General features: G+C 35.1%; 4 protein-coding genes and 1 pseudogene across 5 annotated transcripts; 2 read left to right on the top strand and 3 right to left on the bottom strand.

Annotated features, from left to right (window-relative positions):
- Window positions 1–1,959: 1,959 nt before the first annotated feature.
- LOC115957805 (putative F-box/FBD/LRR-repeat protein At4g26350) lies at window positions 1,960–4,676 on the top strand. Its single transcript, XM_031076136.1, has 4 exons — window positions 1,960–2,967; window positions 3,064–3,204; window positions 3,314–3,578; window positions 4,185–4,676. The coding sequence occupies exons 1-4, from the start codon at window positions 2,884–2,886 to the stop codon at window positions 4,199–4,201; spliced, it is 507 nt and encodes a 168-aa protein (XP_030931996.1). The 5' UTR covers window positions 1,960–2,883; the 3' UTR covers window positions 4,202–4,676.
- Window positions 4,677–31,498: 26,822 nt separating this feature from the next.
- Window positions 31,499–33,500, bottom strand: LOC115956339 (F-box/FBD/LRR-repeat protein At4g26340-like). Its single transcript, XM_031074749.1, has 4 exons — window positions 32,553–33,500; window positions 32,106–32,111; window positions 31,852–31,992; window positions 31,499–31,768 (listed from the first exon to the last, which is right to left on the bottom strand). Exons 1-4 carry the CDS (start codon window positions 33,498–33,500, stop codon window positions 31,499–31,501), a joined length of 1,365 nt encoding a protein of 454 aa, XP_030930609.1.
- Window positions 33,501–38,082: 4,582 nt separating this feature from the next.
- Window positions 38,083–46,747, top strand: LOC115957276. Of its 2 annotated transcripts, none has more exons than XM_031075485.1 (7): window positions 38,083–38,613; window positions 41,835–41,975; window positions 42,085–42,450; window positions 43,814–44,059; window positions 44,781–44,873; window positions 45,611–45,811; window positions 46,162–46,747. In XM_031075485.1, the coding sequence occupies exons 1-7, from the start codon at window positions 38,293–38,295 to the stop codon at window positions 46,375–46,377; spliced, it is 1,584 nt and encodes a 527-aa protein (XP_030931345.1). In that variant the 5' UTR covers window positions 38,083–38,292; the 3' UTR covers window positions 46,378–46,747. The 2 variants fall into 2 exon arrangements, with proteins under 2 accessions (XP_030931345.1, XP_030931347.1); XM_031075487.1 differs by having other exon boundaries at window positions 38,158–38,613; window positions 45,611–45,840; window positions 46,162–46,254.
- Window positions 46,748–49,423: 2,676 nt separating this feature from the next.
- On the bottom strand, window positions 49,424–51,927 carry LOC115956337 (annotated as a pseudogene).
- An 8,955-nt stretch (window positions 51,928–60,882) lies between these two features.
- Window positions 60,883–64,455, bottom strand: LOC115955060 (protein FATTY ACID EXPORT 5-like). The gene is made up of 3 exons (XM_031073100.1): window positions 64,133–64,455; window positions 62,485–62,572; window positions 60,883–61,150 (listed from the first exon to the last, which is right to left on the bottom strand). Exons 1-3 carry the CDS (start codon window positions 64,329–64,331, stop codon window positions 61,078–61,080), a joined length of 360 nt encoding a protein of 119 aa, XP_030928960.1. The 5' UTR covers window positions 64,332–64,455; the 3' UTR covers window positions 60,883–61,077.
- Between the last annotated feature and the right edge of the window lie 7,634 nt (window positions 64,456–72,089).

The following is a 72,089-nucleotide window of genomic DNA, read 5'->3' as shown; positions in this document are numbered from 1 at the left end:
TTTAACAGTTAGATTTTTAAAATATATAGTAATGTGAATGATATTGAGTAAGGTTGTAGTCTTATACTACAGCCAATTTTGTAGCTAAACTTTATCCTTATTTTAATATATTGAATTTAAAAATAGAAGATGTGATGTATGACGTATTGGAAAATTGTGTGTTAAAATAATAAAATTGCTATTTGATGTGTTAAAATGACATATTTTTGCAATAGTTGATGCTGGTATTCTAAGAGAATCACCATCAGCTGTTTCAAAAAAAATTCCATTTTGACACATTAAAAACCTACTTTATTATTTTAACACACCATTTTACAATTCACCCTTTATCACATCTTCTATTCTTCAATTCTATACAAATATATATCAATATTAAAATAACATTAAAAAGCCATAAATATAAAAAATACAAAATAAAAACCCCCTACATATATACACAAACACAACTAGTGACAAACCCACCACCATACAAAGCTTAGCCCACCACCACCGCCATACCCAAGCACAGCCCACCACCACCACCCATAGGTACAACCCGCCACCACCAACAAAGATCCATTAGCCGCCAATATACAGAGAGAAATGAGAGAAAAGAGCTGACCCACTGCCGCCACTAACCCACCCGCTGCCGACCCACCCACCCATTAACACCTCACATCCCACCCCACCACCGTCTCACACCAAAGCCACCACAGCAGAACACCAAAACCACCACCACAGAAAAACAAAAACAACAAACACAACCAAATTCGCACCCATTCACCGCCGACCCACCCACCTATCGTCAACCCATCCACTAGCCGGCCCACCCACCACCGAATTCGCACCCAGAACCCAATCGATTTGCCCATCACCATTTGAACACATCCACTGCCGAACCCACCCATCAAATCATTGCCAAAAAAAAAAAAAAAAAAAATTACAGCAACACTGATCGGCATCAGGTGGCGTGGCGAGGCCGAACAGAAGAGAGAAAAGCAACAACAATAAGTAAAAAAAAAAGAGATGGGTTGATAGGTCCAGTCTGAATGTCTAAGGAAGAATGAGAGAGGAGAGGAAAAAAAAAGGAATAAAGTGATGAGAGAGGAGAGAGAAAAGAGCATAAAAAATAATAAAACCATATGCCATTTTGTTCCGTACCATGCCAAAGTTGAGACGGTACTGTAGCATGTCTCAAAATTTTGACACATTTAACATACCTCATGATGCTCTGCTTTTGATGTTTGGTGTGTCAAATGCCAAACACACCTGATAGTGATGTTCTAAGGGTAAAAAAAAAAGCAAGAAGATTATTTTATTTTAGTTATTAAATTTAATTTTTCGAGAGATTGTGATAATTTTTAAATTAATAGTTTTTAGCATTGAAAATATATATTTTTTAACAGTTTATGGAAATTTTTGGATAGAATGATTAACAGTTACAACAAATGTGACTCATATAACAAAAAGGAAACTTAAATAGATGAAAATAACAATTTATTAAACTTAATAAACCGTGCAAATTATATTTTTGAAAGGAAAAAAAAAAAAAAACTAAAAATGAGTTTTGCAGCATTTTCATCTTTAGAGCCTCCTTAGTTTTTGCAAAAAATTTTGTCTATTTTAACATAATAAATTACATTTTCTATTTTACATACTTGCATTTCAAAACACTCAATATTAGATTATTTATTTACACTACATTTTGTTAAAATATCATTGTTCTTGATTTTTTAATTATTTCTCTTTTATTACACACAACAATTATCATCCATTCTCTTTCTTTTTTCTCAAGATACAAAAAAAAATAAAAAACTAAATACAAAATACTCTGTTAACGTAGCAAACTCGATAAATTTATACATGGCCTATTATTGACCATTTTTTGAAAAAACTGAGTAATTTTACACTTTTTTTTTCTTCTATCATAAACCCAAACTTGGCTTTAAAATGAATGGTCTGTTGAGAAGAGTAGAAAGTAGAAACTTGAGAGTGGTCTGCTGAGGTCAAATAAAAAAAAAAAAACAAAAAATCCCAGCTCCAGCAAACCCTAACCTTCGTGATGGCCCATTTAGGTTCTCAATCGAACTCAAAATGCGCGGAATATTTTTGGGACAAAGACAGGCTTAGCAATCTACCGGACTCTCTCCTTTGTCACATTCTTTCTTTCCTTCCGACCAACGAAGCCGTTGTCACAAGCATTTTGTCGAGCAGGTGGAAGACCCTCTGGACTCTCGTCCCAAAAATCGATTTCCAAGATACATCCATCAGGGGCCGCAGTGTTTCGCCTCTACGCATACTCTACAGTGTTTTAGCTCAACACACAGCACCCATCCTCTCAAATTTCACCCTCTCATGGCGTTCTCCTTGTGACTCTTCTCATTTTACAATTGGGTCGACACCGCCATATTGCGCAATGTCCAAACACTCGATCTCCATTTTGAGTGTGGACAACTTTTCGAGTTGCCCCATACCGTTTTTCATTGCAAAATATTAGTGGGTCTGGAATTATATGGCGAAATTGAGCTCGATCTTCCTCCTTCCTTTCAACTCCCAAGCCTCAAGATTCTGCGTCTCTGCGAAATTTGTTATACTTCCGACAACTCTTTCTCGAGCCTCTGCTCCGCCTGCCCAAACCTCGAAGATTTGACGGTGATATACGAGTTTATAGTCGGTAATGTCAATATTGTCAGTTTTAAAATAAGCTTACCCTTTCTGAAACGTTTACGTATCGACTTCATATCATTTGATACCGAACCTCCTGATTACAAGCTTGAAATATACGCCCCAATTCTCGAGCGCTTTCGCTTTTTTGGTTATTTGTCAAACGTGGTTTTCCTTGAAAAACTAGCCCACTTAATTGAAGCACATTTCGTTGTTTGTGGACTAGGCCATGTATTTGAGATGTGTTATTCAGATAAGGTATTCAAGATTGTAAGGGCACTAAATAGCTCTAAATTCCTTGAACTATTTCCTGGTGATGTAGAGGTAAGACCCCTTTTATCTTTTGTTATGGTTTTCATGTTTTTTGTTGATGAATATTGTTAGGACTAAGCTTATTGTGTTTATAATGTTGCGGTGCAGTGCATCGGCTTTGGTTACATATATCCTTCCATGTTCCAAAATTTGGTCCGGTTGAACTTTAAAGTTACTCAATCGAATTGGCACGTGCTACAATCCTTGCTCGTAGTGGCTCCTAATTTAGAAGTTCTTGTTCTTGATAAGGTTAGTTAACTAGTAAAGTTTGTCAGAAATCCGACTATATGGTTAATTCATGTACCCTAAACATACACTAATGATCTACTACCGTACCGTTGTTATATGTTGTCACCAGCATTATTATCGTAAAAATCAGTTATGCTGTATGGAGCCACCGGATGGTTCCGGTTGTTTGTCATCGCGCCTGACAACTTTTAATTTTAATGGATATGAAGAATTGGAACATGAAGTTGAATTCATCAAATATATTCTAAAGGAGGCAATAGTCTTGAACACAATCACAATTAAAATTTCTGCTCTACATTCAAAGGAAAGTGTTCTCAAGAAATTATCAATGTTCCCAAGGCACTCAACAACATGTCTACTTACAGTTGAAATAGGTATATTACTTTAACTGGTACTTAGCAACTACATTTAAAGGTATGTTGTAAATATTTTATCTTTATAATAGAGCCTCTCTACATGGTGAAATGACATTACTATTTTCTGGTTGTTATTTGGGTGTGAGATTGTTTGATAGAATTTGTTCCCTGGGTTTGTGACAACTAATATGCAGAAGATTCATTTGACCTTCATACAATAAGCATGTTTGATTTTTGAATCAAGCTAAAATTTTGATAATGGATTGTTCATGAATAAGCTTTTGCTACCTCTTGATTTGTGCTGAAATTTTAGATTCTGGCTCACTCAATTTGTTGCCTAACTATGACAATTGAGAAGGTAAAATAATTGATTGTTTCAATCAAAAGTGTGACCTCAAAAATTTCTTTTCGAAATAAACACTTGTAAGTTTTGAAGTACTACCAATTAGCTCTAGCTCAAATGACACTTACTCCTCCCTCCATAATAGGGTGGAGTTTAAGTTCACTAGTTCAAGACTCAGGAGGTGCATGTGTAACTTACCAATAAAAATGATTGAAATACATTTTTCCTTTCAAATTTAGTTTTTTCTATATCCATCTTCATGAATATTTGTACTCTTGCAGACGACTCTTTGGAGTAATTGGTGGCAACTTCTTTTGACATAGCAACTTCTTTATGTGGCTTGACAATGTGCTTGACTAGAGTATGCTATGCACCCCAACGGAGTTGGATATAGTAGTATGTACTTCTTGGTGTAGATGAAGTGGTATAGTAAGATTGCAAAGTTAAATCTTTTTGGGAGCTTCTGCTTTATTACTGCTTGTATTTATTAAATCCTTGCAAGCCCTTTGTTTATTAATGAACTTCTAGATTCTTGTGGGAAAAAGTACTTGGTGATCCATGTTTAGTTCATGAATTCATGTATATTGATGGTATTTATTAGTCAATTCCAAGTGGTAGCACAATAGGCTAGGGATGCCTCATAAAGTAGAGGTCACTAGTTTGAATTTCCTCTTCGCCCTCTCCTGGGGCCAAAACTCACTTATCAAAAAAAACAAAAAAGATGGGTATTTAGTAGTGGTAAGGACCTGTTTTTGGGCTGTTTAACACCTGTATCTTAAATGTGATTGTATTTTGACTAGGAAGCTTCTAGACCCAAACTGTTATAGTTCTTCTGGTGTGAATCTTATTTGCTTACATGGCTTATGGAGAACCTGTTAGTTCGTGTTGCATCTGTAACAGGGTATTCAAATCCTTTTAATTTATATTTCACCACAAAAAAACCATGTATGGACAGGTTTCCCATCCATCTAATTCTTATACTTTCTTCATTTTTTGTGTTGCTTTTATTTATATTTTTGCTACTGTTTTTGCTGTCTTTTGTCCTCCCTTTGCACAAGAGACAATGCAAACAATTTTTTATTTCAATTATTATTATTTTTTTAAAATGAACCCAAATTTTTTTTTTTTTTTTTTTTTTTGATTTCTTTAGATTAGGATCTACATATTTTCACTTATGCATCTTCTCAATTTTCGTTTCTTTATTAGTTTCTTTAAGAGATTTATCTTGTATGCTCATTCGGATTTTACCCTTGTGTTTCTTCATATTTCAATAAAGTTTGTTAGTTATCAAAAAAATTTCTGCCTTAGTTCCTTCTCAACCCATGAGATATGTTGAGTTTCTATGGCTTTCTGCTGTAATGTTGAGTTGCTTTGGCTTTCTTCTGTACTGCAACCAATTGCTTTGGATCAAGATCCACTTGTATGCATTAATGTTTCTCCTCCAGCATGTTCTAAAGTTCTACATTCTGATGAATATCAGAACCTCCCTCTGAATATAAAGATGGATGTTTACCAAATGGAAGTAGGCCTTGTCAGAACGAACTTTCCTCATTTTCTTAGCCTGCGACTCCATTCTGGAAGTGTCTATATTGTCTGTTTATTGTCTAGTTATCATTGAATAGGATAGCATCTCTTCTAAGTATTCAGATCCGGTTTCTACAAAAATTTCCATTTTACTATCTCAAAAGTTACTTTCATTTATATCATACAATTTTACAATATACCTATCATCTCAACTTTTATTTTACCATACTACACATTAAAATAATATAAAGTAAAATAAAAATAATATAAAAATATTTCTCACTTCTCTCTCTAATCTCTATTTCTCTTACTACACATTAAAAAAGTATTATTTAGTTTTACAATTTTTTTGGATTTACAAGTCTGGGTAATGGGGGGTTTTTGGAGTTTTGATACTAAAATATACCAACATATGGCATTTGAATGACCCAATGCTAATGGTCATTTATGTTTAACATGTTAGTCTTTTATTGTTGTTTGTAAGCTTGGCTTACCCAATGGTCCTGATACTCCCAACATTACCTTCTGTTTTTTAATATGGGAGGAGGTGTTATTTGATCTAAAAGCTCATTGGCTTCAATGCACTAACCTATTTTCAGCACGTCTCTAGTGTGACCCCTTTTTTTTTTTTCTGATAACGATTAAATTACCAAACTCAGGATCTCATGCTCTAATACCATGTTAAATTACCGATTATTCCAAAAGTTTAAGTTATTGGGATATGGTAAATTTAATCATTTAACCACATATTTCTAATAATAACAGTCTCTAGTGTGACCCTAGTGTGACATTAAGTGCTTCCAAAGATTCTTCTGTACGAAGGGAGTACTTGATTTTCTAATGGTGGTGTTAATTGACCAAGCTGAATTTTTCTCCCTAATTCAAAATCATTGAAATTGTAAGTGAAAAGCAACTGGAAGGAGAATGGTATAAATGGGATAGTTACGCCATTCTTGAATTGTGGATAAACTTAATTAATTGTAAGGGGCGCAATTCTTGTCAACAAGTTCATACAACTAAAACCTTTTGAGCTTCAACATTGAAAGTAAAAACTCTTTAGTGCACTATGAGTTTTTGATAGAAATAATGAACTGACGATATAGGAAGTAGAGTTAAATTACAGAAATTTAACTGAAAAGAGCTTTAATATTTAGAGTCTTTGACAAACTAAAATGTTAAAGTTTCTTAAAGTTGTTACAATTGTATATAACTTGCTAGGTATATAATTTTATTAATCCATCCATTGATAGGAATGTTGTCAACTGCAACAAAGTTGAAAGGCCAAAAAAGAGAGACCATATTATCGATGCGAGGGGCATGAAAAGAACAGGTGTTCTATTGCTTCACTGTGGTAAGAGTAAAGTGCAAAGAGAAGTCAGATTAAACCCATTTTTCATTAAGAACAGATTTGGTAGGCAAGATATTCCGTACTAGTTTCCACAGCATCAGCTTTAGCCTTACTTTTATTTTGAGTTTCCTAGGGTACGTTTGGTACACTAAATGTAGATTACATTAGAAATAGTAATCTTTATTACTGGGAATATAAAACATTGTAATGGAATAACTATTACTATTCATAAGTTTGGTTGTTACATATGGAAAGCTTGTAAAATATGATGTATAAGGAAACTTTATATTTTTGGAAATATATTAATTTTAAAGCCTATTATATATACTAAGGAATAGCTATTACATCCATTTTAAAGAAGAATAGTTATTCTTCAATTTAAAGAATAGTCATTCCAATGTAATAACTAATCCATATAATAAAGATGCAACCAAATGACCGAATTGCTATTACACATGAATAATTATTCCATTACAGGAGCTATTACAGCATACCAAACGTACCCTAAGTGTTTCCACCCCGTTTGATCAAGAGAGCCTGTGTCTAGGAAGCCATCTAATCTTTGATTTAAATCAACACAAGTTTGCAAAAATGAAAAGAAAAAGTAGATATACTTAATCATCTATCGTCATTGCCACAAACCTATTTCAGCAATGCTATTGCCACAGATCAATTGTAACAATTTTTTTTCCCTCTTATTTCAGTAATGCTATTGCCACAAATCAATTGCCATTTTTTTTTTTTTTGAGAAATGATATGTGCACACTATTTTTACAATATTTTTATAACAAATCCTAAATGGCAGGTTGTTACTGGTTGTTATTATTGGATTAAAAAAGTAATATCAGAGTTAAATTTAAATTTGAACTAATAACAAATAATTACCCGTGATTTGTTGTGAAAATATTGTAAAAAATATTGTGGACGTAGCACCTTTTTTTTAATTCCTCCCTAGATTTCGACAACCACTTTTTTTTTCCTCCCATTTTTGGCAACTTGGTTGCCACAATTCATATTTTCTCTCTCCTCAATTGGTAAATCATTCGGGCACTCCCATTGGGGCGCTTCATGGGTAGAGCTTGGGCAGCGGATTTTTCTCCCTCCCAGTCACATCACTCAACTTTCTTCTCTCTTATACTTTTTCTTACAATTTCGGCAACGGTGTTGCGGAAATTCAATCTCTCTCCTCATTTTGCTAAATAACTTTGAACAGTGCCTATAACAACAATCAACTCCGTTTTTTGCAATATTTATCCAACAAACTCTCAATTTATCTATTCTACACTCTATTTTATTTAAATAATCATTTTTCTCACTTTTTTTATTATTTTATCTCAAACTCTCTCTCTCAACTCACGAGACTCTCTATTCCAAACTCCTCTCTGAAACTCTTCTCTATTCCAACAAAATCACTCCTCTCTGAAACTCCTCTCTATTCCAAACTCCTCTCTAAAATTCCGATCCAAGCATGGCGCCGATCTATTCCATCTGAACTCCGATCCAAGCACAGTGCCGATCTCAAACCTAACACTCACACACGGCAGAGGATCTGGCGGCGACAGCAAGGGAGAGCCGGCGACAGCAGCAAGGGAGAGCCGTTGTGGGTTTGTGTTGATTTTGGTTTGGGTTTGTGTGGCAGATCATGTGGGTTTGTGTTGATTTTTGTTTGGGTTTGTGTGGGTTTGTACAGCAGATCATATGGGTTTGTGTTGATTTTTGTTTGGCTTGATTTTGGTTTGGGTTTGGGATGATTTTTGTTTGGCTTGATTGTTGGGTGGTGCTGAGTTGATGATGGTTGGAGGTTTGTCTTCTTCTTCTTTGCTGTCTTTGTTGGGAAAGAGAGGAATTGAATGGTGAGAGAGAAAAAAACAATAAATTATTGTTATGCATATCTGCACCGTTACTATAGCAAGTGTGCAAATATACACATTTTTACCCCCATTGTGTAGGCAGTTTTGGAGGAAAATTGTACGAATTTTGACACTTTTTGTATTTTGCAAACTTTTGCAACCACTGATGTGGTTGCTCTAAAGGAGGTATAATAGCTATAATGTTATTTTAACAACTAAAACACCAAAATGCAAGCTACAGCAAAGTAGCTATAAGTTGCTATAAGTAGCTATATCTAAAAAAAAATACCAAGAGAACTATAGTTGGCTATCAAAGATAAGAGCATCCACATTGGTGGAGCCATAATTTTAGCTATTTGGCTCTACCAAAAGCTACTTTATTTATTTTACCTTCTCACTTTACAAACCATCTAACATCAGTGGTTTTATTTTAGCTTTTAACACAATAAAATAATATAAACAACACAATAAAATAATATATCTACTCCAATAAACAACAACTACTACAATAAATAATATAAGCACCTAATAATAAACAACCACCCATAACCACCCAACAACAACTAGCAAGCCAAGAACAACCACCCACAACCACTGCCAAAAACCCAAATTAGCCAAAAACCACCACACAAATTACCACCAACACAGCCACACCACCATTGACTCAAAAAAACACAGCCAGCATGAAACCTAGCCAAACTGCCACCATGAACCAGACAAACCCACGAAATCTAGCCACACCGCCATAGCCGAATTCCTCTACCTCATTTCTTCCCTGATCGGTCTAGTGGTGCTCTTAAGTCCGATGAAGGCGGTGCCGGTGGAGTTAGTTGGGAACAAGGTTTGGGCGTGGTGGGGGATTGCGTTATAGGCAAGATGACTTGGCGAGAGGGTGACTGGGAGAGAGATGGGTCGGTGATGGGGCTTAGGTTGGTGATGGAGCTTGGGTTGGCGGTGAAATGGAGGACTAGGCTTGTCAGCGTTGGGTGAGCAGTGAGATGGAGGACTGGGCTTGTCAGCGAGAGAGCTTGGGTGAGCGGTGAGGATTGGGCTTGTCGGTGAGAGTGGAGAAAGAGAAAGCTTGGAGGAGATGGTGAAAAGTAACCGGAACTAAGGAATAAAAGAAATAGAAAAAAAAAAATATATATATATATATATATATATATATATTATTTTAATGAGAGAGATAATAAAATATACTATTATAATAAAATATACTATATGATTTTAGCTTTTGAGCTACAGTGCACAACCATTTATGGTTGTGCACTGTAGCTGAGTAGGTAAAATTTTTACCTATACCTCCACCAATGTATCACACTTTTTGTATATGATAGTGCTAAAAATAGCAATTTAACTTTTTAGCACCACCAATACTAATGCTCTAACAGCCCACTGTAGCTCAAAACTTAAAAAAAAAAGAAATTATTATTATTTTATATCTTTCTCTCCTCTCCTCTTAATTTTTTTTTCTCTCTTTTTTTTCTCTTCTCTCTTTCTTCTTTGACCAACCTGTTTCTCTCTCTCTTTTCTCTTTCTCCTCTCCAAGCTTCTCATTTCTTCTTCTCCATATCTCTGCCAACCTCCTCTTCATTTCTTCTTCATTTTTTTTTTTAAATTTCTTAAGCTATGGCCAAAAATATGTCTCTCTCTTTCTTTTATTTTTTTTCTTTCTTTCAATTTTTGTTCTCTCTTTTGTGGTGGTGATGGGTTTTGTGCTGGTTGTGGGTGGGATGGTAATGGGTTTTATGGCCGGTTGTGGGTGTTGTTGTGATGGGTTTTGTGGCCACTTGTGGGTGTGATGGTGATGGGTTTTGTTGGCTTTGGTTGTGGGTGTGGTTGTGATGGTTCTCTCTCTCTCTCTCTCTCTCTCTCTCTCTCTCTCTCTCTCTCTCTCTCTCTCTCTCTCGTGGTGGTCGCTGGTGGTGATGGTGGTGGCTAGTAGTGGGTTGCAGGTTTATGGTTGTGGCTGGTGGGGCGACGGTGGAGGCAGTGGAAGTGGCTGTTGCTGTTGGTTTGGATTTTTTAGTGGTTGTATATCATTATTTTAATGAGTTTTATATTATTTTAAATGAGTTGCTAAAAATATAGATGTTTTGATGTTGGGTGTTTTGTAAAGTGAATTGTTAAAATGAATAAAGTTGCTTTTTAAGTTGCTAAAAGCTATAATTTTTAGCTCCCTTGCTGTGAATGCTTATTGATACCAGTTTACCGTAGCTCCATTGCTAAAAAATTTAGCAATAGCACCATCATTGTAGCACTATTTTTGGTGTGAGAGCTATTAAATTTAGTAATATGGTTTTTCAGTACTACTAATACTAATGATCTGAGAATGAGAAAGTTACAAAAAGAATTTAAAAAAAAAGAGTGAATGGAAAAATAGACCTAGCAAATGGGTTGGGTCGAGTTAAAAAATATTTAGTTGTTGGCATAAATTATTGATATGGGACTTAGACATATGTCCACACAATCCATACTATTTGTAACTGTATATACACTTATATTCTAGAAATACTAATCAAGTTGCAATTGAGACTTCTCGTAATCATTTATGAATTCAAGATCCACTTAGTAAACACTTAATGCTGAACTCAACAAACACCAACACAATATACACTCCAACAATCCAATCAAATCAAATAAAATTTTTTTTATATATATATATATATATATATTTTTTTTTTAAATCTGAAATCACATATATTCTTTTCCTAAATTTTATTAAATCTAAAGTCATATTCTTTAATACTTCCTTAATTGAAAAGTCTTTTCTTTTTTTGGTATTACTTCTACTTATGTTATTTTGGGTCCTCCTCAACCCTTATTTATTTCCTCAATTTGAATCAACTCAATTTTTCTTATTGTAGCATTAATCACACTTTTTTAGACCAGATTATCTCAAATGACTCTCTCTCATTTTTTCATCAATAGGAGCTACCTCATCTTTTCTATCTCTTTGTGTATTGCCAGTTATCTATTTTAACGTTGTAATACTTATTAATTGCTAATACATATTATTATATATAAACATTTTTTTTGTCGAATTTTCATGTGTATACTACAACACATATTAAGAGCATTCACATCCGGTTTCTTCAAAAAATTCTATTTTACCATCTCAAAACTTACTTTATCAACTATATCATACTATTTTACAACACACCCAACATTCCAACTTTTATTTTCCTATACAACACATTAAAATAATATATCTACATAAAAAAAAAATATTATCCAAAAAAATAATCTCCTCTATCTAATTTCTGACTTTCTTCCTTACTCCCCCCTCTCTCTCTCTCCACCGTGAACAAACCCAGATCAATACCACAACCACCTCCTCTGCCCAGCAACAATCACTTACCTAGTCCTCTGCCCAGCAACATTCACCCACAACATGGACCCAAATCACAGCTACACCACCAGCCACCCCAGCAAATCACAACAACAATCCCAAAACAAAAATTTGAAGAAAAACCTACCATCAATCCATGTCGATATTTAAAGTGATTGGACTTGCCACAACTGTGGAACCCCAACAAACCACCAATCACCACCACCACGCCACACGCCCATTAAATCAAATAACCAACAAACCCATTATTTCGACAACCACACGATCAAAATCCAATCTCCACAAAACCCATGCAATCAAAACTCCATTGGAACGGAGCCCATGCCGATCAAAACCCGATCTCCATGGAACGTCAGAACCCATTCAATCAATTTTTGCAATTCCTAATTTTTAGCTAGATACAATTTCAAGCTTTATGCTTATTGTGATAGGTTTGCTTAATATTGTTTAGATTCTAGCTAATCTCCTTTGGAGTTTGGAGAATTAGGCTTTTACAATGTAAGTAGCTTTTTAATGAGATTTTTGGAAAATAATCATGTTGCGTAAACATTGTTTTTGGATTAAACACATCATGTTTAATATTGCATATGGGGAAATGCATGAACATTTGGCATGGAAAAGAAAGTATCTTTGAATTCATTTGATAGTGGATTCCATGGATTTATAGTATTATTTGGAAATACTAAAGATGTTTTGTCTTAAATTGTATTATTTGGGAAATTGATGCAAAATATTTTTTAAAAGAAATGGTTCTGAGGATTTTGAGAATATTGTGGATGTTTGGATATTGAAATATCTTATGAAACTACTTAGAAGTAAACTATATATTTTGAATACATTTAACTTTGTGAGCTTTTGATGTGGGTTTGCCCTTGTGCTATGATGTTAGTGATTACCCCGTCTTTGTGATGTGTGATTACCCCGTCTTCGTGACAATAAGCCAAGTTGGAGGCTCCGACTTTGTATGACATGGGTAACTCCTTGAGTGTGTGGGTGAGGCTGTTGCCCATAGGGCCAAAAGACCATATGCAAAAGGAGTATTGTGTGACGTGTCATTCCATTTTGCCCTTAAGGGGAAGACGTAAATCATTGAGTATGTGGGTGAGGTTAGGCAAGGCCAAGAGACCACATGCAAAAGAGGTACTATATGGCGCGTTATCCCCTGTTGCCCATAGCGGGATAGGTAAATCCTTCAGGGTGTGGGTGAGGCTAGACAAGGCTGATAGACCACATGCCAAAAGAGGTACATATCATGCTAGTGCATTTGGGTTCTAGCCTATCTGTGGCGGTATGATGTCTTGGTGATATTTCTGTCTTTTGTGGCACATTGGATAAGGTTTTTGGTTTTTAAATAATATTGGATATTTTTTGGCTCATAGCGAATAATATGTAGTTTCATAGTTATTTTGGGAAGCTTGGTACTAAACTATTTCTATCATTTTTGTCATGTTGTTAATGAAATTGTTTTTGCATAAATTAAATAGAAATTCTCACATTATATCATGTTTTGTAAAATGCTCATTATCATGAAACTTGCATTTCCCTCACCCACATTAATTAATTTATTTACTGGGTCTTAGCTCATCCCACTCTCTAACAGTTTTCAAATCAATTAGCTATACTTCGGGTATGGAGCTTACTTTAGTTGGTAGTAATTGGAATGCTATGTTAAATTGGGAGACTTTTGCTGTAAATGGTTGGTGACTCAATCTTGCTATGTACAATGAGGCCGTAATTAATTCTATTGGAGGTTAGGCACTTGAGGTTTGTTAGCCTTAGGCATGGTAGGCCTAGAATTGATGTTAAGGTTCCTTATTAAGATTGTGACTTGTGTAATCCAAATGGAGTTTTGTAATATATTCATGTATTATGTGGAGACACATAATTTTTAGTTATTGTTTGTAAATGTGTTATAGAACTCTGATTTGTAATGTGGAGATTTCAATATGGTTATATATTCTTATCCCGTGGAAAAGAAAAGAAAAATCTCCTACCGTTTGTCTTCTAATAGTTCTTTTCTCATGTTTTGGAACCTTTTGGGTTTGGGGCGTGACAGTAACGGTGCATATTTACAAGATTACTGTAGCGATTGTGTACATTTGTAAAATTATAGCTTGATTGATGTGGAATAATTTTGGGATTGAATGTGCAAAATGGGGCACTTTTTCTTTGCTGTAACGGTTTGTAGAGATAGATCAAAGTACACAGACAACGTTAGTAATAAAATAATAAAAATACTTTTTTAAAGGTAAAAATAATAAAAGAATTAATTGTTATTAAATAAACCAAATTAGGTTTTGAATCAATAAAAAAAATCCAAGTAATAAGTAAAACAAAACCAAAAAAAAAAAATCTTTATTCCTCAATATTAAAGAAAGAAAAAAAATAATCTACTTATTATTAATTAATAATATATATAAACAATTTAATAGTATATAAACAATAGAAATAATATTGATTAATTAATTAATTAACCCATTGGCTATTAATTGAATTATTTTTGAATTCAAGGATGACTTTATATCAAAAATACCATTAAAAAGTATGACTTTACGTATTTTTTTGTATTTTTGTTAAGTGGGTTTTGGCTCCAAGAGGGTAAGGGTACATTCAGACTAGTGACTTCCGCTTTACGATAATTGTGATACCACCTAGGACTGACTAAGTACCATCTATACACAAATTCATAAAATAAATATAGATCACCAAAAACCTTTTCCCACAAGAATCTAGAAGTTCATTAATAAAGAAAGGACTTGCAAGTAAAAGTATTTAATAAATACAAGTGATAAAGCAGAAGCTCTCCCAAAGATAACTTTGAGATTTTATCAAACCATTTCACCTACACTAAGAAGTGCATCTTACTAAATCTAATCCCTATGGGGTACATATATATGATACTCGTCCCTGCATACATACCTCGTATACAATACAAAAAGCATTCAAAACCAAGCACATGGTCATGGGAAGAAAGAGAGATTCCATGTCAACAGAAGTAGCCACCAAGGGAGTGATTTTTGGCCTAAAAATGGTTCCTTACTCCTTTGAACTATTCAATACCATCTCTTTTTTCATTTCTTTTTTTCATTCTTTCGTATTTTGATAAAAGTGAGTTCTGGCCACAAGGCAAGGAGATGGGGAAATACAAACCAATTACCTCCACTTCATAATTCATGGTCCCGAACTGATTAGCACTTGTGGGATTGACTACTAAATACCATCTATATACACAAATTCATAAAATAAACATGGATCACCAAGAACTTTTTCCCGCAAGAATCAAGTAGTTCATTAATAAAGAAAAGCAAGACTTAGGTACAGTACTTATGTGCTATTCCTTAGGTTTATCTCTTACGATTTTGCCATGTGACTTTTTTCTTATTGATGGAAGTGTATTTTTTAAGTTAAGTAGCCATATGAAAAATAAAGATAGGCTTTGCAAGTATTTAATAAATACAACAAATGCTAAATTAAGGCAACTTCCAAAAAGGATTTAACATTGAGATTTTATTTTACCATTTCAGCTGCACCAAGAAGTGCATCTTACAAAATCAAACTCCTGTGGGGTACAAATGGTACTCTAGTCCCTGCATACATACCTCATACACAATACAAAAAGCATTCAAAACCAAGCACATGGTAATGACAAGGAAGAGAGCGGCCATGTCAATCGATCGAAGTTGCCACCAATTACACCAAAGAGATATCTGCAAGAGTAAACTTTCGTGATATAGTAAAACTAAATTTGATAGGAAAAAATATTTCAAAATTTACTGTAAGTTATGTGCAACTTGTGAAGCACTACCTTATCAACCATCCTAATATTAAGGAAGGAATACATGCAACATGAGCTAAAGACAATGGTAGTATTTCAAAACTATTAAGTTTTTATTTCAAAGTATAAATTTTGAGGTCACACTTTTGTTAGAAATGGTCAGTAATTTACCAGTTCGATTGCCATGGTTAGGCAACAAATTGAGTGAGCCATATATTCCAAAACTTCGTGCATAAAGCAAATAACGGCAGATTGTTTTTGAACATTACATTATCAAATTTTAACTCGATTCAAAAACCAGAAGATAGCATCATCATTTAGCTTTATAATTGCCAGTTAGTTACATACCTCACTCAACAGTTAGTAGACAAGTTGTTGAGTTAATTATTGAGAACATTGATAGTTCTTCAAGTATACTTTCCTTCAACTGTTTATCAGAAACATTGATTGTGATTGTCTTTAAGGATCTTGCCTCGTTTATGATATATTTTACAAATTCCATTTCATGTTCCAATCCTTCAAATCCATTAAATTTAAAAGTCGTAAGGCGGGAAGACAGATAACCAGGATCATCCGATGGCTCTGTCCAACATAACTCGTCTTCATTAAAATGAAAATGCTGTTGAAAACATACACAATAGACCATTAGTGTAAGTTTAGAGAAAATTAATTAACAACGTATGATTAACGTAACTAACCTTATCAAGAACAAGAACTTCTAAATCAGGAGCCACTACTAGTAAAGCTTGCAAAACGTGCCAGTTTGATTTATTAACTTTAAAGTTCAAACAGGCCAACTTTTGAAACCTGGAAGGAAAAATAGAACCAAAGCCGATGCACTGCAAAGAAGGTTTAAAAAGGAAATATTGTAAGTTTCGGATTTTAGTAGGAAAAAAAAATTAAATAGAAAAAAAAAATCATCCCAAAAATTTTATGTGGTTTGGAAGTGTACATACCTCCACCAGCAAAAATCTTCAGAGTCAACAAATTAATGCTATACTCACATTTTTTTATTAAAAAAAAAAATACGAGAACCCTAAAAAACCCGTAACCCTGTAAATTTAAATTTCCCAACATATGATTCATCACACACAAAACAAATCATCAGACCCCTAAACTAAAAAAAAGTTTTACTTGCATTACAATAATAATAATAATAATAATAATAATAATAATAAATTTATTAAAAAAAAACCAATTTTACTTTTGAAACAAAATATAAGCCACCATCTCAAACACACAATAACATCAAAGCTTGTACTGTAAATGTTTCACAATTTAATAGAGCATGAAAGTGAGGCTTTTAACGGACTATATTCCTAACAATATTCGAAAAAATAAAATAAAATAAAAGAAGAAAAAGAAAATAGAGGGACCTAACCTCTTTGTCACCAGGATATAATGAAAAGAATTTAGCGTGGTTTAGTGCTCTAACAAGCTTAAACACCCTATCTCCATAATATATCTTATGTTCACGAACCCAATCCTCCTGAAGAAATTCAACTGCACGAACCTCTACATGTGCTTCAACTAAGTTGGCTAGTTTTTTAAGGAAAACAACGTTGCGCAAATCACCACGAAATCCAAAGTACTCAAGAGCTGGGGCATATATCTCAAGTTTGTAATCAGGAAGGTCACGTTCATATGTATAAAATTCGATACTTAACCGTTTCAGCGTAGGTACGCTTACGTTAAATTTGATCATACCGTCCGTACCCTCTCTTGTCACTGACAAATCTTGGAGGACCGGGCAGCCACATAAGAGCATTGAGAAAGAGTGGTGGGGTCTATAAAGAATTTCACAGAGACTCATAATCTTGAGGCTGGGGAATTGAAAGGAAGGAGGAGGATCGAGCACAATTCCATCGGTTAATTCCAAAACCACAACTGTTCTACAAAAATAAAAGCTACGGGGCAACTCGAAACGTCTCCCATTGTAAAATTCAGTACCGTCTTGGCCATTAAGGTAAATCTCGAGACGAAGTTGTTCGACATTACGAGCTAGAGCGGTGTGGATCCATGCGTCAAGATGGAAAGAGTTACAAGGAGAATACCATGTGAGGCTAAAGTCTATGCCACAATCTCTATGACAGTATGACACTCCTACAGTCTATGCCACTCTCAAAATACATATCTCTCCCTCAAATCCTCATGATAAGCTGCTTTGAACACCTGCTAGCAACGGTAAATTTTCTGTTGAATCAGCAGACCTAGCTGATTAGATGGCTAGGTTCTTGCCCTCTTGATCAAAGCTGGTGGAAACACTTACGGAAACACAAAACAAACCAAAGGCTAAAGCTGATGCTATGAAAATTATGGAATATCGTGCCTACCAAATCTGTTCTTAATGAAAAATGGGTTCAGTCTAACTTATCTTGGCCACTATGCTCTCACCATACCGAAACAACCGAACACTTGTTCTCCTTCGCAGTGATAATTTGGTCTCTCTCTTTTTTGCCTTTCAACTTTGCTATAGTTGACACCATTCCTATCCATGAATAGATTAAGAAAATTATATACCTAGCAAAGTCTCTCAATACAAATAAAGAGGAAATGAAGAATTTCATTCTCTTCTTTGCTTCGATCCTCTTTGACAGAGTTTGATGGTTTAGAAATCAAGTGGTGTTTCACAAACCTATTTCAGATCCTAGACAAGCAGCTATAGTTATAAATACTAAATAGCAGCTATATGGAGCAGTAAAAAGCGTGGCAATTAGTCAAAAGCTTCTTTGAAAGAAAAAATTTCCCGGTGACCCCCCTCCACTAGGCTGTTAAGCTAAATTACAGGTATATTAAGCGGTAGCAAAAGTTTATTAATGAACATTCCCTTACCAAAAAGTTTACCTTGATTCAAAAACCAGCTAGCGTTATCTTATGAAGGCCAAATGGACTTTCTGCATATTAGTTGTCACAAACTCAGAGAACGATTTCTATCAAACAACCTCACTCAAATAACAACCTGAAAATAGTAATGTCACTTTAACTCCTAAAGAGGTTTTATATATATAAAATATCTCTAACATACCATCAAAAGCAGTTGCTAATTAGTATTAGTTAGTTATATATCTCACTCAATAGCAAGTAAACATGTTGTCGAGTGTCTTGGGAACATTGATAGTTTCTCGAGAACACTTTCCTTCAATTGTCTATCGGTAACTTTGATTTTGATTTTCTTCAAGACTCTTGCCTCCTTCAGGATATATTTTACAAAGTCCACCTCATGTTCCAATCCTTCAAATCCTTCAAAATAAAAAGTTGTGAGGAGTGATGACAGATAACCAGGATCATGTGGTGGCTCTGTCCAGCATAACTTTTCTTCACTGTTATGATAATGCTGACAACAAAATACACAGTAAAATATCAGTGTAAGTTTAGGGAATATTAATTAACAACATATAAACTTAACTAACCTTATGAAGAACAAGAACTTCTAAGTGAGGGGCCACTAGAAGCAAGGCTTGCAGCACGTGCCAGTTACATTTAGTACCTTGAAAGTCCAATCGGACCAAATTTTGAAACCTGGATGGATAAATAGAACCGAAGCCGATGCACACAGCAAGATTATAAACACAGTATTGGAATTTCAGATTGTAGTAGAATTAGTGAAAATTAAAGAGAAAAGTAGAAAAATTCAACACAGAAATTTTATGTGATTTGGAAGTGTACCTACATCCACCAGCAATAATCTTTAGATCAACAAATAAAGGCTTTGCATTGAATTTATTCGACCTTCAAAGAACACCCCCCCCCCCCCCCCTCCCCCCTTCCAAAGTTCTACTTTTGAGAGAGAATATTAGCATGTTAAAGTATACTTGTTTGAAATTTTAAAAAGTTGTATATAAAAGCTAAAAACTAAAAAAATATAAAGGGACCTAACCTCTTTGTCACCAAGATATAATGAAAAGAATTTAGCGTTGTTTAGCGATCTAAGAAGTTTGAATACTCTATCTCCGTAATATATCTCATGGTCACGAACCCAACGCCTATGAGGCCATTCAACTGCGCGAATATCTACATGTGCTTCAATTAAATTGGTTAGCTTTTCAAGGAAAACCACGTCGTGCATATCACCACAAAATTCAAAGTACTCAAGAGCAGGGATGTATATCTCGAGTTTGTAATCAGGCTTTTTGGGTTTTTTATATGTATTAAAATGGATGGATAACCGTTTCAGCTTAGTCATACTATCCATACCATCTCTTAACACTACCAAATCATTGAGGACTGGGCAGCCAATGAATAGCCTCGACAGAGAGTCCTCATATCTATAAAAAAAATTCGCAAAGACGCAGGCTCTTGAGACTTGGGAATCGAAAGGGAGGAGGAGGATCAAGCAGGATTCCACTGGTTAATTCCATAACCACAAATGTTTTGAAGGAATAAATGCTTTGGAGCAACTCGAAATGTCACACCCCAAACCTCAAAGGGTTCAAAGCATGAGAAAGACATCTCAAAGTACCTGTAGATTTTTTTCTTTCTTTCCTTTTTGACAATCCAATCCACCAAAAATTATATCAAGTACTAATATCAAGAATTATCATAATATTTCCATTGAATATACTCTCAAAGTAAGTCAAAGCTCTAAGCAATAATTATAAAGACCATTGGCCGCAAAAAAATAGAGATCAAAATAATTAATTACATATCATCAACTTGTCCCATCAGTGGGAATAAAGTCACAACCATTATAACACACAAAAGAATGAGTCAAGCCTACTCTAAGATGTACAACATCTAATATCTTCATTACAAAAGTTCAGCCGCCATCAGTAGTTAGTCTAACTATCATTAGCCACCAAAAAGCTGTCTCAAAGATTGTTGCCTATTCTGAAAAGTTTATAAAATAATGGAATGAGACAGAGCCCAATAAGTAGCATAATTAATGGGGGTGGGGGAAATGCAAGTTTCATCTTCAATAATGATAATAATAATATGACAAGAATGATTTAATAATGAAACATAAAGTTTCTCAAAGTAAATATGTTGAAACTATATACTATAATATGTGAGCACTAACCATATAATTTCCAAAGTCATAAAATCTAACATACGGTAATTTATCATAAATATACTATACTACCACATAGACCGGTCAAGGGATCCACCCATTCACAACTAGCATGATATTGTCCTCTCTGGTATGCAGACTCTTGGCTCCATGGACTGCAGCCTCACCCATACCCTCAAGGTTTTTCTCTCCTCCCATAGGCAGCAGAGAGAGCGCGTCAAATAGGACCTCTCTTGCATGTGGTCTCTTGACCCCATGGGCAGTAGCCTCACCCACACACAATCAAGGAACCTCTTCCGCCCATGGACAACAGGGAAGAACACATCATCCATTGTCACAAAGACTACGGAAATCAAATCGGGTGATCACTGGGAAATCACACATGGCATGGTGTTAAAACAACTCACAAGTTACATTACTTTGAAACACATAGTTCATATCCAGGTAGTTTCAAAAAAACCTTAAATAATCTAACTTCTACAAAATTTTTAAGATTTTCAATTTCATTCTTGTCAAGAGATTTTTCTATCAATTTCCCACATAACAAGACAAAATAAGCATATTTAAATTTTCTAATATACCATAAAATCTAAGATTTCCTTATCTAAGATTAAATAAAAGATGCTCATTTTTCCGTATCAACAATTCATGCATTTCCCCAAATGCTATACCAAATATGATGTACTTTTCATATATAATAATATATAATAGGGTCACAACACAATACTTGTAAGAAAACATATATCCATATATAATTTTCCAAAATGTGTTTGATCCAAAAACAATATTTATAAAACATTGTTATTTTCCAAAAAAACCCATTAAAAGCTACTTACCTCGCAACCGCAAAATCCCTAATTCTCCAAGCTCCAAGGAGATTAACTAGAACCTATACAATATCAAGTAAACCTATCACAATAAGTATAAAGCTTGAAATTGCATCTAGCCACAATATAGGAATTGCCAAATAATCACTTAATTAGGCAAGCCTAGCTTCTAACCTCATCAATAATAATATATTCCACTTGCATAGTTTCTCAACAAATTGATCCACAAGGCATAAACTCCAATTATAAAGTTAACCCATTTAATATCATCTCCAACATTATGACTAGCTTCCATAAAATTTATACCACATCATTAAGAGATCCATGAAAGCAAAAACAATATATCCTCCAAGACAAGAAATTTAGAATTTCAACTAACTCCAAATAAACCCAATGGCAATGGAAAAATTAAACTTACCAACCATCACATGGTATAACTTAAAACTCCTAAGTTTTCCATCATACATAAACCTTAAGTAGTCATCAATAGCACAAAATATATACCCACACATCAAATAATTCCATCAATACTAAACTCATATATAAAAACACATAAATATTACTTCCAATGCTCATAAATCACATGGGTATCATTATTAAAGCTTAGATAAAAATAACCTCAAGAAAAAGTGTAAAACCCACCAAAAAAATGAGAAATTTTTACCTCAAAAAAAGGATGTGAAGGTATTTATGGGTTCCAAATAATTTTCCGGTGATCTTGCCAGAAAAATGATGGTGGAAATGGTGATATGGAGGTGCCGGCAAGAGTGTTTGAAGGAGTGAAGAGAAGTTGCCAGACGGGGAAATGAAAAAGAAGAAAAAGAAGGAAATGAGAAGAAAGGAGCCAGTCAAAGAGATAAGAGAGAATTGAAAAAGGAGTGATGGGTAGTGGGGTTAGGTGGGGCTTGGCACGTGGGAAACCAAAAATCTAACCTTACATTTTTTTAAACTGACGGGACGTTACACGAAATGTCTCCCATTATAAAGATTATTACCATTAAGGTAAATCTCGAGTTTGTGTTGTTCGACATTACGCACTAGGGCGGTGTGGATCCATGTGTCGAGATGGAATGAGTCACAAGGAGAATACCATGCGAGGATAAAATTTTGGAGCAAGGGTGCTATGTGTAGAGCCAAAACTCTCTACACAATATATGTAAAGCTTATTATGGGTTCTTTGCGGTGGTCATCTTTGAGGTCGAGTGTTGAGATGAGAGTCTAGAGGAGTTTCCATCCGCTGGACAAAATACTTGTGGTGACGACCTTTTTGGTTGGAAGAAAAGAAAGATGTGGCAGAGAAGAAAGTCCGGTAGATTGTTGATCTTGTCACTATCACAACTGTCAACCATTGTGTCTTCGTCCGGGGAGAGTTCGAGTCTTCTGCGTTTTGACTCAGATTGAGTATCTGAATCTGAGTTGGCCATCGAACGCTTTGCAACAAGCTTAGGGTTTGTTGGACTAGTCTTTCCCGACAATATGAATGAATTTATGTAGAGTATTAAAAGTTCCCTCCTTTATGAATCTAATTAATAAAACTATATGTTTTAATTTCGTCTTTAAATCTTTTGACAATTTTTTTTTGCCCCATCATCTCAGTGACAAAAACTTCTTATTAATAGCATTCACATTAGTTTGTCTAAAATTTTCTGTTTATTTTAATATAAAACCTTTTTTTTTTTTTTTTTACAAATCTACTTTTACAAAACACTTATATCAATCTATCTATTCTACCCTTCATTTTAATTAAATACTCATATTTATTCTTTTTTAAAATATTACTTTTGTCTTCTCTTTCTCTCACATTTCATTAGCATCAGGCCTTTCTTCTCTCTCTCCTCAAACCCTCATTCTCCTCTCAATTTTGTAACTCTCTTTCTCCTATTCGATCTCAAATCTCTCTTTCTTCTCTCAAAATCTCTCCTTCTCCTTTTATACCTCAAATATCTTAGCTCTCTTTCTCTTCTCAGATCTCTCTTTTTCCTCCTCCCTGATCTCTTTTTTTCCTCTCTTTCTCTTCTCAGATCTTTCTTTCTCCACTAGGTTTGGGTTTGATTTTGGGTTCGGTTTTTGAGTTTTCTGTTAATGGTTTAATTTTTCATTGATTTTGGGTTTGTATTTTGGGTTGAATTTCCATTGTTTGTAACAGGTTTTGGTGGTGGTGGTGGTGGTGGTGGTGGTGGTGGGTGGATGAGATTTGTGTTTGGATATAGGTGGTGCAACTGAGTTGCAGAGGATCTATGGGAAAGAACAATAGGGCATGAGAGAATAATGAGAGCACAAAAGTGAGAGATAGATGTGAGAGAGAAATTATTGAAATATTGGGATAGAAAGCTACAGTAACTATGATGTTGTGGTCAGATTTTTAGAGAGCCATGTGACCCCCACCTACCCCTTATTTCCCTACCACACATTCACAAATATCTCCCTCCCTCTTTGACCAGCCATCTCTCTCTTTCACCTTATTCTCTTTTCTTTTTCATTTTCACACAAATACAAACACTCTTCTCTCACACACTACATCACTCTCCCACCGGCACCATACCCCTCATCACCACCACCATCTTTTCCAACGAAGTTTACCGGAAAACTCCATAGGAATAGGCCAAAGCTCACTCATCTCTATTATTTGAGGTAAAAATTGTGTGTTACACTTTTTCTTGAGGTTCTTTTTATCTAAGCATTGATAATGATATTCACGTGATTTATGAGCTTTGGAAGTGATATTTATGTGTTTATATGTATGGGTTTTGTATTGGTAGAATTATTTGATGAGCAGGTTTATGGTTTTTACAATGGTTGCTATCTAAGGCTTATTTATGATAGAAATTTAGGGGTTTTGAGTTGTATCTTGTGATAGATGGATGGTTATGGATTATTTGAAACTAGTTAAAGATTCAAATTGTTTGTCTTGGAGGATATTATGACTTTGGTGTCATGGGTCTCTTGATAATGTTATATATATCTTGTGGCAACAACTTATAAAGTGTTGAGGTTTTGATATTAAAAATAATACCTTGAATGATTTATGAGTATAAATGGGAGTCTATGTCTTCTAAATTAAATTATTGAGAAACTTTGGAAGTGGAATACATTATTTGTGAGGTCAAATACTAGGCTTGCCTAATTAATTGCTTATTTGACAATTTCTAATTTGTAGCTAGAAACAATTTCAAGTTTTATGCTTATTGTGATAGGTTTGCTTGATATTGTTTAGGTTCTAGCTAATCTCCTTTAGAATTTGGAGAATTAGGTTTTTTGTGGGTTACAAGGTAAGTAGCTTTTTAATGGGATTTTTGGAAAATAATCATGTTGCATAAACATTGTTGTTGGGTTAAACACATCATGTTTAATATTGCATATGGGGAAATGCATGAACATTTGGCATGGAAAAGAAAAGTATATATCTTTGAATTCATTTGATAGTGGATTCCATGGATTTATAGTATTATTTGGAAATACTAAAGATGTTTTGTCTTAAATTGTATTATTTGGGAAATTGATGCAAAATATTTTTGACAAGAAATGGTTCTGAGGATTTTGAGAATATTATGGATATTTGGTTATTGAAATATCTTATGAAACTGCTTGGAAGTAAACTATATATTTTGAATACATTTAACTTTGTGAGCTTTTGATGTGGGTTTGCCCTTGTGCTATGATGTTGGTGATTACCCCGTCTTTGTGACGTGTGATTACCAAGTCTTTGTGATGACGTCTTTGTGACGTGTGATTACCTCGTCTTCGTGACAACAAGCCAAGTTGGAGGCTCCGACTTTGAATGACATGGGTAAATTCTTGAGTGTGTGGGTGAAGTTGCTGCCCATAGGGCCAAAGTACCACATGCAAAAGGAGTATTGTGTGATGCATCATTCCCTTCTGCCCTTAGGGAGAAGAGGTAAATCATTGAGCATGTGCGTGAGGCTAGGCAATGCCAAGAGACCAAATGCAAAAGAGTTACTATATGGCGCATTATCCCCTACTACCCATAGGGGGATAGGTAAATCCTTAAGGGTGTGGGTGAGGCTAGACAAGGTCGATAGACCACATGCCAAAAGAGGTACATAGCATGCTAATGCGTTTGGGTTCTGACCTGTCTGTGGCGGTATGATGTCTTGGTGACATTTCCATCTTTGTGGCACCTTGGATGAGATTTTTGGTTTTGAAATAATATTGGATATTTTCTGGCTCATAGCGAATAATATGTAATTTCATAGTTATTTTGGGAAGCTTGGTACTAAACTATTTCTATGATTTTTGTCATATTGTTGATGCAATTGTTTTTGCATAAATTAAATAGAAATTCTCAAATTATAGCATGTTTTGTAAAATGCCCATTATCATAAAACTTGCATTCTCTTATCCCAATTAATTATACTACTTACTGCACCTTATCTCATCTCACCCTCTAACAGTTTTCAGATCAATTAGTTATACCTCGGGTATGGAGCTTACTTTTTTTGGTAGTAATTGGAATGTTATGTTAAATTGGTAGACTTTTCCTATAAATGGTTGGTGACTCAATCTTGCTAGATTCAGCGAGGCCATAATTAATTCTATTGGAGGTATGGCACTTGAGGTTTGTTAGCCTTAGGCATGGTAAGCCTAGAATTGATGTTAGGGTTCCATATTAAGATTTTGACTTGTGTAATCCAAATGGAGTTTTGTAATATATTCATGTATTATGTGGAGACGCATAATTTTTAGTTATTGTTTGTAAATGTGTTATAGAGCTCTGATTTGTAAAGTGAAGATTTGAGTTTGGTTATATATTCTTATCTTGTAGAAAAGAAAAGAAAAATCTCCTATATTTTGTCTCCTAATAGTTCTTTTCTCATGTTTTAGATCCTTTTGGATTTCGGGTGTGACAGTAACGGTGCATATCAACTAGTTTACTATAGTAATTATGTACATTTGTAAAATTATAGCTTGATTGATGTGGAATAATTTTGGGATTGAACGTGCAAAATGGGGCACTTTTTTCTATTTTACATTCACAGATATGAATGCTCTAACAGTTTGTAGAGATAGATCAAAGTACATGTAAAGACAACGTTAGTAATAAAATATTAAAAGAATTAATTGTTATTAAATAAACCAAATTAGATTTTGAATCAATAAAAAAATTCCAAGTAAAAAGTAAAACGAAACAAACAAACAAACAAAAAATATTTGTTCCTCTATATTAAAGAAAGAAAAAAAATCTACTTATTATTAATTAATAATATTTATAAACAATTTAATAGTATATAAAAAATAGAAATAATATTGATTAATTAATTAATTAACCCATTGGCTATTAATTGAATTATTTTCGAATTCAAGGATGACTTTATATCAAAAATACCATTAAAAAGTATGACTTTACGTATTTTTAAAATAAAATAGGTAGAACTTTTTATACAAAATTGTTTAAACACTCAAACCACTTTTATAATTTCACATTTATTCATTATCTCTTACATCTAGAAACACTATTAATTTGGCCATAAGTTTTGTTACTCAACTGTACCTCTTCGTATTTCTATCGAAAATGTTTAGGGTTCACTATTTTAAAGGACATTTCACTTAAAGCCCTACTTCATTCAGCAATACCTTATAGATATTGGTGTTTAAAGTATTTGTTAAGTTTTAACGGTAGAACTCTGACCGTAGATCTTTTACAATACAAATTTTAAACTAAAAAAAAAAAAAAAAAAGATTAATTTCGCGTTTAGAGAGTTTGGTAGGTAAACTATAAGTGGATCTCGATCCAAAGAAACACTAATGCATCTTAGTGGATCTCGATCCAAATAAATTGGTTGCACTATAGCAGCAAGCCAAAGCAATTCAACATAATACACACAAACACACAGACTTTGATTTATATAGTGTGGGCTTGAGGAAAAACTAAGGAAGAATTTTTTTTTTTTTTTTCCCCTTGAGAAATAATAAATTTTATTGATATTTAGAAGAAACTCAAGTGTAGAAAGAGTTGCAAAGATAATCTCCTAAAGAAACTATGGAAGAAGAAATGGAAAATGAGAAGAAGCATTAATGCAAATAGGTAGATCCTGATCCAAATAAATAATAAAGTTTTGTATATCCTGATCCAAAAGGACAAAAGACGAAGAGAACTGTAACAAAAGCATCAATAAAGCAATACAAAAAATTGAAGAAGTATAAGAACTAGATAGCATCCTATCTATATATTCACATGGTTTTTTTTTTTTTTTTGCAAGAAAACATATTTTGACAAGATGTGATGACTCTATTTCACATCAGAAGAAAATCAACGCGTTGGGAGTATAAGCTTTAGGCCAATTCCAAATACAAACACATTCAAGATACGGGTTTTTAAACAGACCAAAAACGGGTCCTTAGGACTATTAGCACAATCTATTTTTTGTATTTTTGTTAAGTGGGTTTTGGCTCCAAGAGGGTAAGGCCGTAAGGGTACATTCAAACTAGTGACTTCCGCTTTACGATAATTGTGATACCATCTGGGATTGACAAAGTACCATCTATACACAAATTCATAAAATAAATATGGATCACCAAAAACCTTTTCCCACAAGAATCTAGAAATTCATTAATAAAGAAAGGACTCGCAAGTATAATTATTTAATAAATACAAGTGATAAAGCAAAAGCTCCCCCGAAGGACTTACAAGTGATAAGTATTTAATAAATACGAGTGCTAAATACAAGTGATACAAGTGAGATTTTATGTAACCATTTCACCTACACTAAGAAGTGCATCTTACATTCTTACTGCCCCAGGAGAGGTGGCCTAGCAGTAAGGATCCCGTGCGCATGCGCAATGATCTCTCATTCGAACCCTAACGAGTGGCGAGTGGCGAGTGGCAAGTACCGGGGATGGGAGGTGGGAGCACTCATCCGTTGCGCCTTACTGTTAAATCTCTTAAGGTGCTAGGGTGAGGCTTGTAGCACCCTAGTCACAGTAGCTATAGCTTAATCCGACATTCCCTAACAGGGGTGCCCTTATGGTCACACTCAAAGAGGTGAGTCACACATGGTCGCCCCCCTCCCCCTCCCTTTACGTTCATCAAAAAAAAAAAAAAAAAAAGTGCATCTTACTAAATCTAATCCCTATGGGGTACATATATATGATACTCGTCCCTGCATACATACATCGTATACAATACAAAAAGCATTCAAAACCAAGCACATGGTCATGGGAAGAAAGAGAGATTCCATGTCAACAGAAGTAGCCAACAAGGGAATGATTTTTGGCCTAAAAATGGGTCACTCCATCTCTTTTATCATTTCTTTTTTTTTTCTTTCTTTCGTATTTTTTTATAGAAGCTGAGTTCTGGCTAGTGGCAGAGCCAGAGGGGGGCGAGAGGGGGCACCTGCCCCCCCTGACTCCACCTAAAATATCCATGTACATGTAATTGTAATCTTAAGGGACTTTGAGTTTGACACAGGAAAAAGAAAGGAAAAATGACTCCAATTGGTTAAAACCACTGTTTTAAAAACCGGACCGGACCGGCCGGTCCGACCGGTTCAATCGGGAACCGGAAGCCAATCCGGTCCGGTTAAAACCCCCAAAACCGGTCAAGAACCGGTCAACAACCGGAAAACCGGCCAAAAACCGGTCAAAACCGGGGTTGAACCGAAAATTCTAAAAAAAACGGTTCTTTGTCCAGGTCGGTTTTTAAAACCATGGTTAAAACTGGAAAGTAATTTTGACACAAGAAAAAGAAAGTAAAAAAAAAAAAAAAAAAAAAAAGAAGAGTTTTCTCAAACATCAAATCATATTCCCTTTTCACCTATTTTACTGTTCTTGTAAGCTTTTGTCTTGTCCCACATTTGACACCTATTTCACAATTTTTTTCTTTTTTAATTTCTATCATTATTTTCACTATTTATGATAGTTATTGCAGTATTTTATTGTTAAATGATGTTAGAGATATTGAAATTTTACTATTTATATTTTACAAATTAGCATGTCACCAATTACAAAAAATAATCACAAACACCTATTGATTATATTGTTTAAATAATACTAATCACATTTTTACCACATCAGTTTGTGAACTTTTTGTTGTAGATTTTGTAGTAACTATGAATTGGTTATTTTTGTTTATTTATTTTAATGATATGAAATATATTTATTTTCTTATAATTGTTTATTTATTTTTGTTATTATTATCAATTAATATTTTTTAGATTAATTTCACTTTAAATGTTGCCTTTTAATTTTGCCCCCTCTGAACCAAAATCCTGACTTCGCCACTTGTTCTGACCACAAGGAAAGGAGAAGGGGAAATACAAATTATACCAATGACCTCCACTTCATAATTCATGGTCCAGAACTTCTTCCCGCTAGAATCTAGTAGTTCATTTATAACGATATATAGGCTTTGCAAGTATTTAATAAATACAACAAATGCTAATTAAGGCAAATCCAAAAAAGATTTAACATTGATGAGATTTTATTTTACCATTTCAGCTGCACGAAGAAGTGCATCTTAAAAAATCAAACTCCTATGGGGTACATATGGTACTCTAGTCCCTGCATACATACCTTATATACAATACAAAAAGCATTCAAAACCAATCACAAGGTAATGACAAGTAAGAGAGCGGCCATGTCAATCGAAGTTGCCACCCAGGGCTGGCTCAAGGCCTAGGCAAGTTAGGCCTAGGCCTAAGGCCCCACCAAAAAAAAAAAAAAAATTCCTTAAAAAAAAAGGCCCCACTTTTCATAGGTAAAAGCCCAAATTTTTATAAAATTATATATATTTTCTAAAGGTTGTACATTTTTTTTATTAGTGGTGTACAAATTTTACTATTGTCTTACAAATTGCCATGTTGTTAATCACAAAAAGCGTGATATAAACATTCATTAGTTAAATTGATGAAGTTTATCAATGAGAGACAATATCACATTATATTTTGAACATTTTATAGTGCTTTTAATTAGCGTATTTTTCTTTTTCATTTCTATGAAGACTCTCAAAGTATAAGACCAATAGAACCTTAACTCAATTGAAACCCTAAAATATTTCAAAAAGATGTTGCAAATGTGTTAAATCATCAATTATAGATTAATTCCCCCTAATAGTTTGAGACTTTGATTTTTGTAAATTAATATCCTACAAAACCGTACACCAAATGATATCTATCTCTCTCTCTCTCTTAAAATCAAAATATAAAATTAAAAATTCGATTACAACTTTATTTAACTATGCATCGTCTTATATCCAAAATAAAATATCTTTTTCAATCGCAATATATTTTTATTTCTTTTTATTAATATTTATAATTCAACTATGATATTCAATTCACTATATGAAATTAACATTAGTCCAGTTGGTATTATTTATGTATTTAATGTATCAAATTAACCTTAATTTGATTAGTATTAAATAGTTTTGTTTAATTAATATTTACATATTAAAGGCCCTACATAAATTTTTCGCCTTAAGCCTCAAATTATGTTGGGCCGCCCCTATTGCCACCAATTACACCAAAGAGATATCTGCAAGAGTAAACTTTCGTAAAGATATGGATATGGTAAAACTAAATTTGATAGGAAAAAATATTTCAAAATTTACTGTAAGTTATATGCAACTTGTGAACCACTACCTTATCAACCATCCTAATATTACGGAAGGAATACATGCAACATGAGCTAAAGACAATGGTAGTATTTCAAAACTAACAAGTGTTTATTTCAAAGTATAATTTTTGAGGTCACACTTTTGTTAGAAATGGTCAATAATTTACCAGCTCAATTGCCATGGTTAGGCAACAAATTGAGTGAGCCATATATTCCAAAATTTGGTGCATAAAGCAAATAACAGCAGATTGTTTTGTACATTCCATTATCAAGTTTTAACTCGATTCAAAAACCAGAAGATAGCATCATCATTTTGCTTTATAATTGCAAGTTAGTTACATACCTCACTCAACAGTTAGTAGACAAGTTGTTGAGTTAATTCTTGAGAACATTAATAGTTCTTCGAGTATACTTTCCTTCAACTGTTTGTCAGAAACATTGATTGTGATTGCCTTTAAGGATCTTGTCTCGTTTATGATATATTTTACAAATTCCATCTCATGTTCCAATCCTTCAAATCCATTAAATTTAAAAGTCGTAAGGCGCGAAGACAGATAACCAGGATCATCCGATGGCTCTGTCCAACATAATTCGTCTTCATTAAAATGAAAATGCTGTTGAAAACATACACAGTAGAACATTAGTGTAAGTTTATAGAATATTAATTAACAACATATATATGATTACCGTAACTAACCTTATCAAGAACAAGAACTTCTAAATCAGGAGCCACTACCAGTAAAGCTTGTAAAACGTACCAGTTTGATTTATTAACTTTAAAGTTCAAACGGGCCAACTTTTGAAACCTGGAAGGAAAAATAGAACCAAAGCCGATGCACTGCAAAGAAGGTTTAAAAAGGAAATATTGTAAGTTTCGGATTTTAGTCGGAAAAAAAAAATAGAAAAAAAAAATCATCACAAAAATTTTATGTGGTTTGGAAGTGTACATACCTCCACCTGTCCACCAGCAAAAATCTTCAGAGTCAACAAATTAATGCTATACTCACTTTTTTTTTTATTAAAAATAATAATAATACGAGACCCTAAAAAACCCGTAACCCTGTAAATTTAAATTTCCCAACATATGATTCATCACACACAAAACAAATCATCAGACCCCTAAACTAAAAAAAAGTTTTACTTGCATTACAATAATAATAATAATAATAATAATAATAATAATAATAATAATAAATTTATTAAAAAAAAAACCAATTTTACTTTTGAAACAAAATATAAGCCACCATCTCAAACACACAATAACATCAAAGCTTGTACTGTAAATGTTTCACAATTTAATAGAGCATGAAAGTGAGGCTTTTAACGGACTATATTCCTAACAATATTCGAAAAAATAAAATAAAATAAAAGAAGAAAAAGAAAATAGAGGGACCTAACCTCTTTGTCACCAGGATATAATGAAAAGAATTTAGCGTGGTTTAGTGCTCTAACAAGCTTAAACACCCTATCTCCATAATATATCTTATGTTCACGAACCCAATCCTCCTGAAGAAATTCAACTGCACGAACCTCTACATGTGCTTCAACTAAGTTGGCTAGTTTTTTAAGGAAAACAACGTTGCGCAAATCACCACGAAATCCAAAGTACTCAAGAGCTGGGGCATATATCTCAAGTTTGTAATCAGGAAGGTCACGTTCATATGTATAAAATTCGATACTTAACCGTTTCAGCGTAGGTACGCTTACGTTAAATTTGATCATACCGTCCGTACCCTCTCTTGTCACTGACAAATCTTGGAGGACCGGGCAGCCACATAAGAGCATTGAGAAAGAGTGGTGGGGTCTATAAAGAATTTCACAGAGACTCATAATCTTGAGGCTGGGGAATTGAAAGGAAGGAGGAGGATCGAGCACAATTCCATCGGTTAATTCCAAAACCACAACTGTTCTACAAAAATAAAAGCTACGGGGCAACTCGAAACGTCTCCCATTGTAAAATTCAGTACCGTCTTGGCCATTAAGGTAAATCTCGAGACGAAGTTGTTCGACATTACGAGCTAGAGCGGTGTGGATCCATGCGTCAAGATGGAAAGAGTTACAAGGAGAATACCATGTGAGGCTAAAGTATCGGAGCAATGGCGCTATGTGTAGAGCCAAAACTCTGTACACAATATGTGTAAAGCTTATGGGTTCTTGGCGGCAGTCATCTCGGAGGTAGATTGTTGGGACGAGAATCCAGAGGGGCTTCCATCTGCTTGACAAAATGCTAGTGGCGATGGCCTCCTTGGTTTTTAGGAAAGAAAGGATATGGCAGATTAGAGAGGTGGGTAGATTGCTGATTCTATCAACCACTGTGTCTTGGTCCCAAGATAATGAATTGGCCATTTTACGCTTATGGTTTGCTGAAGGTAGAACTAATGAATTGGTTTATTTATATTTACGCGTGAATTGGATGACCGTCCGAGATTTTACTCTTTAGACTTCCCAACGGCATTGGAAATGAACAGACTGAACCAGTGAACCGACTCCAGTTACTCTACTGTGCAATAACTTTAAGCACCGAAAATGCGACATGGCTCATTTTCAATTTTCAATAGAAATGTACTGGTCTTCTTTCCCGATAACATTAAAGATTTTTTTTTTTTTTTTTTTTTTTTTTTTTTTTTTTTTTTTCTTTTTTTTTTTTACACTCTCCTTTATATATGTTCCCACCTGCCTCCTTTTCTTTCTTTGTTTTTTGGGGGGGAAAAATGTTTTCTCTTTTAGTCCTAATAATAAATTAAATTTATCGTAGGATAGTATCAATTATCGATATATAATATAAGGGAAAAAAAAGAAAAAGAAGAAGAGATCATGACTCAATCCAAATCTTTCTTCACCTCTGCTTTATGTTGAGGATGTCAAAATTTAACACCGCTTGCAAACTCAACACAATACCATATGAAATTAGTATGTTATATATTAAGGTTTAATGAGTTTATATCATGTTCGGGTTGATATGACTGACTTGTTTAATAAACGTGTTATGCTCATGTCCAACCTATAGAACTTATTTGACTCATTTAATTAAATATCATTTTACCAATATACCTTTCAAAACTTTAGGTATATAAACTTATTAGTTGTTGTGGTTTATTTTGTGATTGATTATTTGTGATATTGAGATATGCTTTATAAAGCAGTTTTAAATGATTATTTGTGATGCAATTACTTGTTAGTTCTAAATTTTATATTAAAATATTTGTTTGGATCTTCATAATTCAAATCAATTTGCTAGTTAATACTGAAATTTGTATTTTTTTTTTTTTTCGCTTTGATAAAATCTAATAAACAGGTTGACATAATTGACTCGTTTAATAAATATGCCATGTTAGAGTTAAGAAATCTTGTCCCGTTTAATAAACATGTCAGTTTAGTATTGACCCATATAGTCGAATACTCATAAATCGACAGGACACGAACACAACATGCAAGCACGAATTGCCACCCCTACTTTATATACCACAAATCAAAATTTGTCATGTGTCCACATATCTAGTGCATGTTTGGGATGCACTTATACACAATTTGATTTACAAAAACATTTTTGTTTTTAAAATGCAAAATTGATAATTAAGTTTTTTATTTAGGTCTTATTAACATCTCTTTTTACAAATTGTTAGAAAAATTGATTATTATCGATTATTCATAATACTCATCGTGTATATATATATATATATATATAGAGGCTCCATTTAGGGTTAATTTTAATTGAGTTAGATTTATATTGGCTTAATATTTTGGGAATCTTATTAGATGTGGAGGAAAAAAAAATGCAAAACCCACTTCTATTTTTTATTTATTTAAATCTTATCATTTTGCAATCTTAGGGACCTTTTTTTCATGTAATTGGGATCTTGGGAGCCCTTATAAAATTTTAAAATAGATGATGCATTAGGCTAAAGCCTAAATGACTAAGGCCTAGAGCTGACCCTAGTCCTAAGCTAATGAAATCGAGCCACATGTAAGCTCCCTTGAGTTTTCTCGAATTCATAAGTGATATATGTCTCAAGCCAATGGGAAGTGTGGTGGCATTAGATGATAGGTTTACATGGAAATTTTTTAATTAAAGGTAAGGTTAAACTTATATTCGTATTCATAATTCATTATTAAACTCATTTTCATATGCCAAAAATAGCCTTATAGTTTAACTAGTTGGTAGTTGGTACCTTATGATGTAGAAACACCGAGGATTTGAATCATTTCTCCCTCAATTATTGAATCATAAAATAATAAATTAATAATTCATTATTTAACCTTATTAATTATTTGGGAAAATTTTGAAATCAAGTACTGTAAGGACACGTTTTGTAGCCCAAGCCAAAAATGTATGGAATATTGGCCCAGTGAGTCCAGTACAATAAATTTGTAGAGAGTGGGTCGAAGAACTAGGCCCTAATGAATTGGACAACGGCTAATATGGATTTAAATGATGATCAAGCAAAAACAAGAGGCACTGATCTGAATGAATTCACTGTTCGAGGAGGTAAGTCTTCATATAAATCAATTAAACCAATTGCAAGTAAAATTTTGATGGCTACAGTGTTCTTTTTCTCTTTTTCCGATCCTCTCCTCATGGAGGGTCTCTTACATTATATAGCTCCCTTTTGACCATCTTGATCCTACACTTGTTGATCATTTGAGCCCTTACTTGAGTATCTGTCCCATCAGACACCCTTTTTGGCTTTCTATAAGTCGTGGTAACCAAGGTAACACTGTTTAGGGGTCTTCTCCACATAAATGCGGTCAAAAAAGTAGTTGCAGTGCATTCAATGTGGTGGTAGCAGCTTTCCCTTAGATATTTTTGGGTTCCCCTCCTTCTCATATGTTTATGATGCACGTCCCTATCACTGGAGTTTCTTGGAAGGTTACCCTGATTGTTGGAATACATATTTGAGCTGTATTTATAATACCCGAGGAGAAATTCCTCCTCGGACCACCTTCCACTTCTTCCTTATTTATGAGACTCTAAACTGGAATCACCCATAACTATTTATTTCTCCTCAGACCATTCATGTTCTCGACCCAGGCCCAAGGCCCAGTATATGATTTAGGTCCTTAATCCTACAAGTACCCTTGAAGTTGCCTATAAAATAGGAGAAATTATTTCATGGCATGTGTTTTTATTTAATTAGTTACACAATTTAATAAAAATTAAAAAGACCAACATATCGTCTCAAAGTCAACTTCTTACCGGGACCAAAATCGATTTTCTTTCTCTTTTATTTTGTATATGAATATGAAACTTGATAATTATAATAGTTATTAATAGACATTCAAATTTTTTTTGGGAGAAAAAATAGACATTCATTTTGATTGTGTTTGTATATAAACTATAAAATTTAATAATCAAGGTATTAATTATGATATATAATTATAATAATTCTTAATAAGTATTTTTTTTTCATGAACATAATTGTAGGGGTAAGGGTCCAAGATCATATATTGGGCTTTAGGGTTTATCCGGGACATTGACAAATCCGAGGAGGAGCAAATAGTTGTTAAGGATTCCCAGTTAAAGTCCCATAAGTAGGGAATGAATGGAAGATGATCCGAGGAGGAATCCCTCCTCGAATACGACGAATGTAGCCCAAGTGTATAATCTAGCAATTAGAGTGACCCTCCAAAAGGCTCTAGCGATAGGAATGTGCCTCATGAACATACAAAAAAGAAAGAAACTCAAAAATATCTAAGGAAAAACTGCTTCCACTGCATTAAATGCATTGTAGCTACTTTTCTGGCCACATTTATGTGGAGAAGACTTCTGAACAATGCTGTCTTGGCTACCACAACTCACAGAAGGCTAAAAGGGGTGTCTGATGGGACGGGCACTCAAGTAAGGACTCAGATGATCAACAAGTGTAGGATTAAGATGACCCAAAAGGAGCTACATAATGTGAGAGGCTCTCTATGAGAAGAGTGGAAAATAGAGAGAGAAAATATTATAGCAATCTAAATCATTCTGATATCCAAGAGTGATCATTATATACAGGCCTGACCTCCTCGGATTGAAAGTCCATTGACATCAGCATCTTTTATTTGTGTTTAATCATCATGCAATTCAATACTAGTTGTTGTTCAACTCATTAGAACCTAGTTCTTTGACCCATTTTCTACAAATTTATTGTATTGGGCTCATTGGGCCAAGGCTCCATACGTTTTGAGGCTTGGGCCACAAATTGTGACCCTACAATAATAACTCTTAATAATTATTTATTTATTATGATTGTATTTGTATATTCAACAATTTGTAACAAATTTATTAAATATATAATTATGATAATTATAACAATTTGTAATAAAAATTAAAAGTTATATAGATGGGCGATGAATTATTACTATGATATGCTAAAAAAGTTAGCATCATATGGAATAAATTTAGAATAAATCTAATGGTGTTTTTAAATAGTACATTTTTCACAATTTTTTCTTTTTATGAACATTTTTTTCACAATTTTTGAGGTAACATGTTTTGTTTGGTGTGTAATAAAAACAGGATAATGGTAAATAATGAGAACAATGTTATATCAATCATAATTTGATATCTTATATTATAGATATTCAGTGTCTATAAATAGTATTATTTACAAGTTTAACAAAAATGGCCGGACGAAACAAAATTAATACTAGGAAGATAATTAGAATAATTCAAAATTTGAGGGGAAAAAATTAAAAACAAAATCAAGAAAAACAAAATTTTCTGAAAAAACAAAAACAGAAAAAAGGGTACGACTTGGTATAAGTAATCTTTGGATTTTGTTACCATGCGTCCAAGAATCTTGGATATATATCAATCACCAAAACAGTGAAAATATAAATACCAATCATGAAAATGAAAATGAAACTGAAAACAAAAATCTGCAAAATACAAAACGTATTTCCTTTAATGGACAGATAGTAAAGATAAGAGGAACATTCAGCAAAAAAGAAAAAAGAAAAAGAAAAAGAAGATATTAGAGACAGGAACATGTAATGTAATGTAAAGAATTCAATTCCTTCACTCCACATTCCACATTCCACATCAACCCTCTCTTTCTCTCTTTAAAAAACACAAGAAAAGCATATTCCCCGTTATTATACTTTATAGTTGCCACAATATATCTCCCTCTTTGTCACACACACACGGAGAAGCGAAGCTATGGCTTCTTCGCTTTCCATCTTCTTGTTCATCAACATCATCATAGTATTTTCTGTCTTCCCTGCACTCCCACATGGGGTGAAATTGCCGTTTCGCCCAAAGGATGTTCTGCCTTTGTTGCCAAGACATGTGTCATGGCCTATCCTCAACTCGCTCCACAGCGCAGTGGACCTTCTGCCCACTTTCGTGGGCGCTGCCTCTGACTTCTCCTCAAACCAAACTCTCGAGTGGAAAGGCGCTTGCTTTTACAACAACACGGCTTGGATGGAGTTCCACAACAAGACTGGCTCTGAATTTGGTGGTGGCACCCTTCACATCAAGGTCTGCAATGTCAAAGTTAATTCTTTTTGTATGGTTTTGTTGTGTGTTTTGGGTGTGTCTTGTAGTTGAACTTGGTGGTGTCTGGAATTTGAACTTAGTTTTATGAGTTTGATTTGCTTGTTTTGTATGAGTATTGGGTATCTGGGTATTAGATTTGTTGAACTTCATTGCAAGATTGAATCGTGGGACCCTTTATATCAATGTCTGCAAATCGAAATTTACTTTTACATTTTAAATTTTGATGGGTTTGTTCTGTTTTTTTTGCTATTTGTTCTTTTCAGTTGATTTGGTGGGTTCTGGAGTTTTGGGTATCTTGAGTTTGTTTGTTTTGTGTTAATGGAATTTGGAGTAGTGGGTACATGCTCATTTTACTTGGATTTTGGTGGTGTCTGGAATTGAGCTTAGTTGTATGGGCTTGTTTTGCTTATTTTGTTTGAGTTGATTTGGTTTTGGTGAAATTTGGAGTATTGGGTATCTGAGTATTGGATTTGTATGTTAGAATAATGGATATGTGTGTTGCCAATGAGCTCTAGCTCAAGTAGCACTTCTTTCACTTGTAAAAGAAAGGTGAAGGGTGTGGTTGGGGGACAAGTTATTAAGTCCACCTTTTCCCCAACCGATTAGCTTTTTGAAACAAGTGATTTTCTGTAATTCTTAAATTTCATTGCTGGTTATTCATAAAGAAGAAGAAGAAGAAGCTGGATTTGTTGGTTGAGGTCTGGGATGAACTCAATCTCGGTTTATTTTGCATGGTTTCTTTGAATTTAGTTGGCTTTCATGGAGCTTGGAATCTTTGGTATCTGGGATTCTGGATATTGTAGTTGGCAAACTTTGTTATTGGTCTTTGGTTGAGCTTTTGTGATTGTTACTTTGAAAGGTAATTCTGAGTTTTTTTGGTTTCAAAGATACTCAATGCTTTGTTTTATTCCTCAATTAGTTGGTTTATGTTCCAAGGTTGAATTTAGAATAAAGAATATTGCAATATCAGATCATATTGCAGTTGTAGAATTTTAATGCTAGTCTGGGGTTGACCTTTTGTGAGAGTTACTTTGTTTAGAAATTGGAAAACCCATTGTGAGCTGATTCGATCTGATGGTTGGGTATTAGAGGTTTAGTCCGCTTTAATCATGCATTGTTAGGGATGGCGTTATGTGATAGCAACAGATACTTTATGGAGGACTATAGTTGCCACAAAACATGGGAATGAAATGGATGGGGGAGATTCATTAGTTTTATCATGTTTGAGGTGGGCAATGGCTATTATGTTCCTTCTTTTTGCGGGATGTTTGGTGTGGGGGAGGTGACCCTATTGGAAGCTATTCCAGCAATGTTTTGTATTGCCCGAAACAAAGAGGCCTTGGTGGCTGACTATTGAGTTGGCATAATGAAGTCCTACATTAGGATTTATTGTTTATTAGGGCTCCACATAATTAGGAGATGGGGCACTTACAGGAATTTTTCAATCTTCTCTATTCTGTCGAAAGCAATTGGGAATTAGGGATGCTGAAGATTGCAAACGATGTATCCTGACTAGGGGTGGCAGCTTCAAGGTTAGGTCACTCTATTAGGTCCTTGTTACCCAATTGACTCTATTCTTCCAGTGGAAAAGTATCTAGAAGCTTAAAATCCCTACTAAGGTTCCTTTTTTCTATTTTTCACTTGGACAGCAGCTTGAGAGAAAAACCTCACCATGGATAATCTCCGCAAGTGTAGTATCCGTATTGTTGATTGATGCTGTATGTGCAAGAACAGTGGGGAGACTACAGATCGTCTACTACTTTACTGTGCTTATGCGACTGATATATGGTCTATGGTGTTCTGTCTGTTTGGGATTCAGTGGATAATGCCTGAGAAGACAATGAATGCCTACTGGACAAGGTTTTGGGAGACATCACTCTGTTGATGTATGGAGGGCCATTCCTCTCTGTGTTATGTGCACTATCTTGATAGAGAGGAATAAGCACGCCTTTGAAGGGGTTGAGATTTCATCTTTGGAGCTGAAACTATTCTTACTTTGTTCTCTATATGCACTATCTTGATTGCGACATGGAAGATATTTAATGCCTTGTTTTATACCTCAATTAGTTGGTTTATGTTCCAAGGTTTAATTGAGAATAAAGAATGCTGCAGCATCAGATCATATTAATGTTCCTGAGTTCTTTTCTATTCATTGAATGTTTGAGGGCTTGTGGTAAAAAACATACCTACTTTTCTTCAATTTTGGAGCACTAGCTTTCTTTTTGATTTTATTTATCTGGTGTTACTTCCAGTTATCTGTCTTATATTATTAATATTAGATGAATATTATTTGTAATTTGTTATCATTGATTCTAAGTTAGTTTGGATTAGATGAGTTATGATTACTTTTAATGATAGATTATAGAAGTTAGTGTTTATAATTATCTAATTGGATGTTACTTTTGCATAAAATTCAGATGTGGACAATGAATAAAGATTAGTCATGATTTCCCAAGCCACAAATTGTTAACTAGTCAAACTTGGAGGTTTAGGTTTCCCTCAAAGAAAATCATTTTTGTTTCCCTTTTATGTGGTGATTCTGTCAATTGTAAGGTGCAACATATAACTTTCCTTCTTGTTGGAGATTGTACAAGTATATTTTTCCAATTAGTTGGTTTGCGTTGGAGATTGTTCAGGTCTTTGTGTATATGAACCTGTACAGCTTTTTTTTTTTTTCCAATATTTGGTTGGAGATTTCAGGATAAAATTCCTCTTTACCATTCTTCTTGTTGATGTTGTTTGTATACAGGATAATTGATTTTTTTAGTATCAAGTTAATGAATTTTGCTGTACAAATTTGAATCTTTCAGGTTTTCCTTTGATGGCTTGTTTGTGGATTAGGCTCCTTCTCTCATGGTTTTACTCTGTCCTTTTTTGTTTGAAATTTTATTCTCATATCTGGTTTCTTGGATGCTTTGAGGATTTTTGTGATTGTCATTGGGTTTGAAGGAACTGAAATCCATCATTTTATTATTGAGATTTCTTGGAAGTTTCATCTCTGTGTTGTGGCTTTAGTTCCTGCCATGTGTTATTGACCCTGTTGAATAATCTAGATCATGTTTCATAGGCTTAGCTTTGATGCTGCTGGTTTGCTTAATGTCTCATGATTATGTTATGGAGTGTTGTATTTGAACATGGTAGATTTTTTTTTTTTTTCTAGGTTACAAAAGAATAATTCTTAAGAGTTATCTGTATGCTGTCAGGTTAGTAATGCTCATAGTTGGACATGCATGGATCTTTATGTCTTTGCAACTCCATACCGTGTGACATGGGATTACTATTTTCTATCTCGGGAGCATACATTTGACTTTAAAGAGTGGACAGGAAAAGCTGAGTTCGAATATGTAAGTTGCCACTTTCGGATTTTGAAGACTCACTACATGTTCTATTTTTTTTTTTTTTTTGAAGGATGATTATTAAGTTAGATGTGGTCTTTACTTTCTATTGAATCAGGTGAAACACAAGGGAGTTTCGATTTTCCTGATGCATGCGGGGATGCTGGGAACTCTTCAAGCACTATGGGATGTCTTCCCCTTATTTACAAATACTGGATGGGGCGAGAACTCTAATCTAGGGTTTCTCGAGAAGCACATGGGAGCTTCTTTTGTACAGCGCCCGCAACCCTGGGTAACAAACATCAGTGTTGATGATATTCACTCTGGAGACTTCCTTGCAATATCCAAAATTCGTGGCCGATGGGGTGGTTTTGAGACTTTGGAGAAGTGGGTCAGTGGATCATATGCTGGTCATACTGCAGTTTGCTTAAAGGACTCTGAAGGAAAGTTATGGGTTGGTGAATCAGGGCACGAAAATGAAAAGGTAAGACTATGTAAAGTCATTAAATGAAGTTATAATATGGTGAACATTTGATGACATCCATATGGTCCTCTTAATATCGTTCTTTTTTGCGATAATTGCTTCTTCAAAATATGTTTTATAAAATAGTAATATACCTCTTCCAGTAGTTCATATAGCTTTGACCCCCAGCAGGATAGCCCAGCCGGATGCTTTATAGGAAGCATCCGACTGTGCTGGGCTGGGCTGGTCTAACCTGCTGGGAGGTCAAGGCTTTGTTTATTGGCCCTTTTGTAGGTTATTTGAAAGTTCCTGGCTACTAGCTCCAAGTGTGTCCTTTCTTGATCAGATTAGGTCACCTAGACTGCTGCAAATTGCTAGACTTCTTTCTTGGGCCAATAATCCTTAGTAGTGGCACCATTTCTATCTTAAATCATGCTTTAGCTATGTTTCTTAGATCCACTTAAGTTTCTTGCTCGGCATCTTTGTTCCTCTTGGAGAGGTACTCCTTTGAATGGTGCACGTTTTCACATGATTTTCTTATTCTCAAGTTCCATTGAACTATGCCTGGTCATAAAAGAAAACATGATGCAGAACAACCTAGGCTTCCCACCTAGATCAATCCCTTTTAGGCTTCACCACCTAAGGGTTGTTTGGAATCACCACCAAACACAAATGCAATTTGCACAAATAAATCTTTGATTAATAATAATAATAGCTTTAGTACAAAATAAACCATCTGGAGCTTTTATAAAGCTTCCAGGAACATAAGAGATAAAGATAAACATCCATGAAACAAATCCTTACCAAATTTACCAAACTCAAATACTAATCCTAACTAATCCAATGCTAAAGATAAACTAAAATAAAGATAAAGATAATCACAATGATAATAAAGATAACGTAATGATAATCCCCTCAAATGTGGTTTGGTGTCCGCACCAAAACAAGCCATTGAGCTCTAGCTCAAATGACACTTCCCCATCCCTCAATAATGGGATGGAGGATAAGACTGTAAGTTCAAGAGCCATGGCATGCATGTTTAGCTTACCAATTAAAAAAAAAAATAAAAAATAAAAAATAAATAAAAGGAAAATCTTAACCTTTAATTTTTCATCTAGTTTTGAAGTCCCTCATTTAAAAAAAAAAAGTCAGATGAACTTATTCTTTATGGTTTTGTTAATCAATCCAACATGCATTAATGTGTTCTTGTACATAGCTTAGCTTTGGTGGATAAATGAAGTTACATATCTTGTAGAATTAGCGATTCCCTCCCTCCCTACCTCAAACAATTGCAATCTTAATTTTAGTTAGGGGTTTGGGCTACTTTCCTATGTAACCATGATTTAATCTGCAAGTGTTTTGGCTCTTTTTTTTTTGGTTGTAGGGAGAAGATATAATTGCTATATTACCATGGGAAGAGTGGTGGGACTTTGAGCTGAATAAAGATGATTCCAATCCCCAAATTGCACTGCTTCCATTGCATCCTGAAATAAGAGCAAAGTTTAATGAGACTGCTGCGTGGGAGTATGCACGGAGCATGGATGGGAAACCTTATGGTTATCATAACATGATATTTAGTTGGATAGACACTATTGATGAGAACTATCCACCTCCCTTGGATGCTCATCTGGTATGTATATTTTAATATTTGATTTTCAATTTAAAGTTTGCAGTACTAGTGGATGCTATAACTTTTTTTTTTCTTTTTATCCAACTCCCATCCTTTTATTGCTTTTGTCTTGCCAACATTAAATTTAAGTCCTGAAAATGGAAATTGTTTAGGAAGTTGCCTTGATACTAAGGATATCACGTCAACAAAAAGTCAGAACTGCCAATGAGCTCTAGTTCAGCTCTAGTTCTAATGGCAATTCCTCCCTTTTTATGAGTAAGGTGGAGAGTGGGATCATTAGTTTAAGATCCATTGTGTGTGTGCTTATCAATCAATTAAACAAAGAGCCAGAACTGGTCATGATTTTGGTTAGTAAGAAACTTAGCAAGTGCTTAGAAAGCTAGCAAGAATAGGCTTCATGAATTTTAGGATTCTGTTAGAAGTTGAATATCTTTTATTGGGATTGTGATTGATTAATGTAATTCAAAGCATCACCGTTCCCCATTGCTACAGCAAGGTAACCAATCTAGAAAAGAACGAAGTTCAGAATTTGTTATACCCCTTTCTGGTAGTCTTAGCAACTTCTATCAATCAGATGGATGATACGTATAAATCTGTTCTGTCCTCTTATCCTCTCTTCCCTCGTGTTTTGTGGGTGTGTGTGCTTATTGCCGCAACACACCAATGTAAGAGGTTGCGTATATTATTGGTTCTGACTGTTAAAAAAACTGTGATACTATAGGTTGCTTCGGTTATGACTGTTTGGAATCAAATACAGCCTGCATATGCTGCTAACATGTGGAATGAAGCCTTAAACAAACGACTTGGAAGTCAGGTATTATAACAACTATCCCTCTACTTTCAATATTGTTCTTGTTAGGTTAGCTCATTGAAGAATAGTTTGAAGCAGGGTTTTTTATTTATTTATTTATTTTTATTAATGTAAAAGATGAAAAACTATGTAGTTTTGGTTCCTCGAAGAGATGAATGAATTGCATTCAAATGGTCTGAAAAGACAAACTTTGTCATATACACTGTATGGAGCATTTGTTAACTTGACCTCCTTGGTCATACCTTGTATTTCTAGGATCAAACATAGATAATATGTACGTGTTTGGCATAGTTGTAGGAAGTTGAGTTTTAACTGTAGAGCTAGTAATAGAATTTTTGCAATATCGGGCTTTAGTTTTGGATTTATAAAGCATGAACAATGAACTGTAGATATTTTTCCTAAAACCTTCAAATTTGAAACAGCACCCCCTTAAACCTCTTTTGCAAGATTGCCAAGTGTTTGGCAATTTATTCTGAAAGGGCTCTAAGGCTATTAAAGCACTTTTCTGGTAGTTTGTCACACCTGTTATGGCCTTACCTATACCCTAGTTGCCATCATATATGAGGGGAAGATTATAAGCAGACAGTTCTCTGATCTTGAAGATCTTTGGATCAATTTCTCCAAATTTTCTTTCCTCTTTTTGTTTCATTGGAAGTCAAGTAATTGATCAAGAGCATTTTATTTTGTTACTCACAAAAAGGGGGTCTTTGATTATCTGATGTATCTCATGTTTCGTGCAGAACCTTAGTCTTCCTGAAGTTCTAGTAGAAATTGAAAAGCGTGGGTCATCTTTTGATGAGTTGCTGACTATTCCCGAACAAGATGATTGGCTATACAATGATGGGAAGTCAACATCGTGTGTTGCTTTCATTCTTGAAATGTACAAGGAGGCAGGACTCTTTGATTCATTTGCTAGCTCTATTCAAGTCACAGAGTTTACGGTGAGTCCACCTAGATCAACTATTTAAGAGTAAGATGTCACTATTTAGTATTTGCAAACCCAGTATTTTGGATTTTCAGTATATGATATTTAACAAAGAAAATGTAGTATATATTGAATGATGAGAGTTGTGTGGTTCTAACTTGTAAGGTTTGAGGATATCTTATGGCCATGGTAGATGACCACTGACACCCTTTACTTTCCTAAAGAATACTATAAAGGGAATTAGATTGTTTTAGATAATGTGGATGTCCATTCAAGACATTATCTTTATAGGTGATATGCAAGTAAACTCTTCCTTAGTAGTTTACATGTTCAATGTGTAATTATTTATTTTATTCACAAATGCAGATAAAAGATGCCTATATGCTCAACTTTTTTGAGAATAATTCAAGCCGCCTCCCAAAGTGGTGCAATGACGAAGACAATGTGAAGCTCCCTTTTTGTCAAATTCGAGGGAAGTATCGAATGGAGTTACCTGGATACAATTCCATGGAACCATATGCACATATGAATGAAAGATGTCCATCTCTGCCTCCCAAATACTTCAGACCACAGAATTGCTAGAAGTCTCTGATTTTTTTTCACTCAGGAAGTTTTATACACATTGATGACATCACGCCAGGCTCCAGCTCGGTTGGTTGTACTCTGTATTGTATGGTTTGATATGGTGGTATGAAAGATCCAAATTAAATGCTTTTGGATTTCTGTTGTAAATATGGTGATTGGACATTACCAATGCAATATGATGTCAACTAAATTATTTTTTGGTCTGTGCCAAACATGTCTACTAAAATTGTTTTAAAATATACGTCAGTGCAAGAAGATGAAGAGAAATATTCTTAGTGTTAGATTCTTTTTCTTTCTTTAAATCCATCTGGAATTATCAATGTTACTTGTAATTTGTCCTTTAAGCTACGCAGGACAGTTACAACAATTTTTTGTGTCGGTATATTTTTTAAAATTTTTTGTTCAGTAAAAAGTTTATACCTCTTCTGACTCCACAACAAAGTCTTTAACCTAAAGAGCTTGTTTTGTGCAGCTAGCCTTATGTTGTCATATTAACTATTTTGAGTGCTTGTATGATAAAGGACGAAAATTTTATTTATAAAAGAATTTATGTAATGGTATGTTAAATAACTTATACATTGCTAAATGAGTTTCACAGGTCAATAGAAAAAAAAAAATAAAAATAAAAAAAATAAAAAATAAAAATAAAAATCATATGCTTAGGTGAATCATTTAAAAGTTTAAAAGAAACATATTTATATCAATCTTCTAATTTCAAAATAACACTAGTTTTCAAATAATTTCATTAGTTAGCACGTTTTCAAAACTATTTAGGAAACTAACATCTCGAGTGTAATAAACTTGATTTTGATATGCTAAATCGAGTACAATGACATGATTTCAACGCATCAAACTTGAGTCCAACAAACTCATTTTTTGTCATATTGAAATCAAGTTTGTTGGACTCAATTTCTTTTAAATTCCCAGCCTCTCTCACTCGGTGCTCTCCATCATAGCAGCACACTTCATCAACAAACATCAACAAACCCAAAGAAAATGAAGGAGCAAACCCAAAGACCCAGAGAAGAAAATGAAGGAATTAGAGATGCCGCCGTTTAAGTTCAAACACCGCTGCCTCTTGGAGACTTTGCCGTTGCTGCTTGGGTTTGTTCTTACTCAGTTTTCTATCTTTGTGGTTTCTGTCTTTGTGAGTTGCTGCTATGATGGAATGAGTGAGAGACATAGAGAGGGCTTTGTGATGGAGTGAGTGTAGAGGCAGTGTGCTGCTGTGATGGAGTGAGTAAGAGAGACAGAGAGACAGAAAGCTAAGAATTTAAAAGAAATCAAGTCCATAGGACTTGATTTCAATATGATAGAAAATCAAGCTCATTGTATCGATTTATCATACCAAAATCAAGTTTATTACACTCGAGATATTAATTCTCTAAATAGTTTTGAAAACGTGCTAGTTAACAAAATTGTTTGAGAAATGGTGTTATTTGGCAATTTTGGCCAATCTTTAAATTAAACAATTAAAAACAATAATATTACTTTTTTTTCCATCTATATTTTTTAATAAATTTAGATTTGAAATAGGTACTGTCAACCAAAACCTATCTTTTCCCATCTTTTCTCATCCTCAAGTAAGTGCACTGAAAGTCTGAAATGGATCAAAGTAGAATGAAATAGACTAAAGTGGACCGAATGGCCAAAATGGATTGAAGTGGACTAAAATAAACTTAAGTGGACCAAATTAGACCGAATGGATCGAATAAACCGAAATGGACTGAATGGAACAAAGTGGACCAAATCATCAGCCACATCACCATTTTTTTTTATTGATTTGTTCTTCTAATTTTTTTTATAATATGAAATATATAAAGAACAAAGTTTAGCTACAAAATTTGTTATAGCAAAAAAAAAAAAAAAACTTACTCAATATATTTTCATTGGAGTTGAATTTTAACAAATCAACCATTAGATTACGTTTTCTTCTTATATCAGTCATGCTTGCAAAATTTCTAGAAAATTAAAAATCAATATTTTTTTAAATTGCAAGTTTTTGTAGCATAAAGTTATGTATAAAATATAATCTTATAGATCATATAGTAAATAATATATGATTGGCACAAAATTTGGCATGTGTATTAAGAACATAAAAAACATGCAATTCAACGGTTAGATTTTCGTAATATGTAGTAATATTGATGATATTAAAGGTCCTTTTGGATAGAACTTATTTTGCTAAAAATCTGAAACTGAAAACTAAAAATACTGTAGCAAAATAATTTTTAAATGTGTGAATAGTACCGTGGGACCAATTTTTAATGAAAAAGTTGCTGAAAAGTGAGATTTGTGAGTCCCGTGCACTGTTCATGGGACCCACTGATGTGCTGAAAAGGGTTGAAAAGTCAAATAGTGCGGTTACTGTTCATGAATAGTAGCCGCACTATCTCCTTAAACACATGCCAAAAAAAAAAAAAAAAAAAGAGGGAAAACGCAAAACTCAAAACGCCAACGCCAAACATGTATTCAAACCCCACCTAAATAAGATTGTAGTCTTCTGTTATAACTAATTTTATAACTAAACTTTGGCCATAAATAAAACCGTCCAAAATAAATGGTAAGGTAACCGATAATGTGGCTCGGTAAAAATATACTACATTCAATCTTGGGCTTTGACTTTTAAATATTATATAGATATAATTAGGAGCTGGGAAATCTCTTACATTAGATTCTTCACCGCCCCCATCACCCCATCCCATCCACGTTTTTTTTTTTTTTTTCAGAAAGAAAGTATCATTATATATTAGATACGTTTTCACAATTGTGAGAAATTTGATCAGTTGGGAAGCACACAGCCATGGCAACAGGAGCTTCCACTTTGATTCCACAATTACCTTTATCAATGATTCTTCCATATGCTGCAATGATTCTTTATTTCTTCTTGCCCGTAATCAAGCTTGATTGTATATTTGGGCTAATACCTATGGTAGTCCATTGCAATAGAGTATTCCCATTAAGTAATTACGATCCATAACAGAAATGCAAACTATATATAAAACAAGCATGATGCAAGTTCAGTATTAACAATAGTCCAGAGCTAAAATGGTTTCTTTGGCACAAGTTGGATTGGTAGTCCTTGCGTTGGTACTGGCATGGGATCCCTGCTGAAAGAATTGTCTGCGCATAGCTTCCATGTTTCTGCGCATAGCTTCCATGTGAAGTGAATTATGATGTAGTGAATTGCGACAAGGGTTTCGATTCTTGCAAACTCATATCCTGGACATATTCGAGGACCTCCTCCGAATGCAACAAAACTGTAGGGTGGAACCGATGCTTGGTTTTCAAATCTACTTGGATCAAATTTTGATGGTTCTGGGAAAATGCTAGTGTCCATTTGGGTCATTGGCGAAACCCAGAATATCTGAATGTCTCATGCAGATTTCTCAGTTCTAAAATTGTAGAAAGACTATTTAAGAGCAAGAAAAGATATATGGCTGAGAAAAAACAACCAATATGAGGATTTCACTTACTTGCCACCCTTTTGGAATCAGGTATCCACCGTATTCAATATCTTTCAGAGCCTTCCTGAAACCACCAAATACAGGAGGATGAATTCTCAATGTTTCCATTGCTACTCTCCAGGTGTACTTCATTTTGGCTAGGTCTTCCCATTTTAGAAACTCTCCCGAGGGCTTGCGCTTTTGGCTATCTCTTCCTGTTCTGCAAATTAAATCAAGAAGCAGCCTTAACATTTTCACAGAACTGGACCACATTAGTGTACCATTAGATGCATTGCAACCTTGAATTCTTTAAAATTATTATCATGGTTTAATTCCTTTAATACTAAATGCAGTCTAGTTCCTTCAAGATTCCGACAAAATGAAATATAAGGTGGGTTATTGAGTTAATTTATTATGCTCTCAATAATAGATTACAATTAATTGGCTTTGGAACTACTATGTTATATATTTGTTAATTACTTAATCTTTCTCCAAGTAACTTCATCTAAGTTAATTTTCATAACCGCCTTGAGATAGAGAGTCTAATGTGTATATACGTTGAAGAACAGCTGCATAAACAGCTGGTTCATTAGCTAAAAGCCGCATTGTGGAAGTAATTAGAACAGATTAAGTGTCATGTCCTGCCACCATGACAAGGATCACATTGTCCACAATCTCCTTCTCAGTTACTGCTTCTTCATTGTTCTCATTGCGGCTACTAAGCATGCGAGTGATAAGGTCTTGGCTAGGAGAAGCACCCTTAGTTCCACCCCCTTCTCACGTATGAGCTCCTTCACCATGTTTCGGACCTTTGCACTTGCCTTGAGGCTGCCGTTGTAGCGAGTGAAGGGCAAGTTAATTGGAATCGACCATACCCCTTCTATCATCTCTTGGAAGCAAGTTACAAATCTATCTTTTCGAGCTCCTTGCTCTAGTCCGAATAGAAGTGAACAAATTATGTCGAATGCGAGAATCTTCGTGAGGGGTAACACCTATAAGCAATACACATATTTTGTTAACATAATGTCGACTTGTACATCCCTTGACTTGGCATTTTCTTATAATATTACAAATATAAAAATTAGTATAATTTCCGAAGGCAACACTACTCTTCTCTTCATTTTTTTATAGTTACAATATAATTTAAATCTATGATATTTGTTTTATGATGATTAATTTTTATCATCACTTTAAAATACCAATTAGAATTCAAGTTCCATATTTGATAATAGAAAAATTACTACTTGAGTTAATTTGAACCTTCACATGCTAATCTTTGATTTAGTTCACAATTCTAAGTAGGAGCTCGCTATCAATACCATCATTCTATTTATTAGAAAAAGATAGTTCACCAATAATTTACGTAAGCAAGATTTTATTATTCCATGAAAATTCGCCATGAGGACTAGTTCCATTGGTGCAAAGTTGTTAAATTACTAAAGCATGCATTTATCTCATAAACTAATGAGATTCTAAACTAAGCCATGACCTTATTCCAATACAATTTTCTTGTCAGTTATATGCATTCACAAGTGCATGCCCTTGCTCATTTGGCTGTATATTAGATAATAATTCCAGGTTACAAATATTTTGGTAACATGATGATACGTACCTTGACCTGTGGCTTGCCTTGCCAATGCATCTCAAGATGCTTCTTTACTCCATCTATTTTTCCCACGTACTACTTTAATGATTCAGGCTTTAAGAATGATACAATTGCGCCTCTAACACGCTTGTGATCTTCACCACTCAATTCCAATATGTTCCGCTCTCCCAAAATCTTACGAGGAGACTGTGTTTGATGGCTAGAAAGCGCGCTGCTATCACTAGTGAATACAAATTTGTTTGCAGCCGGTCCAGAAATAAAAACTGTTGGGTTGCCAAAGAGGCTTAGCTTTGATATTGGACCATACTTTCTGATTCTTTGTTCGGGCCATTTTTCCGCGGTGTTGGCACGCATGGCTCTAAGAAGGCCAAGACTTTGGCCTATTAAGGGTATTCCTAGTAAGCCTGGAGGCAGCCTTTTTGATGATCTTCTTCCCTTTTTAAGGAGAAAGAAGATGGGTATGAGGAACAGGGAGATAGCCAGGAAAATATTCATGATTTATGTGTGACTTTTGGTTTTTTGAAGTGGTGGGGGAAAATGAGAAAGCAAGATTGGTTTCTGAGAGAGAGAGAGTATGAGAAAAAGATGGGTTTGAGAAACTGTAAGACTAAATAAGTAGAGAGAAGTAGATGAATTTCATTGACTATGGTGTATAGAAATTTTAGATGTTTGCAGGCTTTCTTTCCTTTTGTCTTTTGTTTGCAGGCTTTCTAGATGTTTCATAACTATGGTGTATAGAAATTTTAAAAAACCAAAGCCCACCTAACCTCTTCTTTGGAAATATATGCAAAGCGAACTAGTATATAGTGACCATTCATTAAAAATTGGACAAAAATTTCTTGTTACAAGGAGAGAGGAGCTATGTTGGAGCAACATTTCAGAAATGCGGCTTCCTTGGTTGATCAGATGAAAAAATTACTCATGGTAGATCAAAAATTTGTCATTTGGTAAGTTTGATGAATCTTTGATGCCGTAAATAAGCATGAATACAAGTCACGTCACGTTATTAATTCTGTTCTTTTCAAAAAAAAACAAGTTCAAATACTAGAGTCTATCTCTGAGTGATTTTCTATTCGGAAATGTGACTGATTAACCTCTTATCCTTTTCTACTAGTTCTGTTAATTAGGCTCAAAATTATATTTTCGTGGGTTTAGAATAGCTTGTGGTATGGACTAGAAATGAAAGTTCATCCAATTAAGAAATTCCATTCGATACTTTCCTCGAATCTGACAAAAGGGTAGCTCCACCTTGTCCCCATCATAAGCAGAACCACTTTGTCGGGCTGCTTGAATTATTCTCAAAAAAGTTCAGAGCAATCAGCATCCTTTATTTGCATTTGTGGCAAAAAAAATAAAATAAAATAAAAATAAAATAAAATAAAACCTATGCATCGAACATGTAAACTACGGAAAAATCTCTCATGTGCCTAGCGCATGAGATACATGTGAACAGAGTTTACTGAGTTTACTCGCATATATCCTAAAACTAAAAATATCACATCTTGAATGGGCATCCCCCCATTACATTATTTATAGCAAGTATATTCTCACGGGAAGAAGTAAGTTAGAAGGAATTTCATGTATAGGATAATATGTACTCTCTTACTCACATCGTGTGGATTTCAATAGCTTGAGTCCATATGCTATAAAATGAAAGATGTATATCTCTTTCTTCTTCTTCTTCTTCTATATATCTTCTTCTATATATTAAGAGAATTCAGAAAGTTAATTATCGCATTCTTGACTTCCAAAAATACCCTTAATTTAATTAACTTATTTTTGTTCGTTAAAAAAATAATTAAGATTAAAACGATAAATCAACTAAAATAAAATAAAAATTCCACTACCCTCACACTTCCCTCTTCCCAGCCTCACTATCCCCCGTTTCTAAAAAAATAATAATAAAAAAAATAAAAAATAAATAAATAAAAAGAAGGCTACCCACACGGTTCTTATAATAAAAAATTACCCACGGTTACTATTATAAAAATAAAAATAAAAAATAAAAAAACTTCCATAAATTTTTTTTAAAAAAACTCCTACTTTCATTTATTCCTCTCTCTCCCCTTTCCAATGTTGTGGAATTTATGAGACTCTAAACTCACAATATTCCTTCAATTTCTTCTTTATTATTTCATCCTATTTCTAACCAACATTATTTGCTTCCACATTTACTGTTCCATATACTAGATTCTTCTCAATGGTTAGGTATGCCTTTCACCAAAATATATATACTACTTTATCAATTTAATTATATTGTACATTGTGCTTTCTCAAGTACATATACTGTGAATTGGTAACTCTATGACCTTCTATTAACGTGGACCATATGAAAGATGTTCTAGAAAATTTGGTTATGAATGCGAAATTATGACACTAAACTCGAGAAAAAAAAAAAAAAAAAAAAAAAAAGAGCCACATCACACCATTTGTATTGTATTAGTCAATGTAATTACATGATTGACTTTTATTGATAACAAATTTTACCTAGGTTTTTTTTTTTTTTTCCTTGAATTTCAAGAAATTTTGTATTTAAGCTTTGACCCTAGCAAAAATTCTGGTTCGTTACTATCTGCCTGACAAACTTTTGGTAACATGAACGTACGTACCTTGACCTGTTAGCTTGCCTTAATTGCCAATGCATCTCAAGATTCAAGATGCTTTCTTGACTTGTTTATCCATCTTCCCCAAGTACTGCTTTAATGATTTAGGTTTTAAGAATGATGCAATTGTGCCTCTGACACACTTGTGATCTTCGATCACCACTGTTCCAATAAATTCAATTCACCCAAAATCATCCGAGAAGACTGTGTATGCTAATTTGAAAGGGTGCTGCTATCACTAGTGAATAAAAATTTGATTGCAGCATGTCCATAAATTAATGAACACTGTTGGTTTGCCAAAGAGGTTTAGCTTTGATATTGGACCATACTTTTTGATTCTTTGTTCGAGCCATTTTTTCAGTGGTGTTGGCACGCATGGCTCGAAGAATGGCCTATCATGGGCATTCCAGATTTCCAAGAGAACCTGGAGGTAGCCTTTGTAATGATCTTTCCCTTCGTTAAGAAAAGGAAGATGGGTATGTGAAACATAAAGAATAGCTAACAACATATTTATGATTTTTGTGTGGCTAATGGCTATGTTGTTGATGAGTTTGAGAGACTGAAAGACCTAATAAATAAATTCAGAGAAGGAACTGGGTTTCTTTTTTATTATATTTTTTGTTCTTTCTTTTGGGCATTCATTTGTTGCCCCCTACCCCTAGACTAGGTGTTCCAAAATTTTCTTTAGAAAGATATGCAAAGAAACCTTGTAATTACTCATGAGCACAAATCTATACTCTCCATAGCTGTTCGCGTTACAAAAAAACTGGGCTTTCGCTGCGTTTTTGAAACGCAGCTATAGACAATAAAAACGCAACTATTGGCTATAGCCGCGTTTTCTATAGCTGCATTCACAAATATGGCTTTTACTTCACAACAATAGCCCTGCAGGGTCTATAGCCACTTTTTTTTAAACGCGGCTACAGGTCCCCCTATAGGCTGAGACTTATAGCCGCGTTTTTTACAAAACGCAGCTATAGACCCGCTTTGGACTGCATTTAAAATGTGGTTATAGCCTGGACCCTTAGCTGCTTTTTTTAAAACACAACTATAGACCATCTTTGGGATGCATTTAGAAACGTGGCTAATGCCCCTACATTGGGTTTTTCTATAGCCGTATTTTTAAAAGCGTGGCTATAGGTTTTTTTTTTTTTTTTCCTTGCTAAATCTGTCATTCCTGCCCATCCAATTGCAACCAACAGATGCGTTTAGATTTGCTTTAAATTCTAATTAATAGATACCATCGGTATAATACTAAGATGTTGTTACAATATCCATCTAGACAAGTATATAAAAATGCAAAATGAAAAGATTTCATACCCGATTTGCAAAGAGATTCTCTTTCTTCCTGTTCTTGAAAAATGCCAACTAAAATTTAAGTGGGCATATTATCAAGTCAATGTCACATACTGATTTAAAATCTAAACAATCACATTTCCAAATATATATAGATGTGTATTAAACATAGAAATGTATAACAATTGTCATCCCAACAAATATCATGCATATGTGTAACTTAGAAAATGAATAGGTTAAATGTGAGGCTATAAACCCAGGGAGAGAGAGAGAGAGAGAGAGAGAGAGAGAGAGAGAGAGAGAGAGAGAGAGAGAGAGAGAGAGAGAGAGAGAGAGAGAGAGAGTCTTATCAGAAATGTAACATTTGGAAGCAATATTATAAAAGCTAAGTTGTAATTTGAACAATGGTTAATATAATAGGTGGGACTATAAGCATGACAAAGTTGTAATTTGTGTACTTGATTTTGGAGATTTAAGCATTTGATAATGAAATTTTGTTGGATCTCAAGTTCAAAAGCTTAACCTGAGCTCGAGTTTGTGTTAGGAGTGTGGTGTGTGTTTGTGGTGCTACATGTGTATGGTGCTGATGATGAGTGCATGTGGTGCCGATGAGGCATGCGTGTGGTGCTGCATGTGTGTGCTGCTTATGGGGTGTGTGTGAGTTGCTGATAAAAGCAACTAAAAGCTACACCTTGAGCTAAAAGCAACTAAAAGTCAAGAATTGATACCCGAGCTTCACTTTTTCTCCAATTTTTAAATGAGCGTCACTTTATGCTCTACTAATCATGATATGTCACGTGTTTAATGCAAATATTTTTACAATTTTAAACTTTTTTTTCAATGGTTAAAAGTTAAATGAGTTCCACTTTTTGTGATTTACTTTATGCTCCACCAATCATGATATGTTATGTATTTGATTTTTTTTTTTTTCTATTTTAAACTTTGGTTATTTTATAAGGAAAGTTAAATGAATACATGATAGTCTGTGATTCCCAAAGCATAAGGTGGAATACAAAAAGTAGGATAGATGATCTATATTCAATGGGCAGTGTTTTCATTTGCCCAACCAAATATTTATGACAATAGTTGCTCTATCATAGCTCCTCCCCAGTAACAAAAACTTTTCTTCGATCGATGAGTTGCACTTTTATTTTTTGTGTGTGTTACTACCAACTCAGACTGCAAATTAACAAATAGTATATATAACGAAAATAGATGTAAATGCCCACTTTATATTTTCTTGCTTGTTAGCTGCCAAAATAGTCAAATACCACTTTTTGTCGAAATAATTGGTGTTCTACCACTGTTTGCAAAATGTTTAGCAATCTACCACTATTTTGAAACTCGAAATCATGAAACTCGAGTTTTACATAGACATTGTGTTTATGAAAATCGAGTTCCAAAAAAAGTAACATGGTGGCAGAAGCTGATCTAACATTTTATAATTTAAAAGTCCACGTGGAACTCGAGTTCAAAAAACTCAGGTTCCTTGAAATATAAAACTCTAGCTTTTGAAGATCGAGTTCTTTAAAAATTTAAACATGTAGAAGTAAGACAAGAGCAGTTGAATCATGCCAATCTTTTAATCTTGTCTTGTCTCCCATATGCGTGTAGGACAAGTAGAAGTAAGACGAGCTATTGGAACAAAAGAAAAAAATAAATCAAGTGTGTAAGAGAGAAAAATGAGTAAGCCATGTAGGGAAGTAATGAGCCGGACCAATATATGGATCATGATCATCAAGGAAAGTAAATCTTGGATTTTCATCAAACAAGTCAAGAACATCAAGAAATTCTACAATAAACAGTGGTAGTGGTTAAGAGTCCATTGGACACAGACTTGCTACAGCTACTGCAGTATTTGATTACTACTAAACTACTACACTACTACGGCTAGACTTTTGAAGATCGAGTTCATTAAAAATTTGAACATGTAGAAGTAAGAGAAGAGCAACAAAAACACGCCAATCTTTTAGTCTTGTCTTGTCTCCCAAGTGCGTATGGGACAATTAGAAGTAAGACAAGAGCTATTGGAACAAAAGAAAAAAAATAAATAAATCAAGTGTAAGAGAGAAAAATGAGTCAGGCATGTTGGGAACTAATGAGCTGGACCAATATATGGGACATGATCATCAAGGGAAGTAAATCCTAGATTTTCGTCAAACAGGTTATGAACATCAAGAAAATCTACAATAAACAATGGTACTGGTTAAGAGTCCATTGGACAAACACTTGCTACAGCTACAAAAGCAATTGATTACTGCTATACTTCAGCTACACAACTAAGGCTAGGATTTTGAAGATCGATTTCTTTCAAAATTTGAACATGTAGAAGTAAGACAAGAGCTATTGAAACAGATCAATCTTTTAGTCTTGTCTTGTCTCCTATGTGCGTGTAGGACAATTAGAAGTAAGACGAGCTGCTGGAACAAAAGAAAAAAAATAAATTAGGTGTGTAAGAGAGAAAAATGAGTCAAGCGTGTAGGGAAGTAATGAGCTGGGTCAATATATGGGTCATGATCATCAATGGAAGTAAATTTGGGATTATCATTAAACAAGTCATGAACATCAAGAAAATCTACAATAAACAGTGGTAGTAGTTGAGAGTCCATTGGACAAAGACTTGCTACAGCTACTACAACAATTGATTACTGCTACACTTCAGCTACACTGCTACAGTTAGGCTTTTGAAGATTGAGTTCTTTAAAAATTTGAACATGTAGAAGTAAAACAAGAGCAACTGAAATATGTCAATCTTTTAGTCTTGTCTTGACTCCCATGTGCGTGCAGGACAATTAGAAGTAAGACCAGACCTACTGGAACAAAAGAAAAAAATAAATCAGGTGTGTAAGAGAGAAAAATGAGTCAGGCATGTAGGGAAGTAATGAGCAAGACCAATATATGGGTCATGATCATCAAGGGATGTAAATCTTGGATTTTCATCCAACAGGTCTTGAACATCAAAAAAATCTACAATAAACAGTGGTAGTGTTGAGACATTGTTAGGTTCTAAGACTTTAGAATCTAATATATTAGAACTTCAATTTGTTTTGTGTTGGTAAACCATGATCAAAACATAGAGTCTAGGTTTAGGCTTGCTCAAAGTGTGTTTACTTGTAAAATTGGAATCGAGTGATTGCAAAAATTATTGGACTTAATCTGCAAGGATCAATCGATCGAACCATGTGCAGATTTATTTTTCTTCAAAAATTCCAATTCAGCCCAAGTCTGTTTGACGTGTAGGGTTTTGTGTTTTACTTCAAGTATAAAAGGAAAAACCCTAACTACATTTTAGAGGTCTTTTTGGTGAGTTGTGAGTTGAATCTTTTGTGAGATCTAGAGGTGTTTACCTTCATACACACACTTAAGGTTGTCAAGATCAAGATTCATGTCAAAAACTTGATGATCTCTTTAGTTGCTGCATAAAGAACTTTAAAGAAGATCTAAAACCTTTTGAGTGGAGTCTCAAAATCACAAGTAGGAGAACTTGTGGTTGCAATGGATCAAAAAAAGTAGTTTGTGGACTCGGAACTATCACATGGTTGTGATAGTAAGTTTTTTACTCGAGGTAGCAATAGGATGTTAGTGGTCTAAGTTCTATTGTACAAACTTCAATTCTTTCATAGTGGATCTGTTTTACCTTGAGGATAGCTAGGTTAAATCCTCTCCAGGTTTTTTACCCGTTAGGTTTTCCTGGATTATCATATCGTTATGTTCTTTATATTTCCGCTTTATTTACATGATATGAATTTATTGTGTTAGCCTAAAACTGAATAATTTATCTAAATAATATCTTGGCTAAATAACTAGGTTAAACAACTTGTGTTAAAGGGTCTAAAAACGTACAGACTCCATTGGACAGAGACTTGCTACAGCTACAGCAGCAATTGATTTCTGCTACACTTCGTGTCTGTTTGGGAACAGTTTATTTAGCTGAAACTGAAAACTTTTTACTGAAAGTACTATAGATAAAGCTAAAAAATAGTTGAAATAAACAGTGAAACTCATAAACAGTACCAAAATGTGTAATGAGACCTCTAAAAAGTAGCAAAAATAAGCTGAATAGTAAAAAAAACTGATTTTTTAAGAAATTCCAAATGCACACTTCAGCTACACTACTACGGCTAGGCTTTTCATAAGTCCAAGTGTTGTACTTTGTAATGATAAAGTTTTTTTTTTTTTTTTTTGGCTCCATCACGTGTTCAGTCCAACAAAAGATCACATTTTACTCATTACTCGAGCTTATAGAGCTCGAGTTTCATATTACAAGGTAACCAATTTTCATAAACCCTATGTCATCTTTTTTAATTAAAATAGTCCATGTCAATAGGTGCCACCGTGGCATATTTTTATAGAACTCAAGTTATATGTCAAATTCAAGTTTCAAAAAGGTGATAAATTGCTAAATATTTCGCAAACAATAGTAGAATACCAATTATTTCTAAGTGGTATTTGGCCATTTTGGCCGCTTGTTAGCAATCTACCTCAACACGATTGATCAATGAGGGCATTTGAAACAAGCTCATTAAGGATAACATGTACATATCATACTCTTAAAGACGTTAAGGAAGTCTAAGCAAAACTCCAAAAGCTTGATTCCATGGGGAACACAGAAAAAATGGATCCCGACTATCCCATTCGTGTTGTAAAGTTTCGATGGCAATGGGAACAAGCTTATTCAAATTTCATAACATTGGAAGTGGGACCCATGCATCTTGGGGAGCAAGCATTTCTCCCCAAACCAATAATCAGAGGAGCATTTCCTACCGTGGCAACGGACACAGTAAGGAAATTGAGAAGCCAAAGCATGCATGGAAAAAGCAAACACATCTGTGCACTTAGTTGCGCCAAACTTAGTGACAAAAGCCTTTCAGAGTTCCTAAAAATAGAGAACTCAATAGCTAAAATCCCTGAAGTTACTAAAGTTGGAACGATGGACACCACCCTTTAGAAAACCAGATCAAGCTGAACGCGGATGTGACAGTTAAGAAAGATTGATGCTGCCTAACAGTTTTCATGTTAGCGAGTGGCAAAAATGTTTGAAGCTTGAAGGCTTGGACAAGAATCATTTAGGCCTTGTGATGTCATAGTAGCGGAAGAGCTTGCATCAGCGTGGGTAGTATATCTCGTTTTCCATGAAGGGTAGAGATGCAGCTTTGGGGTCTGATTCATCTTCAAAAGAGGATAGCTTGGTGTTGTCCATGCAACCATAGTTGAAGATATGAGAATACTTTTTTAGGAATTTTGCTATGAGCTATTTAATTGGTGTTGAGAATTCATTACACAATTGCTCACAAACTCAATCAATAGGATATGGGAATTAGGTTCTTAGGAGCTCTACATCCATAATCCAACTAAATTTCTTGCTTCTTTTGTTAGAGCTCTGACGGCTGACTCTTGTGATGTTTCCTTTGGTTCTATATATGATTATCTTTTAAGGAAAATATATTCACAGGTCAGGCTTTCCTTCTTTTTGGTCTACAACTCTATCAACTTATTAAAAGAAAAGAAAAGAATGAATGAAAGAAGAGGTTTAGAGGGAGAAAAAAGAGGGTAACAAGCACAAGCTTGGCCTGAAAGCAGGTCTCATTCAATTTCTAGGACCCAATCCATCTTTTGTTTCATACACAACCAATAGCTAGCAATACAGCATAGATAAAAATCTATGAACAACCCGTAGAAGCATATAGATATGTGTGATCCATACAGCTCTGAAAAGTGAAATATTAGAAAGAAATCCTCTACACCATTAATCGGCCTTGGCTGGGATATGGTTGCCACCAGTTGCAATTTTGTACAGATAAAATGCAGTCATGATAGCACTGCAAGAAAAGCCAAATGGCAAGCATATTAGCTGGGAGATTCAAATATATGTTGTATTGACAAGGAAAATCCAAGTAACTATATATCTATCAGGAACTCTTGTAAAAACTAAAATTTATCTAAATTGGTATTTCCCCCCTCAAAAATGGGATGGAGGGTAAGATACTAAGATCATCAGTTGAATACTACAATCAACTAACCAGAAGACTACATTACAGCTGGACAAAGATACATTCACCTTTAGAGATATAACATTTGACCAGTAGATGTTTGCAAGAGCTTTCAAGAAGAAGCAAAGTTTAATTTGATGAATGTAAACTGAACTCACCACCAATAAGCAGCAGTTTTCATTTTCCATCGAATCATGTCAAGTTTTTCCTAAAAGACAAGGGTGGCTCCTAGATCATCATTTTCATGACACTAACTTATCCATGTCACATTCTAACATCTCATTTCAACTATCTCGACTCCTCAGAAGATACAAGGACACATGCAAAAATATCATGTGCTCCAAAAAGAAACTTACAACGGTTGCCTGGCACACAGGAACATTAATAAAAATTGCAAAATATCTAATAAGCCTCAACTCGTACTCTAGAGTACAAAATAACTTATTCAATTAAAACTAAAAGATTTTTTTTTTAGTCATTCAAGAGAATTTGCATGTTCAGAAAATGAGGGAGTCATGTTCACAAATCATTGGCAATGACTGACTTTCAGCATTCTCATTTCAAATGGAACATCAGACCCAAACTAATAACCACAAGAGCATGAATGCTCGTGGGATTTCAGATGTCCCCTACTTGCATGCACAACCCTTACTGAAACCAGCAAAGAGGTAATGATTAATGACTCAATAATAATAACTGTAATCCCCTATATGCAGAACCATATTATCAATAATTCTAATTAGTAAGCAAAGCAGACACACCCAATGGGTCTTGAACCCACATCCAAACTTCAGTCCCATTTTTAAGGGGAAAGTAAGTGATACTGAAGCTAGAGTTCATTTGCTTCACAACCTGAACCACATTGCCATGCTAGAAAGGGAAGAATATGATATGATGGACATGGCAATGGGATTAACTTGTGAAAAGAGTAAATTTCATCTTTCATTGAATAAATGCAAGATATTCATATGAAAATTTAAATATATATAAAATAAAATAAAAAGGCAAACCAAATGCAAGAGATAGTAATAAATGAATTTTGGTGCATAAAAGCAGCATATGATACTCATCATGTAGATGCTACATTAAGTTTCCACTAGTAGCGATATATTTAAAGTATGAAAAGCACAAATACTTAAAAGCAGAATTAATCCTCAACTTACCTGATACCAGCAACAACACCAGCTGGCATGATCTTAGAGGTTTGCATATAGCGCTGTGCCATGACCCATGTGAGTGCAGCTGCACAACCTGTTTTAGGGGCACATATCAGATCAAAATGGCTATTGGTTTTAGGTGAAGGATACAGCAAGCACAAAATCAGATTTGAAGAGGTTAGAAAAAGTAAAAGAAAACCACAGAAAGAATGGAAGTGTGTTTTTCTTTTCTGGTTTGTCTTCTACTAATATCAGTTCAAATAAATTTAAAGGAAAAGAAAATAAAGGAATTGTGGTTTATTTTTGGTTTTTCTAATAAAATCAGCTCCAGTAAAATCTGTTTTTGTGCATATGCACACATACATCATTTTACAAATCTTCCTCTCTTGAAATCGCTTTTTTTTTTTTTAATAATAATTTTAAAAAAAATAGATTGTTGGAAAACAGGAATTACAAAATGTAAACAACAAAAACCATAATATTTCTCGATAATCTAAACAAATCAGCTATTTTGCAACTTCACATTGCATTATAAGCTGATGGCTTGTCAAAAATCACAAAGTGAGGCCGTTACCAGAAGCCACCTTCGCTTTTTAATTGGTAAGTTATACATGCACCCAATGGATTTTGAACCCACAACCTCACCCTCCACTCTTATGCAAGGAGGAAGTACCATTTCAACTAGAGCTCATTGGCACTAGAAGCCATCCATTATAATAATGAACATGATCCTTTGTGATTATGTAGCTACATATACTTTAACCCTGAGGAAAAGAAGAAGACCAGAGGCTTGCAAAGGAAAAACAAAAAATTTCCTTTAAGCAGCCTATTACCAAGCTTAAGCCTACTTTCTTACGCTCTCTATTTTCTTGAATTCCTCTAAATTAGTAAATTTCCTTTTTTTCCCCCCCAAAATTTCGATGATTCTCTACATTTCCAGGTTGTGCTTAGTTGGGACAAAAGTGTGCTTCTACAGTGGCCTCCCCCTTGGAGACTTTTCAATTAATTTAAACATTTAATAAAAATAAAAAAAAAAGATCTCTCTCTCTCTCTCTCATTATACTCCATCATAGCCAAAATGATTAAAAGCACCAAATGTTACAACAATTTTGAACAGACGAAAATTGAAGTCTCCTAAAAATCAAAGTCTCCGAACTATACAGTAGTACAGAGCTTCAATTAAGACCAGAACATTTTAAAAACAAGATATTTAGGAAACCAAATAAGAACCCCAACACCAAACAAGAAGAAGAAAACAAAAAATCAGATTTCCTACACAGCTACCAAACCACAAACAACACAAATTTTACAATCCCAAACAAAACAAAACAAAAGCATAATCCCAAATAAACATAGACCCAGATCAGACTTTTTCTCTACATTGACCTTCCACAACCTCACCATAAAAATAACTTCTTGGACTAACTCACAAATAGAAAAATTTTAGGAAACAAAGACCTTGCAATTCCCCAAGAGCTCAATCCTAAATAAAACATTAGATCAGACTTTGTCTCTAAATCTACCTTACACAATCTTACTACAACTATTACATCGTACACCCATTAACAAAAACAATTTCATTTTCTTAACAAACAAAAAACACAGAACTTGCAACAACATAAAGAAACCAAATCCAAAAAAAGAAAAAGCGTACCAGTCTCAATGACGAAAGCGAGGTACGAGTTCTTCCTCTTCTTGAAAGCGTCAAGGCTGAGATACCCAGCAAGAATGAGCACCAATCCAATGCCCACACCTCCACCCAAAGAAGCTGTGCTTCCTTTCTTCATATACCCAACAACTCCTCCTACAATCAGAACCAGCCCGTACGGGATCGTGAAGCAGAAATCGTGCATTTTTTCCAACTGGGTTTTCTCGGGAAAATTCTTCGGAGTCCTGGAAAATTTGAGCTCAACAAAAGTCTTTTTTTTTTGGTCAGTATTTCACAGATCAAAATAGAAAAGTTCTGGGCTTTATTCTGTTTTGGTTGCGTTTGGACTTTTTTGTGGCGCGTGGAATAGTCTTCTTTTCCACGATATAGGCAGGGGTACGAGTACGACGTCGTATTTCGTCATTTTCGCGTGGCGGACACAAGTACAACGGTATCAACCCATAATCGTGCGCGCGTGGTGTTTGTTCAGTTATTCAAATGATTCTTTTAAGTTTTGATACAAGATTCTTAACCCAGACAATATTATTTAGGATAGGAAATTTTTTTTTTTTTTTGGGCAATTATAAACAGTTTAAAAAAAAAAAAAAAGACAATACATGTGCACTATAATTAAATAACATTTTTTTTGCTATTTAAAATATTAGAAATTCAAGAAAAAAAAAAAAAAAAACTATGAATGAATACAAAATAAATCTATTAATAAATTTATTTATAACATGATTTTTTTTATTTTCTTGAGAGAGAGAGTTTTAACACATAGCGTCTGTTCCTAATAATAGTTTTTAATCATCAGACCAAGACACCAATTAGTTATTGGTGTAGGCGGAGATTGAATCTTAGATCATTTATTCAACTATCAGAGACTTTACTAGTTGAGCTAGCTAGAACCCACACATGATATCTCATTTGTTCTATAGCAAATTCAAAAAAATTTCATACCATGGATCTCAAATCCATACGCGAAGTAAACTTTACGTTTAGCTCTCAATATAAGCATATCCAATAATTGCTACAATCATGAAATCTAAAATTACTAGTTTCCTTTACCATATTTTTCATTACTCAAGAGGTTAGTGTTCTTGTGTATGAATGGTGAATCCATTCTTGGCAAAAGGTAATGTCTTAGATGAAGAATTCTTGATTAGGAAAGGTCCAAGGTTTTGTTTATTTGTGGATCATAATCTTTATTAGTGGTCTCTATGTGAATGCAACTCCTTCATTGTTAGGTTCCTCTGATTATGTGAAAGGGCAAAGATAAATATTATAACGGTTTGATGGTCAATCATATAAATACATGTTATAATCTACAATAACTGATGAGTTATTAGACTAAAACTTTCTACCAATACAAACTTTGGAACTTAAAGGCTAGAAAATAAAATGAATCGAAGGGGAAGACTTCCTATTATGAAGATGATTGTCATTCTCTATATAATGGCAGTAATGTCATTGCTCATGCTACCAATAAACCTCTTAGTCATTGCTATGCTACCAATGTCTAGTGTTTTTTTCTCAATCACAAGTGGTTTGAGGTACCACAATAAATCTTAGATGGCAGGCTGTTAGGTCTTTAAATTTTCTAACTTTCGAATTATTATTACAACAAATTTTAGGTAGCAAGTTTTTATTAATGGGTAAAAGCATATTCAATTTTTTACATTCAACGCACACAATTTTTATAAAAAAATATATACAATTCTTTATATTCAATTGTAAACAATTTTTCAAAGAACATACTCAATTCTTTATATTCAATGTACACAATTTTTCATAGAATGTAAATAATTATGTATATTCAAAATATACAATTTTTCAAAAAAAAGTACACAATTTAGTACATGTACACAAATTTTCAACCAAAAAAAAAACACACAATTTTGTATATTCAACATACACAATTTATTAAAGAATGTTCAATATTTTGTAGATTCAATGTCCACATTTTTTTAAGAATATGCACAATTATGTATATTCAATGTACACAAATTTTAAAAATATTTAACAATTTTATATATTCAACGTACACATTTTTCAAAGAATATATACAATTTTGTACATTCAATGTACACAATGTTTCGAAGAAGTTACACAATTTTGTACATTTATGGCACAAATTTTTTTATGAATGTACATGATTCTATACATTCAACGTACACAATTTTCAAAAAATGTTCACAATTTTTCAAAAAACATAAATAATTTTGTACATTCAATGAACACAATATTTTAAAGACTGTATACAATTTTTTAAAAAATATACACAACTATGTATATTCAACGTACACAATTTTGTACATTTAGGGTACACAATTTTTCACTGAATATTCATAATTATGTACATTCAGCTTGCACATTTTTTAAAGTATGTACATTGTAGGGTCGATCTTTGGGGCCCAGGCCCAACAAGTAAGTGATTTTGGCCCAAAGAACCCTGGACAATGAATTTGTAGAGAGCGGGTTACACAACTAGGGCTGGACGAAGTGAACGTTAATTAATTGTATGCCATGCAGTAGTTTGAACGTAAGAATATCTCCTTAATGTCCACAGGATGCTCAATCCGAGGAGACATATGGGTGCACCTCTGACTCTGATCAAAGACTATTACCTTCCTCTCTCTTTCTATATCCTTATTGTTTTCAAATCTTCCGATCCCCTTTTCATGGGGATTTCCTTTTCTTATATAGCCTCCTTAAATTGATAAGAGTCTTACACTTGTTAACCATCTGGACCTTCACTTGAGTGCTTGTCCTATCGGACATCCACCTTATCTTTCTGTAAGTTGCATTGGCCAATGTAACACTATTCGCCTGTCTTCTCCACATTAATGCGGCTGGAAAAGTAGCTTCCTTGCAGTTAATGCGGCAGTTGTGGTTTCTCCCTGGACGTCTTACATTTTCTTCTTTCTTCCTGCTGTGTGAGGCTCATCCTACTACCCACGTTTGTTTGGGATGATTCTTCACTGTGGATGGGGCGCACATTGGGCCCGTATTTGTGTGTCCGAGGAGACATTCCTCATCGGGCATCTTTTTAAATAAGCTGGGCTCAACAGGGTTGGGCTGGAAGTCTTTTGGTCCCCCTTTTCCCTTTTGGTCATGGTTGGGCTCCGTGCGGGGCCCAAGGCCTATTGTTGACTTTGGGAATTTTACCCCTACAATAGCCCCTCAAAATTCCAGCTCTTTCTCTCTTGTTCGAGGAGGAAAGGCGGGATTTTGACATTCATAGGATCATTTATTGTGGATTCCTGCTTCACTCGTGCGGAGATATGCTTCCCACGTGCCTCATTAATGCTGAAGGCGTTTAATGACCCATGAGGTGCTAATTATTGCTTTTAGCGGGTTTATATCTTTTCAATCCGACGGTTGGGTGCCAGATCAACGGTTGATATCATTTCCATTTCTCTAGGCGGGAGTATGTCTGTCTAGCTTCTCCCGGATATATAAGATTTTTGAAAGGCACTTCCTCCCCATTTTTTGAACAAGTACTCAAGCACTCAGAGCACTCTAGTACCTTCCCTTTTAAAGTGTTCAAGCCTTCGCAGTCGTCCCCTTGAAGATTTCCGACAAGTTCCTCACCCGTAAGTGCACATTTCTTTTCCGTTGCCTTTTCCAGCATTATTCCTTAAGTAAATCATCGTCGCGTTGCCTAGGATTAGGGGGATGGGTAAGCTTGAGAAAATGGTAGACTCTCCGGCCGGTATGGAAGGCTTCAGGGTGAAGTACCGTATTCCACCAGAAGTGGGTTTAGAGTATTGCCATTTGGAGGAAATTTTGATCAAGAGAAAGACGGGACAGGTCGCCATTCCAATGATAGCCTTCGTGGAAGGAGGAATGACGATCCCAATGGGGAGGAATGACGATCCCAATGGGGAGGATAACTAGGGATTATTTGCGTGTCATAGGCTGGCCCCACCAGTGCACCGCGAACATGTTCCGCATCCTGGGGTGCATAGATGCCTTGAACGATCAGATGAACCTCGGCCTTTCTTGGCACTACGTGGTTCATCTATATGAATGTCATAGCCTCGGCGACTCATATTACCTAAAGTCCAGGTCCGACGAGGTGAGGTTGATAGGAAAACCAGGTGGGACATCGTAGAATTAGATCCCCTGGAGGGGACCTTAGTTTTGAGCTTTCTTTTCCCTTTTCAGTTTTGAATTTGTTTATTTGCCTCCTCGGACTAACGTAACCCTTTCTTTAGGCTTCGCAGACAAGGAGCGAACGTCTCCTCGGCTAAGCTTGGTTAACGTTCCGGCACTCAACTTTCTTTTAAGGTCCGAGATTTACGTGAGCGCGAACGGGCAACTGCGGTCCGCTCCTCTGATTTTGGACTACGTGCCTCTCTCGCGATCTGTAGTAGACGCTGGTCAAGCCATTAGGGCCGGTAGTCCAAGGCTAGCTCGCATTGACGTCTCCGTATCGGGATTTCTCGCTTCTAGAGACTTACCTCCTGTCCAGCTACCTGCTCAGCGCATTCTTCCCACAGCAGTTGTCCCCGTGGAAGAGGTTGGTTCCTCGCAATCGTCGTTAGAAGATCAGATAGACCAGTTCCACTTCGCCGAGGAGGGAGAGGTATCGGCCAGGCTAGTAGAGCTTTCAGACTCCGATTCAGACCTAGACCGAGCCTCGGCAGCTCCCAATCTTGGTTTGGTAATTGCACAAGTCGATACCAACCAGGATATCGAGGAAGAAGGCATGGATCTGAAACCCAGGTCTGGTCTCAGGGGCCTCCTCTCCAACAGGAATAAATGGCAATCTTCCAAGGATGCCCCAAAGGAGCAGCCTACTTCCAAGGCTCCTCCTCCTCTTCCTCCCACCTCGGATGCAGCACTACAGCCCATGCCTAATTTGAGGCGAAAAAGGCCTGTGGAAGAGTTGAAGGAGGGTGAGGTTGGCCGTGAAAAGGCCAAGCACTAGAAGAAGGGTAAAGAGACTAAAGAGCCCAAAGAGAAGAGGACCAGATCCGTTGATAGCCAAGACGAGGCTGATATTCGGAGGGAACAGCGGACCTGGTCACCATGGCTGGAGTTGGATGGCGCTCCGATCTCTTGGGACACAACTCTCTAGAAAGCCCAGCGAGGACAGGCGTCATTCTTGGCCGAGGACCTGCAACAGCCCCTCCTTTTGCCTCGAGATATGGAGGGTCTTCGGGCTACTCGGCAACCAGATCTTTTCATGTCGCTGAAGAGAGACATGGCTATGGTAAGTAAAACTTCTCTTATCTAGCTTTCTTATTCCGTATCTGTTTGTTCGTCATTCTCTTTTAATTTGGTCTTTGTTTTTGCGAAGGTCACTCAACAAATTTTCGTTGCCAAGGAGTGGGCCAAGAAGGCTCGCGAGGACCTGCACAACGAGGCTAAGTCCCGCCAAGTTGCTGAGACGGCTGCCGGTGACCTTAAGCAGGAAAAGGATCGCCTGAGTAGCAAGGTGAAGGAGGTACAGAGGGCTCGTGCGAGCGCCAAGGCCAGCCATAAGAATGTCACCAAGCAGGCTGAGGATCTGCGCCAACAGCTCCAACAGTTTGAGGCAAACCTCGCGACAGAAAAGCAGGCGGTCTCAGATCTAAGGGCCGAGCTTGCAAAGGTCCAGGAGGCTGCTCGCGTGGCCAGGGAGGCGGCTGAGAAAGCGGTGTCGGCCTCATATGATAGTGGTGTTACAGACATCGAGATTAGGCTGACTAAGGAGGTAGCCGCCGTATGCAGGGATTACATCACTATATCTTGGGGTGTAGCCTTGGATCGGGTGGCAGTTCCAGTGGACTCTGATCTCCGGAAAGCTGAGAATATCTTTTTCCCGGAAGATATTCGAGAGATTCCGAATTCGGCTGCTCCTGAGGAACCTCTTCCTTCGAAGGACCTAACTTCGGACTCCCATGTGCCCGAGGCTGAGGGGACACAGCCGGCCGCGAAGGATAAATCGCCTGAGGACAGTCTCTCAATCAGGGATGTTGTCGCGCAAGCCAAGGAGGCTGTTCTAGGACCTCAGGCAGGAGATGTTCAACCTGAGCCTGCTTAGGGTTAGGATTTAAGAAAGTAGTGTAGGACTTTATCTGTAGCTGTTTTCTTTAATCCTTACATTTTGTATCGTTAACGTATATGGAAGAACATTTTTGGATTTCAATGAATGATATCATTTTCCTTTAGATTTTGTTGCACTTTTATCTCTCTGCTTTCATTATAAATGAATATCTACTCTGCCACTAACTATTGAGAACCAAGTCATGAAAGAGTTAATGTGTAAAAAATGATAATCAATGAGTAAAAAATGATAGTCAATGACTAAGTAAAACTGCTCCCAGGTTAACTTCCTCAAAACTTGTGATCTGAGGGACCAGGCAGGACTTGGATTCTATCTAATACTTAGTGAGAAATGATAGAGTTGTTAATTTCCCCCAAGCCTGTGGTCTGAGGAGCCATGCAGTACTTGGGTTTTGTTTAACACTTGGCGAAACTGATAAAACTGTTAATTTCCCCCAAGCTTGTGGTCCGAGGAGCCAGACAGTACTTGGGTTTTGTTTAACACTTGTGGAAAATGATAGAACTATTAATTTCCCCCAAGCCTGTGGTCCGAGGAGCCAGGCAGTACTTGGGTTCTGTTTAACACTTGTGGAAAATGATAGAACTATTAATTTCCCCCAAGCCTGTGGTCCAAGGAGCTAGGCAGTACTTAGGTTTTGTTTAACACTTATTGAAAACGGCTTCGAGGTTAATTTCCCCCAAACCTGTGGTCCGAGGATCCAGGCAGTACTTAGGTTCTGTTTAACACTTGTTGAAAATGATAGAACTGTTAATTTCCCCCAAGCTTGTGGTCTGAGGGGCCAGGCAGTACTTGGGTTCTGTTTAACACTTGTTGAAAATGATAGAACTGTTAATTTCCCCCAAGCCTGTGGTCCGAGGAGCCAGACAGTACTTGGGTTTTGTTTAACACTTGTTGAAAATGATAGAACTGTTAATTTCCCCCAAGCCTGTAGTCTGAGGAGTCAGGCAGTACTTGGGTTCTGTTTAACACTTGTGGAAAATGATAGAACTGTTAATTTCCCCCAAGCCTGTGGTCCGAGGGGCCAGGCAATACTTAGGTTCTGTTTAACACTTATTGAAAACGGCTTCAAGGTTAATTTCCCCCAAGCCTGTGGTCCGAGGATCTAGGCAGTACTTGGGTTCTGTTTAACACTTGTTGAAAATGATAGAACTGTTAATTTCCCCCAAGCCTGTGGTCTGAGGGGCCAGGCAGTACTTGGGTTCTGTTTAACACTTGTTGAAAATGATAGAACTGTTAATTTCCTCCAAGCCTGTGGTCCGAGGAGTCAGGCAGTACTTAGGTTCTGTTTAACACTTGTTGAAAATGATAGAACTGTTAATTTCCCCCAAGCCTGTGGTCCGAGGAGTCAGGCAGTACTTAGGTTCTGTTTAACACTTGTGGAAAATGATAGAACTGTTAATTTCCTCCAAGCCTGTGGTTCGAGGGGCCAGGCAGTACTTAGGTTCTGTTTAACACTTGTGGAAAATGATAGAACTGTTAATTTCCCCCAAGCCTGTGGTCCGAGGGGCCAGGCAGTACTTAGGTTCTGTTTAACACTTGTGGAAAATGATAGAACTGTTAATTTCCCCCAAGCCTGTGGTCCGAGGGGCCAGGTAGTACTTAGATTCTGTTTAACACTTATTGAAAACAGTTTCGAGGTTAATTTCTCCCAAGTCTGTGGTCCGAGGATCCAGGCAGTACTTGGGTTCTGTTTAACACTTGTTGAAAATGATAGAACTATTAATTTCCCCTAAGCCTGTTGTCCGAGGAGCCAGGCAGTACTTGGGTTCTGTTTAACACTTATTCCAAGTAGCTGTACAGTAAGATGGCGCAAAGAATTATGTCTTTCATTAATAACAGTACATTTTCAAGTTATTTACATTCTAAGGGCGTGGCACTACATGTTCATCCAAATCTTCCAAAAAG

The sequence above is a fragment of the Quercus lobata genome, chromosome 8 (genome assembly GCF_001633185.2).
Source record: "Quercus lobata isolate SW786 chromosome 8, ValleyOak3.0 Primary Assembly, whole genome shotgun sequence".
NCBI lineage: Eukaryota > Viridiplantae > Streptophyta > Magnoliopsida > Fagales > Fagaceae > Quercus > Quercus lobata.
This window is presented reverse-complemented; position numbering and strand designations above follow the sequence as displayed.

Coding starts and splice junctions, on each gene's coding strand:
- LOC115955060 (XM_031073100.1), bottom strand. CDS start 64,331: ATGCACGATTTCTGCTTCACGATCCCGTACGGGCTGGTTCTGATTGTA. Junction 62,573..64,132: donor CGCTTTCGTCATTGAGACTG/GTACGCTTTTTC, acceptor CCCCTAAAACAG/GTTGTGCAGCTGCACTCACA. Junction 61,151..62,484: donor GGTGTTGTTGCTGGTATCAG/GTAAGTTGAGGA, acceptor CTTTTCTTGCAG/TGCTATCATGACTGCATTTT.
- LOC115957805 (XM_031076136.1), top strand. CDS start 2,884: ATGTGTTATTCAGATAAGGTATTCAAGATTGTAAGGGCACTAAATAGC. Junction 2,968..3,063: donor TATTTCCTGGTGATGTAGAG/GTAAGACCCCTT, acceptor GTTGCGGTGCAG/TGCATCGGCTTTGGTTACAT. Junction 3,205..3,313: donor AAGTTCTTGTTCTTGATAAG/GTTAGTTAACTA, acceptor TGTTGTCACCAG/CATTATTATCGTAAAAATCA.
- LOC115957276 (XM_031075485.1), top strand. CDS start 38,293: ATGGCTTCTTCGCTTTCCATCTTCTTGTTCATCAACATCATCATAGTA. Junction 42,451..43,813: donor CAGGGCACGAAAATGAAAAG/GTAAGACTATGT, acceptor TTTTGGTTGTAG/GGAGAAGATATAATTGCTAT. Junction 44,874..45,610: donor ACAAACGACTTGGAAGTCAG/GTATTATAACAA, acceptor TGTTTCGTGCAG/AACCTTAGTCTTCCTGAAGT.
- LOC115956339 (XM_031074749.1), bottom strand. CDS start 33,500: ATGGCCAATTCATTATCTTGGGACCAAGACACAGTGGTTGATAGAATC. Junction 31,769..31,851: donor AAGTTCTTGTTCTTGATAAG/GTTAGTTACGGT, acceptor TGTTTTCAACAG/CATTTTCATTTTAATGAAGA.